The 72,089-nt window shown below is 36.9% G+C and overlaps 2 long non-coding RNA genes across 2 annotated transcripts; one reads left to right on the top strand and one right to left on the bottom strand.

Moving 5' to 3' along the window:
• The first annotated feature begins 43,858 nt into the window (after positions 1-43,858).
• On the top strand, positions 43,859-45,485 carry LOC128281601 (uncharacterized). Its single transcript, XR_008271848.1, has 3 exons — positions 43,859-43,936; positions 44,404-44,489; positions 45,307-45,485. It is a non-coding gene; the product is annotated as an uncharacterized LOC128281601 (long non-coding RNA).
• Positions 45,486-58,618: 13,133 nt separating this feature from the next.
• Positions 58,619-65,263, bottom strand: LOC128281737 (uncharacterized). The gene is made up of 2 exons (XR_008271999.1): positions 65,218-65,263; positions 58,619-58,812 (listed from the first exon to the last, which is right to left on the bottom strand). It is a non-coding gene; the product is annotated as an uncharacterized LOC128281737 (long non-coding RNA).
• Between the last annotated feature and the right edge of the window lie 6,826 nt (positions 65,264-72,089).

The following is a 72,089-nucleotide window of genomic DNA, read 5'->3' as shown; positions in this document are numbered from 1 at the left end:
CCGAGGTGCGCTAATAACGAGATTGTTCGGGTTGAGTCTACGGACTTAAAGGGTTGCCACCGTAATATCGCCGATGTTGGCCCGAAATATGTAAGAAAAGGGTGCGAAGCGTACCTTGCGTATGTGCTCGATGACAAGGAGTCGGAAGGAAACCCGAATTTGTGCGATGGTTTGTGAATTCCGGATGTTTTCCTCAAGAATTGCCGGATTACCACTGTTCGGAAATAGAATTTGGCATCGAATTGGTACCGGTACCACTCCAATTTCGATAGCTCCGTATCGTATGGCACCAACGGAATTAAAGGAGTTGAAAGCTCGGTTGCAAGAATTGGTGGATAGAGGTTTTGCTCGCCGAGTTTTTCGCCTTAGGGTGCGCCGGTGTTGTTCGTGAAGAAGAAGGATGGAACCATGCGATCGTGCAGATCGACTATCGTCGACTTAACAAAGCGACGATAAAGAACAAATATCCGTTGCCACGTATTGATGACTTGTTCGATCAATTGAAGGAGCCTCGGTGTTCTCGAAAATAGATTTGAGATCGGGCTACTATCAATTGCGAATCCGAGATTCAGACGTGCCCAAGACGCCTTCGGGACGAGATATGGTCACTATGAGTTCCTAGTGATGCCGTTTGGGCTCACTAATGCCCTACGGTATTTATGGATTTAATGAATCGAATCTTTAGACCATATTTGGATCGATTCGTAGTTGTATTCATTGATGACATCTTGGTCTATTCAAGAAATGAGACCGAACATCTTGAACACCGCGGTTAGTGCTGCAAATTTTACGGGACAAGCAATTATATGCTAAGTTCAAGAAGTGTGAGTTCGGTTAAGAGAGGTTAGCTTCTTGGGTCATGTGGTATCTCAGATCGGTATTCGAGTCGACCAATAAAATTTCAGTCATACTAAATTGGAAGCCTCAGAAATATTCTTGAGGTTCAAGCTTTTTGGGGCTTGCTTAGGTTATTACCGACGATTTGTAAAGGCTTCTCAACGATAGCCACGCCGATGACGGCTACTCCAAAAGGATGTTAAGTTCGAATGGATTTGAGAAATGCCAAAAAGTTTCGATCAACTGAAAACTTATTTGATGAAGCCCCAATTCTAGTGCAACCCGAGTCCGCAAGGAGTTTGTTATCTATAGCGACGCCTCTCTACTTGGATTAGGTTGCGTATTAATGCAAGAAGGTCGAGTTGTGGCCTATCGTCGAGGCAATTAAAGCCACATGAGAAAAATTATCCGACTCATGATCTCGAATTGGCCGCCATCGTATTCGCCTTAAAGATTTGGCGACATTACTTATTTGGTGAAAGGTGCCATGTATACTCGGATCACAAAAGTCTCAAGTATTTGATGACCCAAAGAGACTTAAATCTGCGACAAAGACGTTGGCTCGAGTGTTAAAGGATTATGAGCTGATCATTGACTATCACCCGAAAGGCGAATGTGGTTGCGGATGCCTTGAGTCGTAAATCGTTATTCACTTTACGAGCAATGAATGTGCACTTGTCTATCCGATCCGACAGTGTGTTAGTGGCTGAATTGAAAGCCAAACCATTATTGACACACCAAATTCGAGAAGCTCAGAAAGTCGATGACGAGTTGGTTGCAAAACGGGCTGCGTGTGTTCCGAACAAGGACTCGGAGTTCCAAATCGACGATGACGATTGTTTGAGGTTCAAAAGTCGTCTGTGTGTCCCAAAGAATTCGGAACTCATTTCGATAATTCTGAATGAAGCCCATTGTAGTCGAATGGCAATCCACCCGGGAGTACTGAAGATGTACAATGATTTGAAACGTCGATTTTGGTGGCATGGTATGAAGCGAGACATCTCCGACTTTGTTTGAGATGTTTAATATGTCAACAAGTGAAAGCGGAACATCAAGTGCCTTCGGATTACTTCACCAATCACGATACCCGAGTGGAAATGGGATCGAGTCACAATGGACTTTGTATCCGACCGCCATTGTCGCAAGTAAGAAGGATGCGGTTTGGGTCGTGGTAGATCGATTGACTAAGTCGGCCCACTTTGTCCCCGTGACGCACGGATTTTCAATGGACAAATTAGCGGAATTGTACGTTGCTCAGATTGTGAGATTACACGGGTGCCTATTTCTATCGTGTCGATAGAGATCCGAGATTTACCTCGCGATTTTGGAAAAAGTTGCAAGAAGCTTTGGGTACCAAGTTGCATTTCAAGACCGCTTTCACCCCCAAACCGATGGTCAATCCGGCGGATAATTCGGATACTTGAGGATATGTTAAGATGTTGCGTCCTCGAGTTTAGTGGTTCATGGGAACGGTATTTGCCGTTGATTGAATTCGCTTACAACAACGACTTTCAATCAAGTATTAAGATGGCACCCTACGAGGCCTTGTATGCGGTCGTAAATGCCGTGCGCCATTGTTTTGGACCGAGCTCGGTGAAAGCAAGATTTTCGGGTGGATTTGATTAGGGATGCTGAAGAAAGTGAAGGTAATCCGTGAAAGTCAAGATAGCCTCCGATCGTCGGAAGTCGTGCGCGGATCCGAGGCGTAAGGATATCGAGTATCGTGGGTGATAAAGTGTTTCTCAAGGTATCGCCTTGGAAAAAGATGCTCGAGTTCGTAGTAAGGGCAAGTTGAGCCCGAGGTTCATGGACCATATGAGATATCAAAGCGAGTCGGTCCAAGTGGCATATCGCTTGATTTTGCCCCCGAACTCAAAAGGTTCACGATGTCTTTCACGTTTGATGCTTCGACGCTATAGATCCGATCCATCGCACGTGATTAGTCCATCGAAATTGAAATTCAAGCTAATATGAGTTATGAGGAAGAACCGATTCGTATCCTATCGCGAGAAGTGAAAGAGTTGCGAAACAAGCGGGTTTCGCTAGTGAAAGTGTTATGGCTCAAGCACGGGATAGAAGAAGCTACTTGCGAGACCGAGAACTCTATGAAAGAACGATATCCAAACCTATTTACGGTAAGATTTTCGGGACGAAAATTCCTTAAGAGGGGGGTTGTGACAGCCCAAAATAGACCCTAGCCGAATGTGGTTTCGGGACCACAAAACCGAGGCATAACAATAATTTAAAATTTATTTCGTTGCCTATAATATGTGAGTATTCATGTATGACATTTTTTTGATGATTGATTTAGTGTTATAAAGGTGAATTTCACTAGAAAGGACTTGTGTGAGAAAATTTAGAATTTAGATAGGCAAATGTGGAAGTGGCCTATTGATGCACACTAGAAATGTTGTCCTTGCATGTCAAATTCCCCAAATTTTGACTATAGTGGCGGCCATGGTGATGAATATGGGCAAAGAAAACATGTTTCAAACATGTTTTGCTAGTGGTGCATGTTAGAAATAATAAAATAAGAGTATGAAAAAAAAAAGAAAAAAAAAAAGTGTTCATCTTTCACCATTGCTCTTGGCGAATGTCCTAAGGAAAGAAAAGAAAATTTTGCTCATCCATTTTCACTTCTTGGCGAAAATACTAAGGAAAAAGGGGAGGATTTTTGCTTCATGCTTGGTTTGGAAGAGATCTAGAAGGAGATTTGGCTAAGTTTGCATCAAGATTAAGGTATGTATGAGGTTGTGTTAGGGTTTCATGCATGTCTTGGTTGCTAACTTGATGTGCATGTTAGCCATGGCTCAAATCTTTGTTATGCCATGGAAATGGTATTTGGCCAAAGTTGTTATGGTGTTAATGCCATTGCATGCTAAATATCAAGCTTGATAATGATTCATGTGATGGTAGATTGAGGGTTCTTAGATTTTCTTTTAGCATTTTGAATGAGATACTAAGTCCTTTGTTTAACCATGACCAAATTGAAACGGTATGGTGTTGTGGTATTCGCCATGTTGTATCCATAAATATGATTCATGCATGTTGCATGGTGAGTAAGATTTAAGCTTTGGATATGTGTGTATATTTGGATATAAGCCACTTGAGAATTCGCCATTTCACCTACATGAATATATGTTTGCACATGATGAATTGGTATGACATGTATACTATTTTGAGGTGTCTATTTGCTTGTGATGTTGTTTGGTTATGAAATAAATGAGAGATGTGTATAGAATTACAATATGTAATGCGTTAATTAGGAAATTGTATGCTGTTTTTTTGTGTAGTATAAGGGTAAAATTTGCCTCCACATAGACATGCATATTCGCCAAAGGAAGTAGATTGGTGTGCATGTATTCGGTTAGAGGCAACCATATTGAAGCCTTATCTTGGCTTAGATTGTTGACCAAATGGGTAATAAGTGAGGATGGTTGCGAATATACAAATATACATATGCATGTGTAATTGAACTATAAATGTATAGCAAGATGATTAAACTAGTTTATTTATCTATTAAGCCCGAGAAGTTAAAGAAGGAGAAACAAGCAAGGGCAAAGCCAAGGACATCGAGTAGCCGGTCGAAACCGTTATACTCAACACAAGGTAAGTCCTTAAGCACTTTTGTGAGAACTCCTTGATAGATATTTTCTGAGTGATTCTCCTATTTATTATTATGATTATATGTACAAATTGAATTTAGTAAGTTGCTTTACCATGATGAATTGACATAAGGCACAATGTGTGCAAAGACCATATGGCACTATGTGTGCGATTCACTATGGCACTATGTGTGCGATTTACTATGGCACTATGTGTGCGATTTACTATGGCACTATGTGTGCGATTTACTATGGCACTATGTGTGCGATACACTATGGCACTATGTGTGCGATTTACTATGGCACTATGTAAAGCGATTTACTATGGCACTATGTGTGCGATTTACTATGGCACTATGTAAAGCGATTTACTATGGCACTATGTGTGCGATTTACTATGGCACTATGTATGCGATTTGCTATAGCACTATGTGTGCGATTTGCTATAGTCACATTCGGTTGTGGAAGTAAATTGTGCATGAACGAGGTAAGTGATTGAGTTACTAACTAAATATCGAATTGGGATTGTACGGTGTACGCATAAAATTATCTAGTGCATTGTTGTTCCAACTTGAGGAAACGGATTCAAATCGATTGGGCTGACTTGTAGTTTGATTTGGTTGAAGGATTGGGCATGAGATCGAACCAAAATCTTAGAAATTGCAGTATAGTTTGATATGGCTGGAAACATCTACTTTGTATTATTTGATTATTCACTTATGATTGTTATTGTTGATGGTAGAGTAGTGCTTACGACTTACTGAGTTATGTACTCATTTGGTGTGCTTATTTGTTGTTTATTTAGGTTCTTGATCCATTTTGCGTGCTCGGGACTGTCATCGAAGTCATCACACCGTCTAGCGACTTTTTGGTATCTTCTTCTTAGATGGTCTAAGAAAACATTTCGCATGTATAGACTATTATGTTTTGTTTGAACTCGGTATGTAAAATATTGCCTAGCCATGCGAAAATGGCTTATGAATGTTTTGAGCATAATGTTATAATTATTTGGTATGTATATGCTCATTAAGAGGCATGGAAGTGTTTGGCAATGACCAGCCATTAGAATGGGTCATCATGCTTATATTTTGGACCATATATGAAAAAGGGTGGTTGAATCATAGAGACTATGTGTTAGAGAAAGTCTATCCTAGAGTATGATGCTGGCAGCAACAGTGACGTGGATGTGAAAAATCACTAAAAATAGTAGGAATAGAATTAAATAGTGAATAAATTATGTAAATGAACCTTGATGAGTCTATTTTCATATGGAGGAAACGACACGGTTATATGAGTTGTATGTTGAGAGATATTTGGGTTTTAGTGGAACGGGGCCAGAACGGTTTCTGGATTCCCTGCTCGGACTTTGAAAATTCATTATAAATTAACCAGAAATAATTAGGAGTCATACCATATATGTATGAATTCCTCTTTGAGTCTAGTTTCTATAGAAACAAACGGTACCAGTATTGAAGTCCTGCACAGGGAGTTATTTGAGTTGTAACGCGTGAAGGTCAGTGTAGTCGGCCCCTGTAACACGGGTGACTTTAACTAATAAACTGTACCAATTGGCCCAACCAAAAACTCTAGAAAAAAATCTGAAGACGGAAATGTGAGTCTAGTTCCAGAAAAAAATTACGAAACTGATTTTCGAGTTCTAAAACTCAAGTTATGATTTTTGAAGCGACTAGTACACAGATTGGCAGCTTGTCTGGAACTTTTCAATAAGAGGTTTGAAGTCCGTTAACACCTCGTGTTCGACTCCGGCGACGGTCTCGGTTCGGGGTGTTACAGTAATGCTAACTGATACGCTACCGGGCCAATTCTTTCAATTACCTCACACGGTCCGATGAAACGTGGACTCAACTTGCCTTTCCGACCGAATCTAAGAACTTTCTTCCATAGAGACACTTTTAAAAACACTTTATCACCAACTTGAAACTCGATCTCTTTTCGCTTCAAATCTGCGTAAGATTTTTGCCTATCCGAAGTAGCTTTCTAACAGTCTCGAATCACTTTCACTTTTTCTTCAGTTTCCTTGATTAAATCAACTCCGTAAATCTAGTTTTCTTTGAGTTCAGTCCAATACAGCGGTGTCTGACACTTGCGGCCATACAATGCTTCATAAGGTGCCATTTTCAAACTCGTCTGATAACTGTTATTGTAAGCAAATTCCACAAACGGTAAGTACCTTTCCCAACTTCCTTGGAACTCTAACACGTAACATCTGAGCATGTCTTCAAGAATCTGAATTACTCTCTCTGATTGTCCATTAGTCTGTAGATGGAAGGCAGTGCTGAAATTTAACTTCATACCTAATGCTTATTGTAGCTTTTGCCAAAATCGTGAAGTAAACCTCGGATCTCTATCCAAAATAATCGATAAGGGTACTCCATAAAGTCTAACAATCTCACTAATATATAATTCAGCCAACTTATCAAGAGAATAATCAGTACATACTGGAATAAAATGGGCTAATTTAGTCAATCTGTCGACTATCACCCAGACAGCATCTTTCTTCTTCAGAGTTAACGGCAATCCTGATACAAAATCCATAGTAATTCGATCCCATTTCCATTCGGGAATCATGATAGGCTGAAGTAGACCTGAAGGCACCTGATATTCAGCTTTTACTTGCTGACAAACCAAGTATCGTGATACAAACTCAGAAATATCTCTTTTCATTCTGTTCCATCAATACAATTTCTTCAAGTCATTGTACATCTTTGTACTACCCGGATGCATAGATAAACAATCATTGTGTGCTTTGTGCAAGATCCTCCGAATCAACTCATTATTTTTCGATACACAAATCCAATCTTTAAACATCAGACAACCATCAGAGCCAATTCTGAAGTTTGATCCTATATTTGCCTCACATTGTTTTCTTTTAGCTTGTAATTCTTTGTCACTTCTCCGAGCTTCATAAATCTCTTGTAAAAACATCGGTCTTGCCTTCAACTCTGCTAGAATCGAACCATCATTAGATACCATCAATCGAGTATTCATAGATCTCAAAGCAAATAACGACTTTCTACTCAAGGCATTGGCAACCACATTCGCTTTCCCCAGATGATAAACAATCACAAGCTCATAATCTTTCAATAATTCTAACCATCTCCGCTGTCTCAAATTCAAGTCTTTTTGCATCATCAAGTACTTGAGACTTTTATGACCTGTATACACTCGGCATTTTTCTCCGTACAGATAATGTCGCCAAATCTTTAAAGCAAATACTACAGCAGCTAGCTCCAAATCATAAGTTGGATAGTTCTTTTCGTGAGATTTTAACTGCCTCGAAGCATAAGCCACAACCTTTCCCTCTTGCATAAATACACATCCCAAGCCATTTAGAGAAGCATCACTATACACTACAAACTCTTTACCTGGCTCGGGTTGTACCAACACTGATACTTTAGTCAGTAACTTCTTTAATTTCTCAAAACTCTGTTGGCATTCTTCTGTCACTCGAATTTAACATCCTTTCAGAGTAGTCTGGTCATAGGAGTAGCAATCATAGAGAATCCATTTACAAATCGTTGGTAATAACTAGCCAACCCAAGAAACTTCTGACCTCAGTCACGTTCTTCGGCGGCTTCCACTCAACAATAACTGAAATCTTACTAGGATCAATCTGTATACCATCACCTGAAACAATATGACCTAAGAATCCACCTTCTCGAAGCCAAAACTCACTTTTACTGAACTTGGCATACAACTGTTTATCTCTCAAAATTTGCAAGACTATCCTCAAGTGCTCAGCATGTTCTGCCTCGTTCTTCGAATAAATCAGGATATCGTCAATAAATACCATAAAAACCTTATCCAAATATGGTCGAAATATTCGATTCATCAAATCCATAAACACAGCAGGAGCATTTGTCAACCCGAATGGCATAACTAAGAATTCATAATGGTCATACCTTGTTCTAAAAGTAGTTTTCGGCACTTTTGATTCTTTCACCCGCAACTGGTAGTACCCAGACCTCAAATTGATCTTTGAAAACCATGTCACTCCTTTCAACTGATCGAACAAGTCGTCAATTCTCGGCAACAGATACTTGTTCTTAACTATCACCTTATTCAATTGCCGATAATTCACATATAATCTCATAGAACCATCCTTCTTTTTCACAAATATTACGGGAGCACCCCAAGGCGAGAAACTCGGTTTCACATCCTTAAATTCACACACAATCGATACTGATTCAACTTCTTCTCAGATTCTTTTATATTCAATACATATGCAAAATATGCTTCATAACCTTTTCTCAAATATCTCTGATTTGTCTGATTCAACCCACAGAATTTCACCATTTTCACATTTTAATTCAATAACCTTTTGTTTACAATTCACTATAGCATCATGTAGTGTCAACCAATCCATACCCAAAATAACATCAAATTCATCAAACGGCAACAACATCAAGTCAGCTGGAAAGTAATGACCCTTAATCATCAAAGGACATTTCTTGCATACTTTATCAACTATGACACATTTGCCTAACGGGTTCGATACTTTAACCATAAATTTCGTAGACTCAACAGGTATGTTCATATTAGACACCAATTTCATGCATACATACGAATGAGTAGAACCAGGGTCGATCAAAGCAATAACATTAATATCATAAAGAGAGAAAGTATCGGTAATCACGTCAGGAGATGAAGCATCTTCACACGCCCTTATGGCATAAGCTCTAGCTGGAGCTCTAGCTTCACATTTCGGCGCTGATTCTCTGACTACATTCTTGCTGCTTGCTTCATTCCCAGCATTTCTCGAAGAATTTCCTCTCGAAACAGTACCACTTGGCTTTGTACTCTGAAAATTTTCTTTCTCGATCCTCTTTGGGCATTCTCTAATAAAATGATCCGGAGACCCATACTGGTAACATTCATTATTTCTACAAGGACCAAAGTGACTTCTACCCTCGGGTCTAGCAATTCTCAAATTCCCCACACTAGCCACCGAAGTAGTCGGAGATCTAGAACGTACATTTTTCTTCTCTTTAATTAGTTCTTCATCCTTGCAAGCCCGATCAACAAGTACCACAAATTCTTTCAACTCAAGAATACCCAAAAATACCTTGATGTCTTCATTAAGTCCATCTTCAAATTGTTTGCACATTTTAACCTCTAAAGGGATATATTCTCGAGCATACTTGCTCAATATAACGAACTCTCTTTTATACTCGGTAACTGTCATGTTGCCTTGCTTCAACTCGAGAAGCTCTTTATGCTTCTGGTTTACAAATCTTTCGCTGATATATTTCTTCCGAAATTCTTCTTAAAAGAATTCCCAAGTCACCTTCTCTTTCGGCACCACTGAAATTAATGTCTTCCACCAATGATAAGCTGAATCCCTCAGCAATGATATAGCACACTTCAAGCATTCTTCAAGTGTACAAGATAACTCATCAAATACCCGAATAGAATTTTTGAGCCAAAATTATGCTTTTTCAACGTCATCATCAACATTTTCCCTGAATTTTTTGGCCCCTTGCTTGCGGATTCTGTCAACCGGAGATTTATGGAATTTCATTATATCCATACCTGAAGGCATCTGTGTTACAGGCTGAGAAATCAGGGATGGTGGGGCAGGTTGTTGAGCAGTCGAGTTCGTACGAACGAACTCTGTATACCAAGCATTCATTATTTGGAGAAAGGCTTCTCGAGCCCTTTCTCCTCCTCCTTGGACAACAGTAGGAGGTCGATTTTCAGTCGACACTGCCCCTTCAGCAGGAGCTAGCGCATTGCTCTCTATATCATCAGCCACAGTTGGATCGGGATCCATTTACTAAAAAAAACCATTTAAAAAGGTCAGGAGTCATCACACTATCACAATATATAAATATGGCATGTATAGCAAAATTCGTACTTACACCACATTAGTTCCAGAACCGAATAAACCTACTGATACCACCAAATGTAACGCCCCCATACCCGAGACCATGGGTGGAGTCGAGCACGAGGTGTTAACGGACTTAATTCATTAATTAAACAGCTCAAACAATTTATTTTAGAATTTCCAGACAAGCTGGCTAACTGCGTCATAGTCGCTAAAAAATCCATATCTCGAGTTAAGAAACTCAAAATCCAATTCTGTAAATTTTCTCTGAAACTAGACTCATATATCTACTTACTAAAGTTTTTCTAGAATTTTTGGTCAGGCCAATTAGTTCAGTTTATCAGTTAAAGTCTCCCTATTTCGTGGTTCTGCTACTCTAACCCCTCGTATTACTTAATCGATATCTCCCATGCATGAGTTTCAATGACTATGCTGTTTGTTTCTCATAAAAAGGATTTCATACATGTAATGTACAACTCCTAATTGCTTTTGTGCATTTTATGGTGAATTTTTAAAATCAGAACAGGGAATTCAGAGATTGCTCTGACCCTATTCCACCAAAACTTAAATATCTTATAAAATATAACTCATTTACCTATTTTGTTTCTTCCATACGAAAATAGACTCATCAAGCTTCGATTCCATAACTTATTCATCATTTAATTCCATTTCTACTATGTTTAGTGATTTTTCAAATTCACATCAATGTTGCTGTCTGATTCTGTTTTGTGGCCAATTTTACCTTTCCAAGGATTTTCATGGTTTAGTTAAGACATACAGCATACATGTTATCATATATAAACTTGATTAGCCATTCCAATAGCTAATCATTCTCAAACATTTCTATTCCATCCATGGGCCATATCGTAAGATTATACACACAAAATGATTGGAACGCTATACATGCCATATTTCCAAAAATTACAAGTCATTATATCGTTATTGTCTAGTGATAGTGTGAGCGTGCCTCTGACCGTCTCGATCTCCAAATTGACTTGTCAAAACTATAAAGAATGAAAAGGAGGGAGTAAGCATAGATGCTTAGTAAGTCCACATGCAAATAACAAATAACTTAACAAAGCAATTATACCAACCAACATTAGCATAATATCACCAAAACATATATCACATTTCTATACATCATTCATCGTCTTACCATATTATTGTTGTCGTATCAAGTCTCAACCCGAGGGTTAAGTACATACCTGTCCAAGGTGTCCATTCCACAACACTTACCAATTCGTCACTTGCATCTTGAGTATTCTTCCATTTCACTAGAATTTTACCCGTTGAACACATCGGAATATAACTCGGATATATGGAAAGTTTGCACATAAGTGCCACATATGTAGCCAAGCTACCATGTAACCCGTCTATAAGTGGACTCAGACTCAACTCAACGAGCTCGAGCGTTTGCATCCATAAGTGAACTCGGACTCAACTCAACGAACTCGGATGCCTAGTTACATCTCACGAACTCGGACTCAACTCAATGAGCTTGGACATTCGCATCCATAAGTGAACTCGGACTCAACTAAATGAGCTCAGATGCCCAAATATCCTAGTCTATTCCTAAGGTTCAACGGGACTTTCCTCGTTCGTACTCCTTTACCATTCTCCTTGGAATACCAATGACGATACTTCGGTAGTTTCTCACATTTTTCACATAATTCATAAAATTTTTGCATGTTGTCCAACAATGACCACAAAGCATAGAATTGCATGATAACGATCGTAATATCGTATAAATAGCATTAAATGATTTAAAATAATGGTTATATTACAATATTTACATATGAACTTACCTCGATACAAAATGAGAATAGTCGAGCCTATTCCTCGTAAACTTTATTTTTCCCTCAATCTCGACTCAAATATCTTTTCTCTTGATCTATAATACCAAATTAATTTATTTAATACACACATTCATCAAAACAGCCCCTAGTACGAACTTTAGTAAAATTACCATTTTGCCCCTAAACTTTCACATATTTACACTTTTTCCCCAAGGCTCGTAAATTAAACCTCATCCTATTTTCTTATGTTTTATGACATGCTGATCATTTTTCCCTTCTATGGTAACATCAAATTCACACTCTAACATGTAATTATGACTATTAGGTATTTTTACCGATTAAGCCCTTTTTCTCGTTTTCACTTAAAACCAAGTAGCACAAGTTGTCTAACATAATTTAAAACCTCATATTCTATCATAAAACACCAAAATACACAAATTTCACCTATGGGTATTTTCCAAATATGAACCCTATGTTGAATTATTGCTAGCATAAGTTAATTCGAGCTATCGGGATTTCAAAAACATAAAAATCATTAAAAACAGGCATAGAAATCACTTACAATCAAGGCTTAAAAGTATTGAAACCCTAGCTATGGTGGAGAGAAAAATTTGGCAGCAACTTATGGAGAAGATGATCATTTTTGTGTTATTTTTCCCATTTTATTTCATTTAATATCCAAATGACCAAAATGTCCTTCCTTACTAAACTTTCAAACATTCCATCCATGTCCAATTTTTGTTATAAACTTAGAAATTGGTCAAATTCTATTTAAGACCTCCTAATTAATATTTCAAAACAATTTCATACTAGAAACTTCTAGAATGCAAGTTTTGCAACTTATTCAATTTAGACCCTAACTTCAAATTAAGCACTTTATGCATAAACTTTCTTCACGAAATTTTCACACAATCATGAAATCATATTATAGACCTCAAAATAATCATAAAATAATTATTTCTATCTCAAATTTTATGGTCTCGAAACCACTATTCTGATTAGGCCCTAATTCAGGTTATCACACAATTTCTTCCAGAATCGCGATGTAAATCTCAGATCTCTATCAGAAATAATAGATATTGGTACTCTGAGCAATCCAAAAATCTCAGAAATGTACAATTCAGCTAATCTGTCCATTGAGTAATGTGACAACCCTAATTTGACCCTAGTCGGAAAGTGGTTTCGGGACCACAAAACCGAGTAATAAAAATAATTAACTGTTAAATTCTGTGTTTAATATATGTGTAAATGCATGTGTGAAAGTTTCATGCTTTGATTTGGTTATTTGTATGTGAAATTTTTAAGATAGGACTCATGTGATAAAAATTGAAAGTGTGATAGGTAAATTTTAAAGTACCAAATAATGCATGAAATGATTACATGAGGGATTTGCATGTCAAATGCACCAATTTTGTTTAGTGATCGGCCATAAATGATGGTTGATGTATAATATATGTTTTGTTTTAGTATTATAATAAGTGATGGCTTTATTTTTAAAATAAATTAATTAGTAAAACAATAAAAGATGATAAAAAAAATATATGCTCATCTTTCTTCTTGATTTACCGAATTTTGGAAAGGAAATATTGAAGAGGAAACCAAGGTATTCGGCCATGACTATCCTAATTTAAGGTATGCATTGTGATTTTTTATTTTAATTGACTATGAGATTAAATTGATAAGTACATAGCTTATTTAACCCATGGTTTAAATTCATGAATCAATGAACAAATGTCCATTTGGCAAGTGCTAAATTGGTGTTATTTTGATAAGTTTTTTTTGAAAGATGTTAGTTAATTGTTAAATAGCTTAAATGATGGTTGAATGAGTAGAATTCATGGTTGAAAAGTACAAATTGAAAGTTGTTGTATGAGTGTATATGCATTTTAGAAAGAAAAATGTTGTTGTTTAGTTAAGTAAATATGCTTAGCTCTCGATATATTATATATATTCGGGTCAAATCCCGTAGGCTTCCTACTGGTAATGTATATCCGAGTCAAATCCCGCAGGCTTCATGCTGGTAATGTATATCCGGGTCAAATCCCGCAGGCTTCGTACTGGTAATGTATATCCGGGTTAAATCTCGTAGCCCTAGTATTGGTATTATATCCGGGCTTAAAGTTCCACAGACTTTGAGCTAGTAACTGGATTCGGGTTTGAAACCTAGCAGGCTTAACGCCGGTGATTCGAATGAGATTACAAACTCAAATGTTCAAAGTAAACTATTATCGAATATGTATGATACATAGTAATGACCAGGTACGTATTATATACCGTTATGTGAATTGATTGCAAAGTGAGTCATTAGTATCAAACAACGATATAATTATGTGAATTAAATTAGTTGTATGAGCTATATAGTAAAGTGAAGCATGTTCTAAAAATTTCTTTGTGTATTATATTCGGCCAATAGTCTTTATGTGTGGTATACTTGTGCATATTTGGCCTAGTGATTGTAATTAGAATATGCATTTGGTAATATTCATTGTTCGATTTAAATGATATGTTTTTTATTGTTGAAATGCTTAAAACTTACTAAGCCTCGAAAGCTTACTCTGTTTCTTATCTCTGCTTTTATAGATTGTTGATTTTGGCCACCGACTCGGGATCGTCGCCAGCTTTATCGTACTATCGATCTTGTTGGTACAGTTATATTTTGGTCCCGATATGGCATGTATAGTTTGGACTATTGACAAAATACGTTTTATAATTGTAAATATCTTGGCCGTATGAAGATGGCATTTTATAACTTATAAATCTATATGTATTCAGTTCGATTTCTGCTTTTGTTGATAGATTATGTGATTCAAATTAAATGTTTAGCTTGGTAATACCTCATAGCCTAAACCGGCGATCAGACTCGGGCTAGGGGTGTTACATTTTATTGGTATCAGAGCTACAGTTTAGTCGATTCTAGGACTAACGTAGAGTGTTTGAGTCTAACTATACATGCCATATAGTATTAATACGATAGTATGATGAATTCTGACAGTTAAAAATGTGTTTTAGTATAGTAATGGATCTCGATCCCAATCGAGCGGTAGCTGATGATGTTGAGAGTGTAGCGCCTGCTCCCGCGCATGGGACAGTGCCGATGGACTCTCAACCTATTGCAAGCAATCAGAACGACGAGGCTAGACAAGCTTTCTATAGTGTATTGAATGATTGGTTCAACCAATACATTTGAACCAATACGACTGTTCCACAACCCCCACTCTCGAATAGTACACCCCCTGCACCTATGATACCTCCGGTAACTGATCAGACGAGGTTAAATAAGTCCCCAGTTGACAGAATTTGAAAGCACGGGGCTACTAAATTTAAAGCTACAGGTAGTGATGATGCCGAGCAAGCTGAATTTTGGTTGGACAACACTATTCGAGTACTTGATGAACTATCTTGCACACCCGATGAATGCCTGAAATGTGCTATATCTTTGCTACGTGATTCTACTTACTATTGCTGGAACACATTGGTTTCTGTTGTACCTAGAGAACGAGTGATGTGGGAGTTCTTCCAAACTGAATTCTTAAAAAAATATATCAATCAGAGGTTCATTGATCAGAAATGAAAAGAATTTCTTGAGGTTAAACAGGGTTCCATGTCAGTTACTGATTATGAACGAAAGTTTGCTAGACTCAGTAGATATGCTCGGGAATGTGTATCGTCTGAGGCTATTATGTGTAAACGTTTTGAAGATGGGCTGAATGAAGATATAAAGATGTTTGTTGGCATTCTTGAAATACGTGAGTTCGTAATACTTGCCGAGCGAGCTTGCAAGGCCGAAGAGCTTAGTAAAGAGAAAAGGAAAGCTGATGTCGAAGCTGGAGAATTTCGTAAAAGATCTTCAGGAAAGTCTTTTCAGCAATCATCGAAGAAATTTTGAGATGATTCTAGCCAATCAAATAATATTTCGGGTTTTTCCAGATGAGACCACGATCGACCCCTGTGAGCACACGAGCCACTTTAGTTGCCAGTGTTGGAAATAATCGTCGGGACAGGACAGAGTGCAAGTATTGTGGTAAATGGCATTCGGGGAGTTGTAGATTTCATGACCGCTCATGTTATAAATGCGGGTCAGCCGTCCATTTTATTAAAGACTGCCTGAGATTATCTGAGCAAAATGTGAACCAGAGTGGGAAATCGAGTATTACAGCACGAGGTAGACCACCTAAGAATACGGGGAATGCTAGTGGCGGTCAGAGAGGGTCTAGAGATGCTACAACCAGATCCAAGGCTCGTGCTCTTACTAGAGCTTATGCTATACGTGCACGCGAGGATGCTTCTTCGCCTGATGTTATTACCGATACTTTTACTCTCTTTGATACTGATGTGATTACTTTGATTGACCCTGGTTCTACTCATTAGTATGTATGTATGTATGTTGAGTCTACTAAGTTCATAATCCGAGTGTCAAATCCCTTGGGTCAATATGTGTTAGTCGACAAAGTGTGCAGGAAATGTCCCCTGATAATCCGAGGTTCCTCTTTTCCGGCTGATTTGATGCTTCTACCGTTTAATGAATTTGATGTTATTCTCGGTATGGATTGGTTGACCGTTCATGATGCAGTTGTGAATTGCAAAAGAAAACTATTGATTTGATATGAAAAAATGATGAGATAATCCGAGTTGAGTCTACTGATATGAACGGGTTACCAGCAGTTATATCCTCGATGTTGGCTCAGAAGTATGTCAAAAGGGGTGTGAGGTGTGTCTTGCATACGTACTTGATAGTAAAGAATCAGAAAAGAAGCTTGAATCAGTATCAGTGGTTTGTGAGTATCCAGATGTTTTTCCCTAGGAATTGCTAGGGTTACCACCTATTCGGGAGGTAGAGTTTGGTATTGAACTTGAATCTGGGACTACACCAATTTCGATAGCGCCGTACCATATGGCACCAACGGAATTGAAGGAATTGAAAACTCAGTTCCAAGAGTTGACGGATAGAGGTTTCACTCGACCGAGTTTCTCACCTTGGGGTGCACCAGTATTGTTCGTGAAAAAGAAAGACGAAACCATGAGATTATGCATCGACTATCGTCAGTTGAATAAAGTGACGATAAATAATAAATATTCGTTACCGCGTATTGATGATTTGTTTGATCAGCTAAAGGGAGCTTTCGTGTTTTCAAAGATAGATTTGAGATCGAGTTATTATCAGTTGAGAGTTCGAGATTTAGATATACCTAAAACTGCTTTCAGAACGAGATACAGTCACTATGAGTTCTTAGTGATGCAGTTTGGGCTCACTAATGGCCCTGCAGTATTTATGGATTTGATGAACCGAATTTTCAGGCAGTATTTGGACCGGTTTGTAGTTGTTTTTATAGATAACATCTTGATTTATTCACACGATGAAACTGAACACGCCGAGCACCTGAGATTAGTGTTGCACATTTTACGGGATAAACAGTTATATGCTAAGTTCAGTAAATGTGAGTTCTGGTTGAGAGAAGTTAGCTTTTTGGGACATGTAGTATCTGCATCGGGAATTCGAGTTGATCCGAGCAAAATTTTAGCCATACTTGATTGGAAGCCCCCGAGAAATATTACTGAAGTTCAGAGCTTTTCGGGACTTGCTGGTTACTACAGACGATTTTTAAAAGGTTTCTCGATGATAGCCACACCAATGATGAAACTACTTCAGAAAGATGTTAAGTTCGAATGGTCAAAAAAGTGCCAAAAAAGTTTCGACCAACTGAAAACGCTTTTGACGAAAGCCCTAGTGTTAGTACAGCCCGAATCCGGTAAAGAGTTTGTCATTTACAGTGACGCGTCCTTACATGGGCTGGGTTGTGTATTGATGCAAGGTGGTTGAGTTGGAGCTTACGTATCGAGGGAATTGAAGCCACATGAGAAAAACTATCCGGCTCATAATCTCGAATTAGCTGCCATAGTTTTTGCTTTAAAAATATGGCGACATTACTTGTTCGGAGAAAGATGTCATGTATATTCGGATCATAAAAGCCTCAAATATTTAATGACTCAAAAAGATTTGAATCTGAGACAAAGACATTGGTTGAATTGTTGAAAGATTATGATCTTGTTATTGACTATCACCCTAGAATGACTAACGTGGTTGCCGATGCTTTGAGTCGCAAATCACTGTTTGCTTTATGAGCGATGAATGTTCACTTGTCTGTTTCATCCGATAATATGTTAGTAGCAGAATTAAAAGCCAAACCGTTATTGATTCATCAAATATGTGAAACTCATAAAGTTGATGATGAATTGGTGGCTAAACGAGCTGAATGTGTTTCGAATGTGGATTCAGAGTTTCAAATTGATGACAACGATTGTTTAAGGTTCAGAAGTCGATTGTGTGTTCCAAGAAATTTAGAACTTATTTTGATGATTTTTAACGAAGCTCATAATAGCTAAATGTCGATCCATCCCGGTAGCACGAAAATGTACAAAGATCTGAAACGTTAGTTTTAGTGGCCTAGTATGAAACGATACATATCTGACTTTGTTTCGAAGTGTTTGGTATGTCAACAAGTGAAAGCGGAACATCAAGTGCCTTTAGGATTACTTTAGCCGATCATGATACCCGAATGGAAATGGGATCGAGTCACGATAGATTTTGTATCTAGGTTGCCGTTGTCGTCAAGTAAGAAAGATGCGATCTGGGTTGTTGTTGATAGATTGACAAAGTCGGCTCATTTTATTTCCGTACGTACGGATTATTCACTTGAAAAACTAGCCGAGTTGTATATTTTTTAGATTGTGAGGTTACATGGGGTACCTGTTTCTATTGTGTCAGATAGAGATCCGAGATTCACATCGCGATTCTGGAAGAAGTTGCAAGAAGTATTGGGTACCAAGTTGCATTTTAGCACCGCTTTTCATCCCCAGACTGATGGTCAATCCGAGCGGATTTTTCAGATACTCGAGGATATGTTGAGATGTTGCATCCTTGAGTTTAGTGGTTCATGGGAACGATATTTTCCTTTGATTGAATTCGCTTACAATAATAGTTTTCAATCAAACATTAAGATGGCACCTTACGAGGCTTTACACGGTCGTAAATGTCGTACACCGTTGTTTTGGACCGAGCTTAGTGAAAGTAAAATCTTCGGGGTTGATTTGGTTAAAGATGCTGAGCAGAAAGTAAAAGTAATCCGTGAAAGTCTAAAAGCAGCTTCAGATCGTCAGAAGTGGTACGCGGATTTATAGCGAAAAGATATTGAATATCAGGTAGGAGACAAAGTGTTTCTTAAAGTTTCACCTTGGAAAAAAATGCTCAGATTTGGCTGTAAAGGCAAATTGAGTCCAAGGTTCATTGGACCGTATGAAGTATCTGAACGAATTGGGCCAGTCGCATACAGATTGATTTTACCCCCTAAACTTGAAAAGATTCACAACGTTTTTCATGTCTCAATGCTTCGACGTTATAGATCCGATCCATCGCACATAATTAATCCATCTAAGATTGAGATTCAAACTGATTTGAGTTACGAAGAAGAACCAGTTCGTATTTTGGCTCGTGAAGTAAAAGAACTACGAAATAAGAAAATCTCATTAGTGAAGGTACTGTGGCTTAAGCATGGGGTTGAAAAAGTTACTTGGGAAATAGAAGACTCTATGAAGGATAGATATCCTAACTTATTCACCGGTAAGATTTTCGGGACGAAAATTTCTTAAGTGGGGGAGAGTTGTGACAGCCCTAATTTGACCCTAGTCGGAAAGTGGTTTCGGGACTACAAAACTGAATCATAAAAATAATTAACTGTTAAATTCTGTGTTTATTATATGTGTAAATGCATATATGAAAGTTTCATGCTTTGATTTGGTTATTTGTATGTGAAATTTTTAAGATAGGACTCATATGATAAAAATTGAAAGTGTGATAGGTAAATTTTAAAGTTCCAAATAATGCATGTCAAATGCACCAATTTTGTTTAGTGGCCGGCCATAAATGATGGTTGATGTATAATATATCTTTTGTTTTAGTATTATAATAAGTGATGGCTTTATTTTTAAAATAAATTAATTAGTAAAACAATAAAAGATTATAAAAAAAATATATGCTTATCTTTCTTCTTGATTTGCCGAATTTGGGAAAGGAAATATTGAAGAGGAAACCAAGGTATTCGGCCATGGCTATCCTAATTTAAGGTATGCATTGTGATTTTTTATTTTAATTGACTATGAGATTAAATTGAAAAGTACATAGCTTATTTAACCCATGGTTTAAATTCATGAATCAATGAACAAATGTCCATTCGGCAAGTGCTAAATTGGTGTTATTTTGATAAGTTTTTTTTTGGAAGATGTTAGTTAATTGTTAAATAGCTTAAATGATGGTTGAATGAGTAGAATTCATGGTTGAAAAGTACAAATTGAAAGTTGCCGTATGAGTGTATATGCATTTTAGAAAGAAAAATGTTGTTGTTTAGTTGAGTTTTCATTTGATAAATATTCATTCGGTCAAAAGGGAGAGGAATAAGATGAATTTAAAATGTTGTGGTTTATTATTTTAGTTGGTTAAATGATTGTGGTCATTGCCGAATACAATTGTGTTAAGGGAAATAGGATTAAATATTGGTTTGATGAACTAAATAAATATATATATTCGACTATATAGATTTGATATGTACTTGAAAATATAATAAGTCTTGAGGGATTATGCTTGTGTATGTGATCTAAATGTTAATGGATATTAGGCTAAAAGGAGAAAAAGGTTAAGTCATAAGAAAATTTGAGGGATATTCATATTTAGACATTTGGGGTTATATGAACTTTGGTTATTTGAGTTATGTGTTATGTGAACTATTTAATTGATATACATAATCGGTCATTGTTTGGCATTAATGTAACCTATGTGTAATTTGCTACAATTGATCATGAGATGGAATTTGTATATGAAAGCTAAGTTTGAGTGGTTAGGGCCGAATGGGATATATATGATATTAAAGCATGTTATAATTATATATTGGTGTATACGTGGTTGTAATTAATCCTCTACTTGAATTCGATTAGGTATGGTCATGGTATGAGTTTAGTTGGGTTAATTCCTTAAAATTGAATGGAGTTTTAGTTAACCTTATGTGTCATGTGCGTTAAAATAGTTGATGATTTAGGTGTTATTATATGCATTTAGGCTAAGGATTTTTCAGCTATGTTTTATATCTATGAAATGATTATAATGGATAATATGTAAGAGTAATTTCGCTTGTTAAAAATGTAGTATGCGTGTATGGAAAATTGTATAAACATAATGTATTGAAGTTACCCTATAAAGTCTAAATGGGTAATTAAATTAGTGGTGTGTATGCATTTATTTATTTATTTATTTATTGTAACTTGGCATGTGAAATGGGTGTATGATAGTTAATATGTGTGCTTAAGGTGATGTGATAAAATTATTAGGTATATGGTTTGGTTTCATTATTGAGTATAAGGGTTAAGTGCTTTAAAAGGGCCTTTAATGTTCGAAATGATTGAACAAATTCATTTGTTTAAATTAAGCTCAAGAGCAAAGAGGAACTAGACCAGATAAGGGAAAGGAGAAAGCGATCGAATAGCCTATCCGCAACTATTCAAAAATATCCGAGGTAAGTTTTGAGTAATTACAGTTATTACATAATTGATGTAATGAGATAAGCATGATAAATGAATTGCAATCTATTGTCTCTACTTGAATAAGGTTGTTTAATAAATAACCTGAGTATATGGAATATAATCGAATAGATATTAAGAGTTAAGCTGAGATAGTGAAATGGTTATATGCTCTTGCGTAAAAGTGTTGAACCGAAAGTTATATTGAATGTGTATTTTCGTTGTGTGCTCATACTCGAATGAATAAAGTGAAGTACAAATGTGATATGTTATATGAGCCGAATTATCATGTGGGTAAATATGCTTAGCTCTCGATATATTATATATATCCGGGTCAAATCCCGCAGGCATCGTGCTGGTAATGTATATCCGGGTTAAATCTCGCAGGCTTAGTGCTGGTATTATATTCGGGCTTAAAGTTCCGTAGACTTTGAGCTAGTAACTGGATTCGGGTTTGAACCTTAGCAGGCTTAACGCCGGTGATTCGAATGAGATTTCAAACTCAAATGTTCAAAGTAAACTATTATCGAATATGTATGATACATGGTAATGACCAGGTACGTATTATATACCGTTATGTATATTGATTGTAAAGTGAGTCATTAGTATCAAACAACGATATAATTATGTGAATTAAATTAGTTGTATGAGCCATATAGTAAAGTGAAGCATGTGCTAAAAATTTCTTTGTGTATTATATTCGGCCAATAGTCTTTATGTGTGGTATACTTGTGCATATTTGGCCTAGTGATTGTAATTAGAATATGAATTTGGTAATATTCATTGTTTGATTTAAATGATATGTTTTTAATTGTTGAAATGCTTAAAACTTACTAAGCCTCGAAAGCTTACTCTGTTTCTTATCTTTCTGTTTTATAGATTGTTGATTTTGGCCACCGACTCGGGGATCGTCAGCACTTCATCATACTATCGATCTTTTTGGTACAGTTATATTTTGGTCCCAATATGGCATGTATAGTTTGGACTATTGACAAAATACGTTTTGTAATTGTAAATATCTTGGCCGTATGAAGATGGCATTTTATAACTTATAAATCTGTATGTATTCAGTTCGATTTCTGCTTTTGTTGATATATTATGTGATTGAAATTAAATGTTTAGCTTGATAATACCTCATAGCCTAAACCAGAGATCGAAATCGGGCTAGGGGTGTTACATTTTATTTGTATCAGAGCTACAGTTTAGTCGATTCTAGGACTAACGTAGAGTGTTCGAGTCTAGCTGTACATGCCATATAGTATTAATACGATAGTATGATGAATTCTATCAGTTAAAAATGTGTTTTCGTATAGTAATGGATCCCGATCCCAATCGAGCGGTAGCTGATGATGTTGAGAGTGTAGCGCCTGCTCCCACGCATGGGACAGCGCCGATGGACTCTCAACCTATTGCAAGCAGTCAGAACGACGAGGTTAGACAGGCTTTCTATAGTGTATTGAATGATTGGTTCAACCAATACATTCGAACCAATACGGCTGTTCCACAACCCCCACTCCCGAATAGTACACCCCCTACACCTACGATACCTCTGGTAACTGATCAGACGAGGTTAAATAAGTCCCCGGTTGACAGAATTCGAAAGCACGGGGCTACTGAATTTAAAGCTACAGATAGTGATGATGCCGAGCAAGCTGAATTTTGGATGGACAACACTATTCGAGTACTTGATGAACTATCTTGCACACCAGATGAATGCCTGAAATGTGCTATATCCTTGCTACGTGATTCTACTTACTATTGGTGGAACACATTGGTTTCTATTGTAGCCAGAGAACCGGTGACGTGGGAGTTCTTCCAAACTGAATTCTAAAAAAAATATATCAGTCAGAGGTTTATTGATCAGAAACGAAAAGAATTTCTTGAGCTTAAACAAGGTTCCATGTTAGTTACTGATTATGAACGGAAGTTTGTCAGACTCAGTAGATATGCTCGGGAATGTGTATCGTCTGAGGCTATTATGTGTAAACGTTTTGAAGATGGGCTAAATGAAGATATAAAGATGTTTGTTGGCATTCTTGAAATATGAGAGTTCATAATACTTGTCGAGCGAGCTTTCAAGGCCGAAGAGCTTAGTAAAGAAAAAAAGGAAAGCTGATGTCGAAGCTGGAGAATTTCGTAAAAGATCTTCAGGAAAGTCTTTTCAGATCATCGAAGAAATTTCAAGATGATTCTAGCCGATCAAAGAATATTTCAGGTTTTCCAGACGAGACCACGATCGAACCCCTGTGAGTACACGAGCCACTTCAGTTGCCAGTGTTGGAAATGATTGTCGGGACAGGAAAGAGTGCAAGTATTGTGGTAAATGGCATTCGGGGAGTTGTAGATTTCATGACCGCTCCTGTTATATATACAGGTCAGCCGACCATTTTATTAAAGACTGCCTGAGATTATCCGAGCAAAATGTGAACCAGAGTGGGAAATCGAGTATTACAGCACGAGGTAGACCACCTAGGAATACGGGGAATGCTAGTGGCAGTCAGAGAGGGTCTAGAGATGCTACAACCAGATCCGAGGCTCGTGCTCCTGCTAGAGCTTATGCTATATGCGCACGCGAGGATGCTTCTTCGCCTGATGTTATTACCGATACTTTTACTCTCTTTGATACTGATGTGATTGCTTTGATTGACCCTGGTTCTACTCATTCATGTGTATGTGAGACTTTAGCATCCAGTAAGACTCTACCTGTTGAGTCTACTAAGTTCATAATCCGAGTGTCAAATCCCTTGGGTCAATATGTGTTAGTCGACAAAGTGTGCAAGAAATGTCCCCTGATAATCCGAGGTTCCTGTTTTCCGTCCGATTTGATGCTTCTACCGTTTAATGAATTTGATGTTATTCTCAGTATGGATTGGTTGACCGTTCATGATGCAGTTGTGAATTGCAAAAGAAAGACTATTGATTTGAGATGCGCAAATGATGAGATAATCCGAGTTGAGTCTACTGATATGAACGGGTTACCAGCAGTTATATCCTCGATGTTGGCTCAGAAATATGTTAAAAAGGGTGTGAGGCGTATCTTGCATACGTACTTGATAGTAAAGAATTAGAAAAGAAGCTTGAATCAGTATCAGTGGTTTGTGAGTATCCAGATATTTTTCCCGAGGAATTGCCAGGGTTACCACCTGTTCGGGAGGTAGAGTTTGGTATTGAGCTTGAACCTGGGACTACACCAATTTCGATAGCACCGTACCGTATGGCACCAACGGAATTGAAGGAATTGAAAACTCAGTTGCAAGAGTTGACGGATAGAGGTTTCACTCGACCGAGTTTCTCACCTTGGGGTGCACCAGTATTGTTCGTGAAAAAGAAAGACAGAACCATAAGATTGTGCATCGACTATCGTCAGTTGAATAAAGTGACGATAAAGAATAAATATTTGTTACCGCGTATTGATGATTTGTTTGATCAGCTAAAGGGAGCTTCAGTGTTTTCAAAGATAGATTTGAGATCGGGTTATTATCAGTTGCGAGTTCGAGATTCAGATATACCTAAAACTACTTTCAGAACGAGATACAGTCATTATGAGTTCTTAGTGATGCCGTTTGGGCTCACTAATGACCCTGCAGTATTTATGGATTTGATGAACCAAATTTCCAAGCAGTATTTGGACCGGTTTGTAGTTGTGTTTATAGATGACATCTTGATTTATTCACACAATGAAACTGAACAGGCCGAGCATTTGAGATTAGTGTTGCAGATTTTACAGGATAAGCAGTTATATGCTAAGTTCAGTAAATGTGAGTTCTGGTTGAGAGAAGTTAGCTTTTTGGGACATGTAGTATCTGCATCGGGAATTCGAGTTGATCCGAGCAAAATTTTAGCCATACTTGATTGGAAGCCCCTGAGAAATATTACTAAAGTTCGGAGCTTTTCGGGACTTACTGGTTACTACAGACGGTTTGTAAAAGGTTTCTCGATGATAGCCACACCAATGATGAAACTACTTCAGAAAGATGTTAATTTCGAATGGTCAGAAAAGTGCCAAAAAAGTTTCGACCAACTGAAAACGCTTTTGACGGAAGCCCCAGTGTTAGTGCAGCCCGAATCTGGTAAAGAGTTTGTCATTTACAGTGACGCGTCCTTACATGGGCTGGGTTGTGTATTGATGCAAGGTGGTCGAGTTGTAGCTTACGCATCGAGGGAATTGAAGCCACATGAGAAAAACTATCCGACTCATGATCTCGAATTAGCTGCTATAGTTTTTTCTTTAAAAATATGGCGACATTACTTGTTCGGAGAAAGATGTCATGTTTATTCAGATCATAAAAGCCTCAAATATTTAATGACTCAAAAAGATTTGAATCTGGGACAAAGACGTTGGCTTGAATTGTTGAAAGATTATGATCTTGTTATTGACTATCACCCTGGAAAGGCTAATGTGGTTGTCGATGCTTTGAGTCACAAATCAATGTTTGCTTTACGAGCAATGAATGTTCACTTGTTCGTTTCATCCGATAATGTATTAGTAGCAGAATTAAAAGCCAAACCGTTATTGATTAATCAAATATGTGAAACTCAGAAAGTTGATGATGAATTGGTGCCTAAACGAGTTGAATGTTTTTCGAATATGGATTCAGAGTTTCAAATTGACGACAACAATTGTTTGAGATTCAGAAGTCGATTGTGTGTTCCAAGAAATTCAGAACTTATTTCGATGATTTTGAACGAAGCCCATAATAGCCGAATGTCGATCAATCTCGGTAGCACGAAAATGTACAATGATCTGAAATGTCAGTTTTGGTGGCCAGGTATGAAACGAGACATCTCTGACTTTGTTTCGAAGTGTTTGGTATGTCAACAAGTGAAAGCGGAACATCAAGTGCCTTCAGGATTACTTCAGCTTATCATGATACCCGAATGGAAATGGGATCGAGTCACGATGGATTTTGTATCTGGGTTTCCGTTGTCGTCAAGCAAGAAAGATGCGATCTGGGTTGTTGTTGATAGATTGACAAAGTTGGCTAATTTTATTTCAATACGTACGGATTATTCACTTGACAAACTAGCCGAGTTATATATTTCTCATATTGTGAGGTTACACGAGGTACCTATTTCTATTGTGTCGGATAGAGATCTGAGATTCACATCGCGATTTTGGAAGAAGTTACAAGAAGCATTGGGTACCAAGTTGCATTTTAGCACCGCTTTTCATCCCCAAACTAATGGTCAATCCTAGCGGATCATTCAGATACTCGAGGATATGTTGAGATGTTGCATCCTTGAGTTTAGTGGTTCATGGGAACTATATTTGCCTTTGATTGAATTCTCTTACAACAATAGTTTTCAATCAAGCATTAAGATGGCACATTACGAGGCTTTATACGGTCGTAAATGCCGTACACCATTGTTTTGGACCGAGCTTAGTGAAAGTAAAATCTTCGGGGTTGATTTGGTTAAAGATGCTGAGCAGAAAGTAAAAGTAATCCGTGAAAGTCTAAAAGTAGCTTCAGATCGTCAGAAGTCGTATGCGGATTTAAATCGAAAAGATATTGAATATCAGGTAGGAGACAAAGTGTTTCTTAAAGTTTCACATTGGAAAAAATGCTCAGATTTGGCTCTAAAGGCAAATTGAGTCCGAGGTTCATTGGACAGTATGAAGTATCTGAACGAATTGGGCCAGTCACATACAGATTGATTTTACCCCCTAAACTTGAAAAGATTCACAATGTTTTTCATGTCTCGATGCTTCGACGTTATAGATCCGATCCATCGCACATAATTAATCCATCTGAGATTGAGATTCAAACTGATTTGAGTTACGAAGAAGAACCAGTTCGTATTTTGGCTCGTGAAGTAAAAGAACTACGAAATAAGAAAATCTCATTAGTGAAGGTACTGTGGCTTAAGCATGGGGTTGAAGAAGCTACTTGGGAACTAGAAGACTCTATGAAGGATAGATATCCTAACTTATTCACCGGTAAGATTTTCGGGGACAAAAATTTCTTAAGTGGGGGAGAGTTGTGACAGCCCTAATTTGACCCTAGTCCGAAAGTGGTTTCGGGACCACAAAATCGAGTCATAAAAATAATTAACTGTTAAATTCTGTGTTTATTATATGTGTAAATGCATGTGTGAAAGTTTCATTGTAACACCCGGTACCCGAGACCGTTGCCGGAGTCGAACACGAGGTGTGAACGGACTTAATTCATTTGCTTACACAGTTCATTTTAAAATTTCCAGACAAGCTAGCCAACTGCATCACAGTCGTTTTAAAAATCATATCTCGAGTTCCAAAACTCGAAAACTGATTCCATAAATTTTTCCTGAAACTAGACTCATATGTCCATCTAAAAAAATTTTTTCTAGAATTTTTGGTCTAGCCAATTAGTACATTTTATTAGTTAAAGTCTCCCCTGTTTCAGGGTTTGACTACTCTGACTTCATGCATTACGACTTAGATATCTCCCTGTACAGAGCTTCAATACTTATTCCGTTTGTTTCTAACAAAACTAGACTCAAAAAGGAATCTATACATATAAAGAATGACTTCTAATTGTCTCTGGTTAATTTATGGTAATTTTTCAAACTCAGAACAGGGGATCCAGAAAACGCTCTAGCCCTGTTTCACGAAAACTTAAACATCTCATAAAATACGGCTCATTTGGTCATTTCGTTTCTTTCATATGAAAATAGACTCATCAAGATTGATTACATAATTTATTCACTATTTAATTCCACTCCTACTATTTTTAGTGATTTTTTCAACTTACGTCACTGCTGCTGTCAACATCTATTTTAAGGTACATTTTTACCTATTTCATAATTTTCCATGAATCAAATAGCAAATTGACATACATTTTTATCAAGGGTAATCCCGATTAGCCATGGCGTACGTAGCACCAATAGGACCATGATTGGCCATACCAATGGCTAGTCATTACCAAACATTTCCACACCATTTAATAACCATATCCGAGACCATAATGTTATACTTGAAATATACGAGCCATTTTCGCATGGCTATACGAATACACATTACCAAGGGTACTTAATTAACAACAAGGGTCAGCCTTATACATGCCATTTTCAAAATTGAACTAAAAGAGTACCAAAAGTGGCTTAGATAGTGTGGATGACTTGACTTTGACACTCCCGAGTCCGATAGGTGACGAACAAAATCTATAAAACAGAGAATCAAAGTAATGAGTAAGCATTTTAATGCTTAGTAAGTTCAAGTAATGAAATTATTTACGACTAAAGTATAGCGTTCATATGACTAAATGAATAATTGCATATATGCATGTTCTCAAAATCATACTTACTTCACGCTTCAACCATTATATTCATACACAGGGAATCAAACCTAACTAGAGGTCGGAAGTTCGTTAATAAACTGAGCGAATACTATTTAAAAGGAATCAACCTTTCCGATGCATATACGAAACATACCTTATTGTTTGGATTTTATGAGCGTATTAATTGAAATTATTACAGCAAGATCACTCACTTCCAAACCCAAGTACCTTCGGGATTTAGCCGGATATAGCAACTCGCACAAATGCCTTCGGGACTTAGCTCGGATATAATTAATAGCACAAATGCCTTCGGGACTTAGCCCGGATATAATCACTAGCATAAATGTCTTCGGGACTTAACCCGGATATCATTCGAATACTCATGCACATATATCAATAAATCATGACACATCCATATTTCATTTTCATTACTAAAGCTCAAACACAAGACACTTATCAAACCTTACCAATTTCGGCTCAATAGCCACATACAAAGAGCATGATTTTGAGTGGCTTTCTAACATGATCTCTATACACATTCGGCCACCCGTCATAAGTATAAACTAATCATTATATCTCCGTTTATTCATTATGCTTATATGACATGACTTAATCAAATCATAAACTAAGTTTCATTACTCGAAGACTTACCTTGAATATTGTCGAACGACTTCAACGGCTATTCGATTACTTTTTCCTTTCCCTTATCTGAAAGTGCCCCCCTATGCTCTTGAGCTTAAGTTCAACAAATTTTAAACTAGTCATTAATCGACTATTCAAGTATTACTTTCAGAATATAATACATATAGATTCGACTTTCACACACATAGATTATAGTAAGCTTTATAAAAATCAATAAATAATTCATTAGCAAATTTTCATTAATGTTTACAATATAATTACAATTTCCCTATAAGCTGACTTCCTGAGCAACAGTCAATAAAGTTTTTATAACTGGAGCTACCAAACTCCAAATCAATTGCTGTAAATTTTTCTTGACAGAAGACTCATTTATCTATTATCCATAAAATTTTCAAAATTTTTAGTTTAGCCCAAAAATACCAGATTTTTCTTAAAGTTCACCTTGTTTCACTGTTTGACTAAACTGACAATCCTTCACTACGAATCAAATTTCTCATTGTACAGAATTCAAAATATGTTCTTGTTTATTTCATTTGAAACTAGACTCATTAAGGAGTCTAAGCACATAAATTTTATCTTAAGGCCATTTTTGTACAATTTATACTGATTTTATAAAAACAGAGCAGGGAATCTAGTAGTCATTTTGACTCAGCCCCACAATACTTCAAATATCTCAAGATCGGTAACTCTTTTGTTTTTATAGTTTCTTTTGTAAGAAACTAGACTCTTCAAGATTTAATGACATAATTTACTCAGCTTCTAATTCAACTCCTACAAATTATGGCGATTTTCCAAAATCACCTTACTGCTGCTGTCCCCAAGCAGATTATTACCAAATCAAATGCTAACATTTGCATTTCACCTTAGTAGCTAGCTTAGCAAACCTTAATTTAACATATAATTGTTCATAACACAATTAAAGCATCCTCTCCATTCCATCAATTCAAAACACATACATTGCCCAATAGTATCCAAAATCATATTCGCCTTAGTACACAACTTGTTAGCCGATTTTTCTCCATTTAGCAACTAATGCACATATGTGCTCATTTGTTAGACTCTACTTCACCTAACTACCATTTTCTTTTTCATCCAAATAACATGAACAACAACCATTTCTTGAACATTTTCTCTTCAACAATTCTTCAAAAACATAAAGACTATAACCCAATCTCATCCTTTAATAACTAAAACTGAATGCTCAAGACACCACACCATTTCAAATTTTGGTCATGGGTTAAGCAAAGAACTTAATGACTAACTAAAAAATGCTAAAATCCAAGAATCATCCTTGAACTTACCTTGATTTAGCTAACCACCATAGCTAAATTTTTCAAAGCTTTTCTCTTCTAGGTACGGCAATGAGGAGCAAGGATGGAGAAACTTTGGTTTCTCCTCCCATTAACTAGTATTTTATTAACCTTATTCCTTATTTCATTTTGTAACATAAAATTATTAGCATAAAATGTTGACACAAAATAATTATAATATGCTTTAGTCCATAACATGGTCGGCCACCATCTAGAATTTGGCCAATTTGACATGCAAGTACAAGCATTTCTAACATGCATCAATAGGCCACTTTAACATTTGCCTAGCACATTTCTAAATTTTCTCACACAAGTCCTATTTAATAAAATTCACTTACAATTAACAAAATTCAAACATGAAATTTTCACACATGCATATATACATATAATAAGCTTCAAATATGACGGTTAATTATTTTTATGACTCGGTTTTGTGGTCCCGAAACCACTTTCCGACTAGGGTCACATTAGGGCTGTCACATTCATGCTTTGATTTGGTTATTTGTATGTGAAATTTTTAAGATAGGACTCATGTGATAAAAATTGAAAGTGTGATAGGTAAATTTTAAAGTACCAAATAATGCATGAAATGATGACATAGGGATTTGCATGTCAAATGCACCAATTTTGTTTAGTGGCCGGCCATAAATGATGGTTGATGTAAAATATATCTTTTGTTTTAGTATTATAATAAGTGATGGCAATATTTTTAAAATTAATTAATTAGTAAAACAATAAAAGATTATAAAAAAAAATATATGCTCATCTTTCTTCTTGATTTGCCGAATTTGGGAAAGGAAATATTGAAGAGGAAACCAAGGTATTCGGCCATGGCTATCCTAATTTAAGGTATGCATTGTGATTTTTTATTTTAATTGACTATGAGATTAAATTGATAAGTACATAGCTTATTTAACCCATGGTTTAAATTCATGAATCAATGAACAAATGTCCATTCGGCAAGTGCTAAATTGGTGTTATTTTGATAAGTTTTTTTTTGGAAGATGTTAGTTAATTGTTAAATAGCTTAAATGATGGTTGAATGAGTAGAATTCATGGTTGAAAAGTACAAATTGAAAGTTGCCGTATGAGTGTATATGCATTTTAGAAAGAAAAATGTTGTTGTTTAGTTGAGTTTTCATTTGATAAATATTCATTCGGTCAAAAGGGAGAGGAATAAGATGAATTTAAAATGTTTTGGTTTATTATTTTAGTTGGTTAAATGATTGTGGTCATTGCCGAATACAATTGTGTTAAGGGAAATAGGATTAAATATTGGTTTGATGAACTAAATAAATATATATATATTCGACTATATAGATTTGATATGTACTTGAAAATATAATAAGTCTTGAGGGATTATGCTTGTGTATGTGATCTAAATGTTAACGGATATTAGGCTAAAGGAGAAAAAGGTTAAGTCATAAGAAAATTTGAGGGATATTCATATTTAGACATTTGGGGTTATATGAACTTTGGTTATTTGAGTTATGTGTTATGTGAACTATTTAATTGATATACATAATCGGTCATTGTTTGGCAATAATGTAACCTATGTGTAATTTGCTACAATTGATCATGAGATGGAATTTGTATATGAAAGCTAAGTTTGAGTGGTTAGGGCCGAATGGGATATATATGATATTAAAGCATGTTATAATTATATATTGGTGTATACGTGGTTGTAATTAATCCTCTACTTGAATTCGATTAGGTATGGTCATGGTATGAGTTTAGTTGGGTTAATTCCTTAAAATTGAATGGAGTTTTAGTTAACCTTATGTGTCATGTGCGTTAAAATAGTTGATGATTTAGGTGTTATTATATGCATTTAGGCTAAGGATTTTTCAGCTATGTTTTATATCTATGAAATGATTATAATGGATAATATGTAAGAGTAATTTCGGCTTGTTAAAAATGTAGTACGTGTATGGAAAATTGTATAAACATAATGTATTGAAGTTACCCTATAAAGTCGAAATGGGTAATTAAATTAGTGGTGTGTATGCATTTATTTATTTATTTATTTATTGTAACTTGGCATGTGAAATGGGTGTATGATAGTTAATATGTGTGCTTAAGGTGATGTGATAAAATAATTAGGTATATGGTTTGGTTTCATTATTGAGTATAAGGGTTAAGTGCTTTAAAAGGGCCTTTAATGTTCGAAATGATTGAACAAATTCATTTGTTTAAATTAAGCTCAAGAGCAAAGAGGAACTAGACCAGATAAGGGAAAGGAGAAAGCGATCGAATAGCCTATCCGCAACTATTCAAAAATATCCGAGGTAAGTTTTGAGTAATTACAGTTATTACATAATTGATGTAATGAGATAAGCATGATAAATGAATTGCAATCTATTGTCTCTACTTGAATAAGGTTGTTTAATAAATAACTTGAGTATATGGAATATAATCGAATAGATATTAAGAGTTAAGCTGAGATAGTGAAATGGTTATATGCTCTTGCGTAAAAGTGTTGAACCGAAAGTTATATTGAATGTGTATTTTCGTTGTTTGCTCATACTCGAATGAATAAAGTGAAGTACAAATGTGATATGTTATATGAGCCGAATTATCATGTGGGTAAATATGCTTAGCTCTCGATATATTATATATATCCGGGTCAAATCCCATAGGCTTCGTGCTGGTAATGTATATCCGGGTTAAATCCATAAGCTTAGTCTTGGTATTATATCCGGCTTAAAGTTCCGCAGACTTTGAGCTAGTAATCGGATTCGGGTTTGAAACCTAGCAGGCTTAACGCCGGTGATTCGAATGAGATTACAAACTCAAATGTTCAAAGTAAACTATTATCGAATATGTATGATACATGGTAATGACCAGGTACGTATTATATACCGTTATGTGAATTGATTGCAAAGTGAGTCATTAGTATCAAACAATGATATAATTATGTGAATTAAATTAGCTGTATGAGCCATATAGTAAAGTGAAGCATGTGCTAAAAATTTCTTTGTGTATTATTGTAACACCCCGAACCCGAGACCGTCGCCGGAGTCGAACACGAGGTGTTAACAGACTTCAAACCACTTATTAGAAATTTCCCAGACAAGCTGTCAATCTGCATATGAGTCGCATTAAAAATCATATCTTGAGCTCTGAAACTCGAAATCCAGTTCTGTAAATTTTCCCCGGAACTAGACTCATATATCCATATGGTAGAATTTTTGTAGAATTTTTGACCGGGTCAATTGGTACAGTTTATTGGTTAGAGTCGTCCCTGTTCCTGGGTTCGACTACTCTGACCCTTGTGCATTACGACTTAGATATCTCCCTTTACAGAGCTCCAATACTTATACCGTTGGTTTCTAATGAAACTAGACTCAAAAGGGAATCTATACATATAAAGAATGACTTCTAATTGTATCTGATTAATTTAGGGTGAATTTCTAAAGTCGGGACAGGGGATCCAGAAATTGCTCTGGTCCTGTTTCACAACAGTTTAATTATCTCCTAACATACAGCTCATATAGTCATTTCGTTTCTTCTATATGAAAATAGACTCATCGAGCTTCGATTACATAATTTATTCATTATTTAATTCCATTCCTACTATTTTTAGTGATTTTTCAATCTCACATCACTGCTGCTACCAGCATCTGTTACTAAAGCAACTGTGCCTATTTCGTGATTTCTCCTTGATCTAACTAGTAATTCATCATACATATCACCAATTATGATCATGACTAGCCATGCCAAAGGCTAATTATTGTCAAACATCTCCCTACTACACTATTGCCATATCATGAATTTTAACACCAAAAATAATCAACCATGACATATGGCATAAAAATCGAATTACCAAGACTTGCGACCTAACATTATAGAACCAAATCCAACCGAACATTTATGCCATTTTCGCATGGCTAAAAGTTTACATACCAAATTTCAACAAAACATATTAGCCTATACATGCGAAATGTTCTCCTAGGCCGACTAAAAAGAAGATACCAAAAGTTGCTAGCCAATGTGATGACTTGATGACAGTCCGAAACGCACGCAAAAAGACGAGTCCAAGAAACCTAAAGTAGGTGACAAGCAAACACCAAGTGAGTATATAACTCAAGAAGTCATAAGCATTACATTGCCGCTCAGTAATAATATATCATAAGAGAAAATAAATAATGCGGATTAAAATCCTCCATTCATACCCAAAGCGTGCTATAATTCCTTAGGCATTTCGGTTCGATCTCATACCAAGCCCTACTTTGATATTTCATACATTACACCATATGACTTTGGATGCATTTATCTTCAAGTATAATCACCACATAGGTTCAAGACTTACCAAGCCCAATCCCAAATATAAATAAAATGTCTATTCCTCATGAGCTCAAGGTGTTTACTCGTACCGCTGTCCATGATTGACTCGATAAGGCCGCACACTTAGAGCATGTATATTTATTAGAGAATGTATAATAAGCCCGCACACTTAGTGCTTAATAGTCGAACTCGCACACTTAGTGCTATATAATCAAACTCGCACACTTAGTGCTATACAATTTGAACCCACACACTTAGTGCCAATCTCATGATCATAAATGTTTACACCCGCACACTTAGTGTCGAAACCAACAACTCAATACATCTCACCTCTTTTCTTTTTCATTCAATACTTTCATCACCCCATGCATACATGTATATATATATGTATATATTTATCATTCCATTCAGCATCATTACATAGACGTTATGACCATTTAAATTAATACAAAATATATGCTTAATGACTTACCTTGTGTTGGGTAAGACGGTTCCAACTCGGCTACTCGATGATCTTTTCTTTGCCTTTGCTTGATTCTCCTCCTTTAACTCCTTGAGCTTAATCAATAAATCAACTATTTTAACCACCTTGCTAAATATTTATAATCCCATTACACATGCATATGTATGTTAGTATATTCGGCAACCATCCTCACTAATTACCCATTTAGTCGATTATACACATAATCAAAGGTAACCTCACGAATGGGCATACTTATGTATATATATATATATATATACACTTCTGAATGGGCATCACAATTAGATTTAACACCACCTTCATACTCAATTAGATGGCGAATGTATGTACAATGTCAACTATAACATCATTTAAACATCTAATTTCATCTCATGAACACTTGATCGAATTTTCCTAATCTAGCATATTTTCACATCTATTTGTAACATCATGTAAATCCACATATAACTACATTTCTTAAGTTCCACATCTTAATGCCCATTATAGCCATTCTCATAGTCTAAATCTAAAAATCGGCACATCCACCTTTCAACCATGTTAGCCGAATACTCATTCTCTTCTTAGTCCTAAATTCGGCACCTCCAACAAAGTGACTTAACAACTTCAACTTTCATGCTAACATAACAAGCAATTTAACACATACATAAACTAACATGTTAATAGCATCAAGGTATCAACTAAAATTTTTAAGCTTCTTAGTCAAAGCCTAACTCTCCGACAACCCCAAATCCAACCATGGGATAGATAGAATTTAGACTCATCACCCAAAGGTTGTGTAAACTTCAAAAATATCATTGAACATACCTTGATCTAAAGGACCACCTTGGCGAATCTTGCTTCCTCTTCTTCCTCTAGTTACGACAATTGCAAAAGAAAGAAAACATGAACACTCCTTCTTCCCTCCTTATTATGCATTCAAACTCCCTCATTTTCATGCCACAACATCAAACACTCCTCCTAGATACAAGCAATGGCCGAACTTCTTCAAAATTTTCTCCTTTCTTTTCTTGGTTTTTCGGCTAGGAGATGGCAAGTATGAACACCCCTTTTTTTTGTTCACTTTCCTATTATTATTCCCATCATTTGTTAACAAAAAACATATTAAATTAGAATGAGTGGAGCATCATCACTCCTTGGCCGACCACCGTGTATTTTATGGGTAATTTGACATGCAAAGCCATGCTTCCTCTCCTATTATTAATTACTCCTTATAATTCATCTATCATGTTTTCTAACCGTCAACTAGGTCCTTTTCAATTAATTCACATTCCTAAAGCTAATATTAAGCATTTAATTTCTCATATATTCACCGTCACACAAAAATTTATGTAATTAAAACACAAAATAAATTTTTGGCTCGGTAATGTGGTCTCGAAACCACATTCCACCAGTGGTCTAATTAGGGTTGTCACAACTCTCCCCCACATAAGAAATTTTTGTCCCCGAAAATCTTACCGGTGAATAATTTTGGATATTGATCCTTCATAGAGTCCTCAAGTTCCCAAGTGGCTTCTTCAATTCCGTGTTTATGCCACAACACCTTCACTAATGGGATTTTCTTATTTCGCAACTCTTTTACTTCATGCATCAAAAGGCTTAACCGGTTCTTCTTCATAACTCAAGTTAGGTGAATCTCGATCTCGATGGAGTGATTACGTGCGATCGGTCGGACCTATATCGTCAAGCATCGAGACATGGAAAACGTTGTGAATCTTTTCAAGCTCAGGGGGCAAAATTAATCGGTATGCAATTGGTCCAACTCGTTCAGATACTTCATACGGACCGATGAACCTCGGACTTAGTTTGCCCTTACGACCAAATCTAAGCACCTTCTTCTAGTGTGAAACTTTGAGAAATACTTTGTCTCCAACCTGATATTCAATGTCTTTTCTTTTCGAATCCGCATACGACTTTTGACGATCCGGCGGCTTTCAAACTTTCACAAATTACTCGAACTTTCGCTCAAAGATCCTTAATCAAATCAACCCCAAAAATTTTACTTTCACTAAGTTCACCCCAAAATAATGGGGTACAGATTTACGATCGTATAAGGCCTCGTAAGGCGCCATCTTAATGCTTGATTGAAAGTTATTGTTGTAGCGAATTCAATCAAAGGCAAATATCTTTCCCATGAACCACAAAACTCTAAGACGCAACATCTCAACATATCCTCGAGTATCCGAATTATTCGCTCAGATTGCCCATCAGTCTGGGGATGAAATGCGGTGCTAAAATGCATCTTAGTACCCAACGCTTCTTGTAACTTTTTCCAAAATCGCGATGTAAATCTTGGGTCTCTATCCGACACGATAGAAATAGGTACCCCATGCAATCGAACAATTTGGGAGATGTATAATTACGCCAATTTATCGAGCAAAAATCATGCGGATAGGGATAAAATGAGCGGACTTGGTCAATCTATCAACAATAACCCAGATTGCATCTTTCTTGCTTGATGACAATGGCAATCCGATACAAAATCCATCGTTACCCGATCCCACTTCCATTCGGGTATCATGATCGGTGAAGTAATCCCGACGAACTTGATGTTCCGCTTTTACTTGTTGGCATATCAAACACCTTGAAACAAATTCGAAATGTCTCGTTTCATACCGGCCACCAATATTGACGTTTGGTCATTGTACATTTTAGTACTACTGGTGGATGACATTCGACTCTCGTGAGCCTCGTCCAAAATCATCGAAATAAGTTCCGCATTTCTTGGAACACATAATCGACCTCTGAACGTCAAGCAATCATTGTCGTCAATCCGAAACTCCGATTCCTCATTCGAAGCACATTTAGCTCGTTTAGTGACCAATTCAGCGTCGACTTTCTGGGATTCAAGTATTTGACGAATCAATAATGGTTTGGCCTCTAATTCACTACTAGCACCCCATCGGGTGAGACGGACAAGTGAGCATTCACGCTCTCAAAGCAAACAAGCTTTCCGACTTAAAGCATCGGCAACCATGTTAGCCTTTCCCGGGTGATAATCAATAACAAGTTCATAGTCTTTCAACAACTCAAGCCAACGTCTTTGTCGCAGATTTAGATCTCTTTGAGTCATCAAATATTTAAGACTTTTGTGGTCCGAATAAATATGACACCTTTCCCCAAACAAGTAATGCCGCCATATTTTCGTATAACACTATGGCCGCCAATTCAAGATCATGGGTCGGATAGTTTCTCTCATGCGGCTTTAATTGTCTCGACGCGTAAGCCACAACTCGACCTTCTTGCATCAACACACAACCTAGCCCAAGTAAGGATGCATCACTATAAATGACAAACTCTTTGTCGAACTCCGGTTGTACTAGCATTGGAGCTTGGTTAAGCGAATCTTTAGTCGATCGAAACTCTTCGACGGTTTTTCATTCATTCAAACTCAACATCTTTTTGGAGTAGTTTCACAACAGTGCAAATATCATCGAGAAACCCTTACAAACCGTCGGTAGTATCCGCAAGTCCCAAAAGCTCCTAACTTCAAGAACATTCCTCGGAGGTTTCCAATCGAGTATGGCTGAACTTTTGTTCGGATCCACTCTAACACCGTCGGACACCACGTGCCCCAAAAAGCTAACCTCTTTCAACCAAAATTCACATTTATGAATTTTGCGTATAACTACTTGTCTCATAAAATCTGTAATACTAACCTCAAATGCTCGGCGTGTTCGGCTTCACCTTGTGAATAAACTAAAATATCATCAATAAACACAACCACAAATCGATCCAAGTATGGCCCGAATACTCGATTCATTAAATCCATAAATACCGTTAGGGCATTAGTGAGCCCAAACGGCATCACTAAGAATTCAGTAGTGACCGTACCTCATTCTAAAAGCGGTTTTGGGTATGTCCGAGTCTCGAACCCTCAACTGATAATAATCGGATCTCAAATCTATCTTGGAAAATCTGAGGCTCCTTTAATTGATCAAACAAATCATCAATACGTGGCAATGGGTATTTATTCTTTATGGTCACTTTATTCAACTGACGATAGTCGATGCACAATCTCATGGTTCCATCCTTCTTTTTCACAAACAATACGGGTGCGCCCCATGGAGAAAAACTCGGTCGAGCGAAACCTCTATCCATCAATTCTTGCAATTGAACTTTCAATTCCTTTAATTCCGTTAATGCCATACGATATGGGGCTATTGAGATTGGTGTGGTACGGTACAATCTCGATGTCAATTCCACCTCTCGAACCGGTGGCAACCCCAGGTAACTCCTCGTGAAAAACATCCGAATACTCTCAAACCACGTGTATCGATTCAAGTTTCCTTTCCATCTCTTTGCTATCAAATACATACGCAAGGTATGTTTCACACCCCTTTTTCACATATCTCTGAGCGATCATTGAAGATATTATCGCTGGCACCCCTTTCAAATCGGTAGACTCAACTCGGACTACCTCGTCATGTGCACTCCTCAAATCGATGGTTTTTCTTTTACAGTTCACCACTGCATCATGTACGGTCAACCAATCAATACCAAGAATGACATCAAATTCGTCAAACAGTAAAAGCATCAAATCGGCCGGAAGATAGGATTCTCAGATTATTAGAGGGCATCTCTTACACACTTTATCAACAAGTACGTATTGACCCAAAGGGTTTGACACTCGAATTACGAACTCGAGAGACTCAACGTAGAGTCTTCTTTGGATGCTAAGGTTTCACATACATATGAATGAGTAGAGCTGTGGTCAATCAATGCAATCACATTAGTATCAAAGAGAGTGAAAGTACCAAAGATGACGTCGGGGAGGATGCCTCCTCTCGTCGCGAATGGCATATGCTCTAGCAGAGTACGGGTCTCAATTCGAGCAGTAGTATCGAGGCCCCTCTCGACTACCACCCCTACCTCCTAAAATTCTCGGTGGTCTACCTCTAGTCATCACTTCACTAGGTCTTGCACCTTGCATCTTATTCTTCTCATCAAGCTCCGTGCAATCTCTAATGAAGTGGTCCTTGAACCGCATCCGTAATGGGCCCTGTTAGTAGACTTACCCCAACATTCACCTAGGTGTCGTCTTCCACATTAGGGGCATTCAGGTTTCTCTTGACGATTATTGCCCACACTAGCTACCGAAGTAGCTCGGGAGTCCGTCGATGGTCGTGCTCTGATGGAAATTCCCGCAGTCGTCCTCGACTTACTAGTGTCCTCCCTGAACTTCTTTACAGCCGAGAACGGAGCTTTACCCATCGATCTTTTACGATAGTCTCTAGCTTCAAATTCAGCCTTTTTCTTCTCCTTTCCAAGTTCTTCCGCCTTGCAGGCTCGTTCGACTAGTGTTACAAACTCCTTTATCTCCAAAATACCCACTAGTAGCTTTAAATCTTCATTCAATCCTTCTTCAAATCTTTTGCACATAGCAACCTCATCGGCCACACACTCCCGGGCATACCGACTGAGTCTTACGAACTCATGTTCGTATTCAGATACTGTCATATGGCCTTGCTTGAGTTCCAAGAATTCCTTACGTTTTTTATCGATGAACCGTTGACTAATATACTTCTTTCGAAATTCCGTTTGAAAGAAATCCCAAGTAACTCGTTCGTTTGGGACTATGGAAATCAAGGTCCTCCACCAATAGTAGGTGAGTCCCATAACAAGGATATAGCACACTTTAGACATTCATCGAGTGTGCATGACAGTTCATCAAACACCGAATAGTGTTATCAAGCGAACTCGGCCCTTCGGCATCATCAAGAACTATGGCCTGAACTCCTCAGCCCCGCACTTCCTAATCAAGTCTACGGTGGCTTACTCACCTCACAGATCGAGAATCGATGGCATTACGGGCTCTTGGGGTGGATTATTCAAATTCGGAATTGTTGGACAGCCGGATTGGTTCGGCATATTATGCGACCCACTCATTCATCATGGTAAAGAAGGCTTGTTTAGCCCCTCACCTTGATTATTCGCAGATGATCGAGGTTCAACAGCAGCGTCCCTTATGCAGGAGCAGCCGCTACACTTTCAACGCCATCCGCCAAGGTTCTCTCTACACCGGGATCCATTTACTAATCAAAACAAAAATTTTAACCGTCAAAAGTCATCACACATTTAAACATTAACATTAAGGCATGTATAGCTAGACTCATACGTGCTATGGTAGTCATAGAACCGACTAAACCATAGCTCTGATACCAATTAAATTGTAACACCCGGAACCCGAGACCGTCGCCGGAGTCGAACACGAGGTGTTAACAGACTTCAAACCACTTATTAGAAATTTCCTAGACAAGCTGCCAATCTGCGTACAAGTCGCATTAAAAATCATATCTTGAGTTCTGAAACTCGAAATCCAGTTCCGTAAATTTTCCCCGGAACTAGACTCATATATCTATATGGTAGATTTTTGTAGAATTTTTGGCCGGGCCAATTGGTACAGTTTATTGGTTAGAGTCGTCCCTATTCCTGGGTTCGACTACTCTGACCCTTGTGCATTACGACTTAGATATCTCCCTTTACAGAGCTCCAATACTTATCCCGTTGGTTTCTAATGAAACTAGACTCAAAAGGGAATCTATACATATAAAGAATGACTTCTAATTGTCTCTTATTAATTTAGGGTGAATTTCTAAAGTCGGGACAGGGGATCCAGAAATTGCTCTGGTCCTATTTCACAAGAGTTTAATTATCTCCTAACATACAGCTCATATGGTCGTTTTGTTTCTTCTATATGAAAATAGACTCATCGAGCTTCGATTGCATAATTTATTCATTATTTAAGTCCATTCCTACTATTTTTAGTGATTTTTCAATCTCACGTCACTGCTGCTGCCAGCATCTGTTACTAAAGCAACTATGCCTATTTCGTGATTTCTCCTTGATCTAACTAGTAATTCATCATACATATCACCAATTATGATCATGACTAGCCATGCCAAAGGCTAATCATTGTCAAACATCTCCCTACTACACTATTGCCATATCATGAATTTTAACACCAAAAATAATCAACCATGACATATGGCATAAAAATCGAATTACCAAGACTTGCGACCTAACATTATAGAACCAAATCCAACCGAACATTTATGCCATTTTCGCATGGCTAAAAGTTTACAAACCAAATTTCAAAAAACATATTAGCCTATACATGCCGAAATGTTCTCCTAGACCGACTAAAAGAAGATACCAAAAGTTGCTAGCCGTGTAATGACTTCGATGACAGATCCGAGCACGCAAAAAGACGAATCCAAGAAACCTAAAGTAGGTGACAAGCAAACACCAAGTGAGTATATAACTCAAGAAGTCATAAGCATTACATTGCCGTTCAGTAATAATATATCATAAGAGAAAATAAATAATGCGGATTAAAATCCTCCATCTATACCCAAAGCGTGCTATAATTCCTTAGGCATTTCGGTTCGATCTCATACCAAGCCCTACTTTGATATTTCATACATTACACCATATGACTTTGGATGCATTTATCTTCAAGTATAATCACCACATAGGTTCAAGACTTACCAAGCCCAACCCCAAATATAAATAAAATGTCTATTCCTCATGAGCTCAAGGTGTTTACTCGTACCGCTGTCCATGATTGACTCGATAAGGCCGCACACTTAGAGCATGTATATTTATTAGAGAATGTATAATAAGCCCGCACACTTAGTGCTTAATAGTCGAACTCGCACACTTAGTGCTATATAATCAAACTCGCACACTTAGTGCTATACAATTTGAACCCGCACACTTAGTGCCAATCTCATGATCATAAATGTTTACACCCGCACACTTAGTGCCGAAACCAACAACTCAATACATCTCACCTCTTTTCTTTTTCATTCAATACTTTCATCACCCCATGCATACATGTATATATATATATGTAATATCCCGAATTAGGGCCTAATCGGAATAGTGGTTTCGTGACCACAAATCCGAGATAGAAATAATTATTTTATAATTATTTTGATGATTATGATATGATTGCATGATTGTGTGAAAATTTCGTGATGAAATTCTATGCCTAAAGTGCTTAAATTGAAAGTAGGGACTAAATCGAATAAGTTGCAAAACTTGCATTCTAGAAGTTTTTAGTATGAAATTGTTTTGGAATATTAATGAGGAGGTCTTAAATAGCAATTTGACCAATTTTAAGTTCATGGACAAAATTAGGACATGGAAGGAATTTTTGGAAAGTTTAGTAGTAAGGGTATTTTGGTCATTTAGTTATTAAAATGAATTAAAAACAAAATTAAAAGCCAATTTTTGTCCATCTTCTTCATTAGGCCGAAATTTCAAGGGTTCTCCATAGCTAGGGTTTGTTTCAAGCTTCCAAGCTCCATAGTAAGTGATTCCAAGCCCCGTTTTTAATGATTTTTACGTTTTTGGAATCCCGGTAGCTCGATTAAGCTTATGTTAGCAATAATTCAACCTAGGGTTTATATTTGGAAAAATACCCATAGGTGAAATTTGTGTATTTTGATGTTTTATGATAGAGTATGAGGTTTTAAATTATGTTAGACAACTTGTACTACTCGATTTTAAGCAAAAACGAGTAAAAGGGCTTAATCGGTAAAAATACCTAATAGTCACAAGTACATGTTAGAGTGAGAATTTGATGTTGCCATAGAAGAGAAAAGTGATCAGCATGTTGTAAAACATAAGAATAAGGAATAAAGTTTAATCCCGAGCCTAGGGGCAAAAATGTAAATATGCAAAAGTTTAGGGGTAAAATTGTAATTTTGCCAAAATTTGAGTTAAGGATTAATTTGATAATGTGAGTATTAAATAAGCTAAATGTGTTATTTTAGATCAAGAAAGACGTGGAATCGACCTCAATCGAGGAAAAGAAAAGATTGTGGACTAAATTGCAAAATCTTTGTATTTTGGTACCAAGGTAAGTTCATGTGTAAATAATGTAGCATAATTGTTATTTTTAAGTTATTGATATTAATTATGTGTTATGCTGAATTTTATTATGAAATGTATGCTTTGTGGTTAATTTCAAATAATATGTAAATTATGTGAACTACTTGTTAAATATAATTGTTACCGAGTATTGATTTTGGCATTCTACGGAAGACGGCAAGGATAAGTGTTCGAGGAAAAGCCCGTTTGAACCTTAGGAATAGATTAGGATACAAGTGACATGTCACTAGGATGGTTGAGCATCCGAACTCGTTGAGTTGAGTCCGAGTTCACTTATGGATGCGAATGTCCGAGCTCGTTGAGTTGAGTCCGAGTTCGTGAGATGTAACTAGGCATCCGAACTCGTTGAGTTGAGTCCGAGTTCACTTATGGATGCGAACGCCCGAGCTCGTTGAGTTGAGTCCGAGTTCGCTTATGGGCGGGTTACATGATTGCTTGATTGAATATGTGGCACTTATGTGCAAACTTTCCATGTATCCGAATTATATTTCGATGTGTTCAACGGGTAAAGTTCTACTCAATGGAGGAATATTCGAGATGTAAAGTGACGTATTGGTGAGTGATGTTAAATGGATATTTTGGACAGGTATGTATTTAACCCTCGGGTTGAGTATTGATACAACCACGATAAGGTAATAAGATGATGAAGAATGATTAAAAATGTGATATGTGTTTTAGTGATGTATGCTAATGTTGACTGGTATAATTGTTTGTTATGTTACTTATTATTTGCATATGAACTTACTAAGCATTTATGCTTACTCCCTCCTTCTTACTCATTGTAGTTTTGGACAAGCCAGCTCAGGAGTCGGGATAGGTCGAAGGCTCAGTCACACTATCCAGAAGATTTTTGGTAAATGGCTTGTAAATTTAAGTATGGCATGTATAGCAATATACCCATTTTGTGTAAATGATCTTATGGTATGGTTGTGAAATGGTTGAGGAAATGCTTGATAATGATAAATTATGAAAATGGTTAGTTTAGATTATGTTTGATGTTAAGGAAAACTATTAAGATACTTAGTGCATAAAACTCATAAAAAGGATGAAATTTACCATAAACAGAATACCGCAGCAATACTAATGCGAGTTTGAAAATTTACTAAAATCATAGAAATTGAATTTGGTGGTGAAATACATATCAAATTGAAGCTTATTATGTCTAGTTTCACATGAAACAAATGAAACAAGTAAAGGAAGTATATGTTAGAAGATATTTTAATTTTAGTGAAACAGAGTCATAGCAGTTTCTGAATCCCCTGTTCCTACTTTAGAAATTCACCATAAATTGTAAAGATATAATTAGGTGGTTTATTTTATATCCTCAGAATCCTTATTGAGTCTAGTTTTAGTATAAACAAACCTCATAGTCATATGAATTTTGTATAGAGAGAAATGTAGTTCGTAGTAAACAGAGGTCAGACCAGTCGAGTCTTGAAATTGGGGTAACTTTAACTAATAAACTGTACTAATTGGCCCAACAAAAAATTATAGAAAAAAATTAGTAGATAGTTTTATGAGTCTATATTCAGGGAAAATTTACGGATCTTAATTTCGAGTTTCGTAACTCGAGATATGATTTTTCTTGTGACTGTGACGCAAGTAGCTTAAAAGCTGTGAATGTAGAAACAAATAATTCAAAGTTCTAAAAATGTTAAACTAAGCTTAGTAACACCTCATACTCGACTCCGGCGACGGTCTCGGGTGTGGGGGCGTTACAATATATGTATATATTTATCATTCCATTCAGCATCATTACATAGACGTTATGACCATTTAAATTAATACAAAATATATGCTTAATGACTTACCTTGTTGTGGGTAAGACGGTTCCAACTCGGCTACTCGATGATCTTTTCTTTGCCTTTGCTTGATTCTCCTCCTTTAAATCCTTGAGCTTAATCAATAAATCAACTAGTTTAACCACCTTGCTAAATATTTATAATCCCATTACACATGCATATGTATGTTAGTATATTCGGCAACCATCCTCACTAATTACCCATTTAGTCGATTATACACATAATCAAAGGTAACCTCACGAATGGGCATACTTATGCGTATATATATATATATATATATATACACTTCCGAATGGGCATCACAATTAGATTTAACACCACCTTCATACTCAATTAGATGGCCGAATGTATGTACAATGTCAACTATAACATCATTTAAACATCTAATTTCATCTCATGAACACTTGATCGAATTTTCCTAATCTAGCATATTTTCACATCTATTTGTAACATCATGTAAATCCACATATAACTACATTTCTTAAGTTCCACATCTTAATGCCCATTATAGCCATTCTCATAGTCTAAATCTAAAATCGGCACATCCACCTTTCAACCATGTTAGCGAATACTCATTCTCTTCTTAGTCCTAAATTCGGCACCTCCAACAAAGTGACTTAACAACTTCAACTTTCATGCTAACATAACAAGCAATTTAACACATACATATAACTAACATGTTAATAGCATCAAGGTATCAACTAAAATTTTTAAGCTTCTTAGTCAAAGCCTAACTCTCCGACAACCCCAAATCCAACCATGGGATAGATAGAATTTAGACTCATCACCCAAAGGTTGTGTAAACTTCCAAAAATATCATTGAACATACCTTGATCTAAAGGACCACCTTGGCCGAATCTTGCTTCCTCTTCTTCCTCTAGTTACGACAATTGCAAAAGAAAGAAAACATGAACACTCCTTCTTCCCTCCTTATTACGCATTCAAACTCCCTCATTTTCATGCCACAACATCAAACACTCCTCTTAGATACAAGCAATGGCCGAACTTCTTCAAAATTTCTCTCCCTTTCTTTTTCTTGGTTTTTCGGCTAGGAGATGGCAAGTATTAACACCCCCTTTTTTTTGTTCACTTTCCTATTATTATTCCCATCATTTGTTAACAAAAAAAACATATTAAATTAGAATGAGTGGAGCATCATCACTCCTTGGCCGGCCACCATGTATTTTATGGGTAATTTGACATGCAAAGCCATGCTTCCTCTCCCTATTATTAATTACTCCTTATAATTCATCTATCATCTTTTCTAACTTCGTCAACTAGGTCCTTTTCGAATTAATTCACATTCCTAAGGCTAATATTAAGCATTTAATTTCTCATATATTCACTGTCACACAAAAATTTATGTAATTAAAACACAAAAATAAATTTTTGGCTCGGTAATGTGGTCTCGAAACCACGTTCCGACCAGGGTCTAATTAGGGTTGTCACAATTATATTCGGCCAATAGTCTTTATGTGTGGTATACTTGTGCATATTTGGCCTAGTGATTGTAATTAGAATATGAATTTGGTAATATTCATTGTTCGATTTAAATGATATGTTTTTAATTGTTGAAATGCTTAAAACTTACTAAGCCTCGAAAGCTTACTCTGTTTCTTATCTCTCTGTTTTATAGATTGTTGATTTTGGCCACCGACTCGGGGATCGTCAGCAGTTCATCGTACTATCGATCTTGTTGGTACAGTTATATTTTAGTCCCGATATGGCATGTATGGTTTGGACTGTTGACAAAATACGTTTTGTAATTGTAAATATCTTGGCCGTATGAAGATGGCATTTTATAACTTATAAATCTGTATGTATTCAGTTCGATTTCTGCTTTTGTTGATAGATTATCTGATTGAAATTAAATGTTTAGCTTGGTAATACCTCATAGCCTAAACCGGCGATCGGACTCGGGCTAGGGGTGTTACAAGTAATCTGTATGTATCGGTATTAAATGAGCAAATTTTATTATTTTATCAACGACAACCCAGATAGCATCTTTTTTTCGGAGTTAGGGGCTATCCCGACACAAAATCCATTGTAATTCTATCCCATTTCTAATCAGGAATCATCATAGGCTGTAGTAAACCCGATGGTACTTGATGTTTAGCTTTGACTTGCTCACAAATCAAACATTTAGAAACAAACTCTGATATATCTCTTTTCATGCCTTGCCACCAATAAAACCATTTCAAATCGTTGTACATTTTAGTACTTTCCGGATGAACATAAAAGTAACTATGGTATGCTTCGTGCAAAATCTTCTAAATGAGTTCTGAATTTCTCGATATGCAAATTCTATTCTGGAACTTTAAGCAATCATCGGTCCCAATCTGAAACTCTGTATCAGGGATGTTCTCACATTGAATTCATTTAACTTGCAATTCATGGTCATTTTTCTGAGCTTCACGGATTTGTTGAAGAAATATCGATTTAGCTTTTAATTCAGCTAAAATAAGCCCATCATCACAAATCATTAACTGGGTATTCATTGCTCGCAATGCAAACAAATATTTTTTGCTCAGGGCATCAGCAACAACATTAGCTTTTCCTGGGTGATAATCAATCACAAATTCATAATCTTTCAATAACTCAAGCCATCTTCGTTGTCGCAAATTCAAATCTTTTTGTGACATCAAATATTTTAAGCTTTTGTGATCTGTATAAATGAGGCATTTCTCACTATATAAGTAATGTCGCCAAATTTTCAATGCGAACACAATTGCAGCTAACTCTAAGTTATGCATCAGATAATTCTTTTCATGCGGTTTCAATTGTCGAGAAGCATAAGCTATAACTTTTCCTTCTTGCGTCAAAACACATCCCGGACATTTTAATGGTGCGTCGCAATAAATCACAAATTCTTTCACCTATTTCAGTTCGACCAAAACTAGTTCTTCAGTTAACAGTACTTTCAACTACTTAAAACTCTACTGACATTTTTCCAACCATTCAAATTTCACATCTTTTTGAAGCAGTCGTGTCATCGGTGTCACAATCATCGAGAATCCATTCAAAAATCTTCTGTAATAGCCTGTTAAACCTAGAAAAATACAGACTTCAGACACATTTCTCGGGGGTTTCCAATCAACAATAACAGAAATCTTACTTGGGTCAACTCCAATACCATCAGCTGGAACAATATGTCCCAAAAATCCAACCTCACGGAGCCAAAACTCACATTTGTTGAACTTTGCAAATAATTGCTTATCAAGTAGAGTTTGTAACACAATTCTCAAGTGCTCAATATGTTCATATTCATCTCGAGAATATATCAGAATGTCGTCAATGAATACAACAACAAATCTATCTAAATGCGGTCTGAATATCTGGTTCATTAAGTCCATAAAAACTATAGGAGCATTAGTTAATCTGAAAGGCATAACCAAGAATTCATAATGTCTGTACCTTGTTGTGAACACAGTTTTTAGCGCATCCGACTCTTTAAATCGCAACAGATAATAACCCAATCTCAAATCAATCTTTGAAAATATTGTAGCCCTTTTCAACTGATCAAATAAATCATCAATCTGCAATAGACGGTATTTGTTCTTTATAGTCACTTTATTCAGCTGTTTGTAGTCAATACACATTCTCATCGTGCCATCTTTCTTTTTTACAAACAATACCGGTACACCCAAGGGAGAATAACTCAATCGTGTAAAACCTCTGTCTATCAATTCTTGCTGTTGAAACCATTTTTTTTTTGTTTTTTGAATTTGAAAACAATGGGGATCGACTTTTGAAAACAAAACGTGGAGTCGCCACCAATCCTTTTTGTTTAGGTGTGATTAGATCACCTAATAAAATATTTTATTCCATTTAAATCAATTTTGGCCTACGTAAATTTGAGAAAACGGGTTTGGGAGCCGGTTACGTATGAGGAAGGATTAGCACCCTCACTACGCCCAAAATTGGTACCAATTGATTAAGTACTGCCTTTATGTCTAAGATTTAAAAATATTTTGAAATATAATACCTTTTAAACATTCTAATGGCTCAAGTTGGTCGTCGAAATTCTCTTGTTTCAAAAGAATATAGCATCACATCCAACACGATAGGACACAATCCTTTATACCTTCGAAACCACGATCAATTCTTGGCTTCCAAAAGCTCATACATTGAAAATTACAAAAGGATGCTCAATTATTTAGTCTAACGAAAAGTCGAAATCCAGCATGGTAGGCCACGATTGCTCAAATTTCCAAACACTGAATATTTGATTATTTTGGACAAACGGAATATCGAAACCCAGCACGGTAGGGCACGATTCATCGAATTTCCAAACATCAAACATTGCCTTTGTGTTAGGAGATTTTCAAACAAACATTTGTAAAACCGGCTCAAAAAACATTTTACTAGGTTCGCATGCGGTACAAAAACAATGAAACCAATAAAACTGGCCCAAATGTGTTGGAGAAGAAGGCATAATATCAAGCACAAAATGAATATACATGAACATAACATTACATTGTTGAATGACAAAGATAATAATTTGGACATGCAATTTGAAATATACAATGATGATAACTTCCCAACATATTCAAGCAATATTAACAATCAAAACCGAATACATATATACATATATATACATTTTTAATATTTGCATAGCTAATTAATAAAATATAAAGCAATTTTTTTGAATGATAATAAATGAATATAAAATAAATGAAGAAAAGAAAATTTGAAACCGATCCAATTATATAATTTTAACCTAAATTATATGTGCAAAAAGTCTAACAAAGGGCCATGCACGAGAAAATTTTAAAAAAGTATACAATAGAAATAAGTGTAATAACATATGGACAAGTTTTAAAATAAATATTTCGTAAGAAGAAATTTAAAATAACTGAGATACAAAATAGTTTAAAACAACATGTATTAACTTATTGACAACATACATGAGATGAAAAACTTAATAGAGTTAATATATATAGTAATAATAATAGGTGAAAGTGTTAAAAACAAAATATATATATAATAAAAATAAAATTTTAAAAGCAATAAATTATATATAAATAAATTTAAAATATATATAACGATATAAATGATATACAAAACAATATATATATGAATAAATAATATTCATAAAATACAAATAGTTTAATATAAATAATATATATAAAAATAATAATGTAATATTTGAAGCAAAGAATATTCATAAAAGAGAATTTTAAAATAAGTTGACTGTATAATAAAACAAAACAAAAATATACAAAAAAATGAAACTAAAAAGTGAAATCAATAAAATAATTCAAAACAATATACTAAGATAATACGTCAAAGAATGAATGAGGAATAATTCATAAAAATAAAAAATATAAACTAAGAAACTTAATTGGAATAAAACAAAATCAGAAGGATAATTTACAAATTAATCAAATTGTTAAAACAAAATTTAGGACCGGAGTAAAATCCGCTCGAATGATCAAGGATTAAAATTGCAAATGTCCCTAATCCAAAACACAGCGTTTAAACGCGGACTAATTTGAAACAACACGAAAATTACATGAAAAAATTTGAAACCAAAGAGATATAAATAAGACTTAATCAAATGATGGTGCAAATGGGAAGGATTGAGCATGCAAATTCCCCTTTTGGAGCAAAAAAGCGCAGATTCGACTACGGGTATGGTCGACGCGCGGCTCCCTTATTCTTTAAACGGTGCTGTTTTATTCCTTTTATAAAAGCAAACAATTCCTCCCAAAAAAAGAAACAATCGGCCCTTTTGAAATTGAATCCCTAACCCCCTGTTATTTCCCTCAACTGACCCTTAGTCTCGCCTCTTAAGTGCCGATCCGCCACCATGAACGACGACCATCGTGCACGAGCCTTAGGGTTACTTTTTCATCCTTAAGATTCCCTCTATACCTCGATTTCAACGGAGCAGAAGGAATCCCATGGCATTTGTAAGGTAAGTTTTTCACTTCCCCTTTTTTATATATATATTCAAATGCAATAACGAAAGACCTCAAACAATAAACCGAAAGAAAACTCAAAGAAACTTAATGAAACTTAAACCAGAAATCACCTTTAACAAATCTTTGATGGTTTTCTTTGTATTCTATTTGCATCTGTAATCCCATACAATCAAAGTCCAAATGGCTTTATAGCCGAACGAAAAAAATAGAGAAAAATACAAAATTTTGCTCATCTTCTTTTGCTTGCTATTTTGCTGTGCTGTTTTTGTCTTCATGCAGGTACAGAAGAGGACGTAGAGGCATGAGCGGTGCTGGGGCCTACAAAGGTCATACGTGAGAGCGTACGGAGGCTGGAGGCTGCGGCGCCAAGGTGGAAACCCTAAGGTTTCTATGGATAATCTGGTCTTGGGCCACTTGGGCCCGATTTGTTTTATTTGGGTATTGGGTTATAGGTTTGTTTGGGTTTAGGCTTGGTGTAATGAAACATTTGGACTTTTGACTTGCTTTGGTTTTATTTATTTTTGTAGTTTTGGTTTATGACGGGCTCGGGCACATTGGGCTTTCTATAGCTACCCCTCATTACGACAACGAGAACAGAGCAAAGACTTTTAAGAAAGACCAATCTTGCCCGGTCTTGTCAAGTCTTAACTTCCCCAATGCTCATCTTCTTCAAAGTAGCCTTACCCTGACCCAATGCAACTTCAGAGAGATAATAACTTGTAACTTTAATTTTCTCTAGTGTAATTTCAGGGAGAAGATATTTGTAACTTCGATCTACTCTGCTAGAACTTGAAGAAGATTAGAATTGGTAACTTCAACCTGCTCCACTGCAACTTCAGGGAGATAAGGTTTGTGTATTTTTATCCTGCTCCACTGCAACTTTAGGGAGATAAGATCTGCTATCTTCAGTCTGCTCCACTGCAACTTTAGGGAGATAAGACTACAATTGCCAACTTTCTCTCTTGCTACCTCAGAGAGATAAGGCTAGTGGCTAAAATCTGCTCCATTACCGATACATGGAGATAAGATTCGCCGTCTTTGATTTGCTCCACTATTGCTTAGGGAGATAAGACCTGCCATCTTCAGTCTACTTCCTTGCTACCTCAGAAAGATAAGACTACAATCTTTAACCTGCTCTCTTGCTACCTCTGAGAGATAAGGCTAGTGGCTAAAATTTGCTCCATTGCCGATACATGGAGATAAGATTCGCCACCTTCGATCTGCTCCGCTACTGCTTAAGAAGATAAGATCTTCAATCTTCAGTCTGCTCTACTGCAACTTCAGGGAGATAAGACTTGTATATTGGGCCTGCTCTACTGCAACTTTAGAGAGATAAGGCTTGTGGCTTAAATCTGCTCCATTGCCAATACAAGGAGATAAGATTTTCCGTCTTTGGTCTGCTCCACTGCAACTTTAGGGAAATAAGACCTGTCACTTCAACCTGCTCCAGTGCAACTTTAAGGAGATAAGGCTTGCTATTATCTGCTCTACTGCAACTTTAGAGAGATAAGATCTGTTTATTTATAGCTTCAATCTATTCCACTACAACTTCAGGGAAATAAGATTCTCTATCTTCAGTCTGCTCCACTGCAACTTCAGGGAGATAAGACCTGACACTTCAACCTACTCCACTACGACTTCAGGGAGATAAGGTTTGTAATCTTAGATCTATTTCACTGCAACTTCAAGGAGATAAAATCTGACTTCACCGATGTTACTACACCGTCCTTTGGGACATGTCCTGTAGACTCGGTTTCATGTATCTATGCTTATGCCAAATAATTAGGATACTATGATTAGAATGAATCGGATGCTCCTACCTAGGTGTATATCTTATTTGCGTGAATGAAGAATGTCGTGAGAATGATCCCTTTTTAATATTTGGATTATCATTGCTCGTTGTTCATCAAGGTTCTGCCATTGATGTATTATCCTGTCTTCTTTGCTCAGTTGGTATCTATGGCAGAAGATCACTGTTTGTTCAACTGGTTTTCTCTACTGCATCTTTAGGGAGATAGAACCTGTAGTCTCTTCTATCCACCCCACTACAACTCACGGGTGTAGGATCCGAATTTTACCTTATCAATTTGGCCTGTTGCACCATTCCTCGTGTGTCATTGCTAGACGTGTGTGCCTGATATTTTATGAATGTAAAATATCATTTTTCTTTTCTCGAGAGTGACCTCCTTTTATACTAATCATTTCTCATCAAGATCGTATCATTGACGCAATATCTCGTCTTTTGTTCAATCACTGTTTTGGACCGAAAATCCAAAGAGATGGTCTCAACTTAAACTATTCCCACTCAGATATTTCCTTAAGCTTGGTGAGTTCTAAATAACAGTTCCATTTCAGATTCTTGTATTATTTAGAAACTTTTCAAAGTAATATGTGAAACTCCTTTTGTGAAAGTATTATTAGTTCATTAATCGTTATCTCAATGCAACATGCTTGTAACAAATCATAGCAATGGATAAGAATGGAATTTAATTAGGGCATAACTTGAGATAAATAATGAAGACAAAAATGAAAGTTTATTGGGGATGCATATCTTGAAAAGAAAAATATTTCAAAGATAGATAATTTATTGTGAATAAGGTGAAGACAAGGTGACCCTGATATCGTAGCCTGAGCTTCTTTGTACAAACTTCCTGAGGACCAATTTAAACTTGACATGTGTTTAGGAGATCAGAAGCACTTCGTCAATTCCCCAAAATACGGCATACCCTCATCCTTGTCAATTCAGGTATAGCAAGATCATTGCCTTTCCCATCTTTGATCAACATCTGAGCCGCCCTTTTCGGGTTTCCAACTCAAATCCCCTTTTCTCAAGGCGCCCTTTACGGGTTTTCACCTCGGCCTCTCCTTCTTCTTCTTCTTCTTCTTCTTCTTCTTTTTTAAGGAAGGCCTCAAAGTGCCCTTTGCGGGTTTTCACTTTGGCCTCTTTCCCTCTTTAACTGTAGTACTTCTTGATGGAATCTGAATTTACAGGATTGGGTAGGTTTTTCCCATCCATTTCAGCTAAAATTAATGCTCCTTCGGAGAAAGCTTTCTTCACCACGTAAGGCCCTTCCCAATTGGGCATCCATTTTCCTCTAAAATCCTTTTGTATAGGAAGGATCATTTTTAGAACTAGATCTCCCTCATGAAACTCTCTTGGGCGAACCTTTTTGTCATAAGCCCGCATCATTCTTTTTTGATACATCTGACCATATTGAATAGCTCTTAGCCTCTTCTCCTTAATCAAATTCAACTGATCATATCGAGACTGTATCCATTCTGCTTCATCTAACTTCAACTCTGACAAAACTTGGAGAGAAGGTATCTCGACCTCAATGGGTAGAACTGCTTCCATTCGATAGACCAGTGAGAAAAGTGTTGCCCCAGTAGAAGTTCTGATAGATGCTCGATAAGCATAAAGAGCAAATGGAAACTTCTCATGCCAGTCTCTGTAAGTTTTAGTCATTTTCCCCACAATCTTCTTAATATTTTTATTGGCTTCTTCCACTGCCCCGTTCATTTTTGGGCGATATGGTGATGAATTATGGTGTCTGATCTTAAACTGACTGCAGACTTCTGCTATTGTACTATTGTTCAAATTAAATGCATTGTTAGATATGATCCTTTCAGGCATCCTATATCGACATATAATCTCCTTTTTTAGGAACTTGCTCATATCCGATTTTGTAACATTGGCATATGAGGCCGCCTCTACCCACTTGGTGAAATAGTCAATGACCACAAAGATGAACCAATGCCCATTCGAAGCCTTCAGTAAGATTGGTCCTATGACATCCATGCTCCACATGGAAAACGGCCATGGGGAAGTCATAACATGCAAAGGCGAAGGAGGTACATGAATTTTATCACCATAGATTTGACATTTGTGACACTTATTGGCATAATTAATGCAGTCTCCTCTCATGGTAGACCAATAATATCCAAATCTCATAATTTGTGTAGCCATTGTGAAGCTGTTAGCGTGTGTTCCAAAAACACCTTCATGAACCTCTTCCAAGATTTTATTGGCCTCCACGACATCCACACATCTCAAAAGCACTTGATCTTTTCTTCTTTTGTACAGGATCTCACTATCTATGACATAATCACAGGCTAGCCTTCTCAATGTCCTTTTGTAATTCTTTGTTGCTTGATTTGGATATTTACGATTTTTCACATATTGCAATATATCCTGATACTAGAGGTGGTCATCTCTCTCCTCTTCCTCCATGTTGTAACAATAAGATGGGGCTTCACAAATACTCATCTGAATGGGTTTTACATCTTCTTGTTTGCTCACATTGATCATGGAAGCCAAAGTAGCCAAAGCATCTACCATCTGGTTCTCATCTCGCAGTAGATAATTGAAAGTAACATCATCAAACTCATCGATTAACCCCAGCACTTTGCTTTGATAATTAAACAATTTGGAGTTTCTTGTCTCTCATTCACCTCTAAGCTGGTAGATCACTAGCGCAGAATCTCTATATACTTTTAACACCTTGATCTTGCATTCTATGGCTGCACGGAGTCCCATAATGCATGCTTCATATTCTGCCATATTATTTGTGCAATCAAAGTCTAATTTACAAGTAAATGGATAATGATTTCCATTTAGGGATACCAAAACTGCCCCAATTCCATTACCCACAGCATTTGATGCCCCATCAAAGTTCAATTTCCATGGGTGACCTTTTGTAACGTCCTCTTTAGCAGCCGCCACATACATTAATTCTTCATTGGAGAAATCAAAATTCATGGGCTCATAATCTTCTAGATCCCTACTGGCCAGAAATTCTGCTATTGCACTCCCTTTCACGGCCTTTTGACTCACATAGACTATGTCAAATTCAAAAAGCAAAATTTTCCACCTAGCCATCCTCCTGTTCAAAGGGTTTGACTCCATCATATATTTTAGGGGGTCCGACTTCGAGATTAACTAGATCGTATGGTACAACATGTATTGCCTCAACCTCTGAGCTGCCCAGATTAAAACACAACACAGTTTCTTGATTGGAGGATATCTCAATTCACATTCAGTGAATTTCTTACTGAGGTAATATATCGCCTGTTTCTTTTCTTCCTGATTCATCATGCTGACCAAGCACACATCCCATGGAGTTATCAAATACTGCTAAATATAGTATTAGCGGCCTATCTGAGCTCGGAGGTGACAGCACTAGGGGATTTGACAAGTACTTTTTAGCCTTATCAAAAGCTCTTTGGTATTCATCATCCCATTCTCTTGGGTTCTGCTTCTTAAGAAAACGAAATATAGGGTCGCATTTCTTAGTTAATTGTGAAATGAACCGTGCAATGTAATTTAGTCTTCTTAAGAAGCCTCAAACTTCTTTTTGAGTACGTGGTGGGGACAATTCTTGTATAGCTTGAACTTTGTCTGAGTCAATCTCAATTCCCCTTTCACTGACTACAAAGCCTAGTACTTTCCTGATCTAGCTCCAAAAGTACATTTTGCTGGATTAAGCTTTAACTGAAATTTTTTCAATCTCAAAAACAGCTTTCTCAACACATTGATGTGCTCCTCTTCAGTTCGGGATTTGGCAATCATATCGTCGACATAAACTTCAATCTCTTTATGCATCATGTCTTGAAATAAGGTCATCATGGCTCTTTGATATGTAGCTCCGGCATTCTTCAGCCCAAACAGCATCACCTTATAACAGAACGTGCCCTACAAGGTTATGAAGGTAGTTTTTTCCATGTCCTTAGGATGCATCTTTATCTGATTGTATCCCGAGAAGCCATTCATGAAGGAGAACAATGAGTAGCCTGTCGTATTATCCACTACAGTATCAATGTGAGGTAAAGGGAAGTTGGCTTTTTGGCTAGCCTTATTTTAGTCTCTATAATCAACACGCAATAGGTACAATGTTGGCTACCCACTCCGAGTATTTGACCACCCGCAGGAATCCAGCATCAAATTGTTTCTTGACTTCATCTTTTATTTTTAGCACAATGTCTAGCCTCATTTGTAACACCCCAAACCTGGTCCAGACGTTATGGCCGAATCTGACGTGCCACATTGGAGTTGAAAACCCACGTTCCGTTTTAGTGTTTTAAAACCATACATTTTATTGAGTTAACAAAGTGTATGGAAGCTGGGCACCAGGTAGGTATCCGAGACAGAGGAGGTGAGCCATGAAGGCTGCTTAAGTACCAAGCTCTTTAATTGGATCCAATCCTAGACATGCCCACAACCATAGCCACACTTTGTTATATCGAGTTTAAATTTGTTTAAGTGGACGTCTTTGATAAATCGATTAATCGTGGTGTTGAGATATTTTGAAAACAAGTATCATTTTGAAAACACGTCCTAAGTCTAGCCCATTTGAATAATTATTAACCAATTTTTAAAGTTATTAAAATTAAAATAATTCCGAAAAGAAATAAAAGGAAAGTTAAAATTGGTCTTATTACAACCCAAAAATAAATAATAATTAAAGGAAATTAAATGAAAACCAACACTTATTTAAAAGTCCAAAGACAATCACCGTGGCCACTCTGAATCCCCTCCGGCCCAAGTCCTCACATCAAGGCTCACCTGCAAGGTTAAGGAAAGGGGGGTGAGTTTGGAAACTTCGATGTGCAACAAGCCCTTTCGAGCCCAAAACAATAACTACTGTTGGGTCTAAGCCCAAATCCAATCTCAATCATGCATTTGGTCATAGCCCTTTTCAATATTTCATATTTCATAATACTGGGCCGAAGCCTTTTCATATTTCATATTCTTGGGCGAAGCCTTTTCATATTTCATATTCTTGGGTCAAGCCTTTATCAGAAACGGTATGGCCCTTAGGCCCATTTCAATGTCACATATAATTTCAATGAAAGAATGCAACCCATTTGGGGAGACTACTCAACCCACCATCTGCTACTCTCCACCGTACCAACCAACACACCATGTGGGGATTAACTCGACCCACCCGCCAAACTCTCCTTTGGCGGCATAGATAGTTTATCATATAACCGAGGCCTAGCCTCTTTTAATAATCGGGGCAAAAGCCCTTTCAATAAGCGGGGCATAAGCCCTTTTATAAGCGGGGCATAAGCCCTTTTGATAAGCAGGGCATAAGCCCTTTTGATAAGCGGGGCATAAGCCCTTTTCACTTCCTCCATCCATATAAAACCCAACCCAATGCATTTATGATTACCTCATGTGCATATCATACATATCATGTGCATAGCATACATTTCATGTGCATATCATACATACCATATTTATCAAAATCCCATGTATTAAAATCATACATAAACCCTGGGGTATAATGGTCATTTTACCTAGGGGCAAACGGTCATTTTCATATTATAAGGGTAATCTCGTAATTTTACCAAAATTAGGGTTTCCATGTTCATTAACGATTACTAACAATCCATGGGTGCAAACAGTGATTACGGCCCATTTTAGCGAAATCGAGTTATTGGGCCTAAAACCCTAATGGGCCCTACTTAGCCAATTCGTCGTCTAGGCCCACTTAGCCTATATTCCATAACGGTTTTAACAGTCTTATCATGCAATTTAACGATTTCGTTTTCTACCAATTTTACCAAAATGGGCCCGAAAGCCCAATGGGCCCCACTTGACCCTCGAGGCCCAACTTACCAAGAACGCCAAAAATCACATTCTTACCGTTTCCATCGTTCTCGATCACCGTCTCATCGATTCTAACTAACTAGTGAGCGTTAAGCTTGCTCACAAGTCCTCGAAATGCCGAATTTGGCATTTTGACTTTTCGCATTTTATCGCTTTAAGTTATGAAAGGGTTCGTTACACACGATTTGCGATATTCCTTGACGAGATCTCCTATGTGATTTCTCCTATAATCAACCACTTATAGATTAGACCATGTTAATATTAAACCAAATCGAAAACTACCTATTATCATCACTTACACATTCTACCACCATCCACAATGGCCCTTGGGTTCATACCTTTGCGAAGTTGATGACTAGATTTAGTCACTCCGATGATCCAAGCTTTTCACACTCCTCGATCTGTAGCCTTTAATCCTCACTAGCACCAACAAACCAAATAACACCAAAAACCCTTTTAGCCTTAGTCGACGAGGGTTTTCACTTTTCTTAAACCACAAGATACAAATGGAAAGAAGGTTCAATACTTACCAAAAGATCTACTCATTGAAGAACGTTCCAAATACCTTCCTACCCCATATCCGTTGTGAATCCAACTTAAGCGTGCGTGAAAATAGATCTAAATATTAATTCCGAATCACTAAAATATGAAGCTTTGACTTTTGAAAATATTAATCTAAGCTATTACGAGGGTTAGTACACACATTATGGGTTGAAGTTGAAACATTTCCAAAATCAATTGCCTCGATAACCACCACATCACTCAAACTTAACTAATCCAATATCAATATATGTAAATCCTAAGCACATCAGGTCATACGGAACATAAGGGCATATTCGTCATTTTACCATACTGAGGTATTTTGGTAGTTTTACAAATTGAGGGTATTACGGTAATTTCACAAACCAAGGGTATTTTAGTAATTTTGTAAATCGAGGTAAAACAGTAATTCTATAAATCGAGGTAAAATGGTAATTACGTAAATCGAGGGTAAAAGCGGTAATTACGTAAATCGAGGGTAAAACGATAATTATGTAAATTAGGGGTAAAAGCGGTAATTATGTAAATTAGGGGTAAAAGCGGTAATTATGTAAATTAGGGGTAAAAGCGGTAATTCTATAAATCGAGGGTAAAATAGTAATTACGTAAACCGAGGGTAAAACGGTAATTCTATAAATCGAGGGTAAAATAGTAATTACGTAAACCGAGGTAAAACGGTAATTCTATAAATCGAGGTAAAAGCGGTAATTTTACAAATCGAGGTAAAAGCGGTAATTCTATAAATCGAGGTACTTTGGTAATTTTACAAGTCGAGGTATTTCAATAATTTTACAATGTCGAGGGTATTTTAGTAATTTCACAAATTAGGGGTATTTTGGTGATTTTACAAACTAGGGGTATTTTGATAATTTTACAAATTAGGGGTATTTTGGTAATTTTACAAAATAGGGGTATTTTGGTAATTTTATAAACCAAGGGTATTTTAGTAATTTTACAAAGCAGGGTATTTTGGTAATTTTGTAAACCAAAGTATTTTAAACGTGGATAACAATACTAATGGCTCTAAAGCCCATTCTCGGCCCAGATGGGCCCACACGCTCGTGTGGCCCTTTTAGCCCAAATCTAGCCACAAATATTAGATTCACCTAGCCTAGCCCAAATTTACTACACAATCAAACAACTTATCCAATTGGGCTTGTAGGCCCATTAGGCCCACATGACCCCTTTCGACCCATCGACCCCGAAGTAGCCATCCTACAGCTAGAGTAGTAAGAAATACACACGATAGGAGACCGAGTTAATCCACACTCTAAGCACTCTTAGCCGCCTTGACCCAAACGAGCACGCCATACAATGAAAGGGATCACCAAGAAAGGTACATTTACTCTCTTCATGGTTCCTCTATTTAAAGCCGACTTCACAACCACTCTTATGTTAGCTTCCGATGTGGGATCCTCCAACATTAGAGTTTAAATTTAACACCAACTCTTGCACCCCACATTAGCAAAATAAATGCTCCTTGCTTGCCATGGGATTGAACCTATGCCTCCCTTAAATGCTCCACACGCTACTTGCCACTAAGCCACAAGGCTTTTTGTGTCATATTTTATCCCCAATTAATTATAAGGTCTAAAGGCCAAAGTCCGAGTTCCTTTAAAAAAAACAAAATAAATTGCAAGAGCCAAGGCTTGAACTCCCATACAACCTTAATGACGCCACAACCACTAGACTACAAGCTTCCTTGTGTCATTTATTTAACACAATAATTTAAAAACCCTCATCCAAGCATCCAGGTTTTTTTTCACTTAATACCAAAATTTTTGCTAAAGCCCAAGTTTGAACCCAAGATTTCTCCAACACTTCTCAAAGCCATTAACCACTAATAGCAAACATTTAATTGTTTCATTTCATTGCACAATTAAATACCTATATACAACCTCCTTACGGACCCCCACTCAAGGCCCAATACTTCTAGGCCCAAATTCGGGGTGTTACAATTATACTCCCCTTAAAGAAATTTCGTCCTCGAAATTTCCAACTATCAACTAATCAGATTACTTAAGTCAAACCTCTATGCTTCCGCTCACGCACTCTAATTAAAAATAATTCTTAGTACGACCCAAAACATCTAATTACCAAAGTAAAGAAACATTTATCAAGCACGCATACAATTCGTAACACATATTTAAATAAAATAAACTTGGCGATCCCGAGCTCGATGCTCCTTGGACCCACATCTAAGACATGCTCCTGTCTTCCTATGGCATTCACCCGGATGACGTCCGTTGCAGTCTTTGCAGATTGGATAGTTTGGTCGTGCCTTAACATGTTTCACAGAACGAGGCTTGGTTTTCTAAGAACTAGAATCCTTCCTTTTCTTACACTCCATGCACCACGCTTGAGCGTTTCCCTAATTTCCTTAAGTTTGGTATCCAATACTTCCTCTACCACTTTCCTTACTAACTCGGCGATGCCTCAAAGATCAAGCTCAGAGTTACCGCAACCCAGTTGGTAGACTTTGCTTACCCTTAGAATCCATATCAATACTCTACATTACCAAGACACATATCAATTAACTACAAAGATCTCAAAATTTTACTATTTATTCATATGTCTTATGCGAGAGATAGTTTTTAAAGTTTCTATTTTCACGTAATCATAGCCTAGCTACGGTCTCGGTATTCTAGAGTTTTAGGGTTGCCCTAGTCATAATGTCATGATATGGTCTCGGTTCTATCTACATAATATCTTAATACGATGTAATATGAGGAATGAAATACTTACGGACTTGGTGCCGGGATTCATGCGCCACTTCTTTCTCAATCCATTTAAAACTCGAAAACCATATTTTGATCACCGAAAATAGAAATTTAAAACTTTGATTAGAAAACACCCTTTATTTTGAAACTCTTGATTTAAAACAAAAAACTTTGACCATTTTAACATATATACTCAAAACATCTTTAAAATGAACTTTTCAAAACCATTTCCAAAATACCTTCTTAGGCCTAAATTTTTGAAAAATTTTCGGACCCGATCCACAGCCGAGTTGTTGCAACTTAGCTCTGATACCACTAAATGTAACACCCCAAACCTGGTCCAGACGTTATGGCCGAATCTGACGTGCCACATTGGAGTTGAAAACCCACGTTCCGTTTTAGTGTTTTAAAACCATACATTTTATTGAGTTAACAAAGTGTATGGAAGCTGGGCACCGTAGGTATCCGAGACAGGAGGTGAGCCATGAAGGCCGCTTAAGTACCAAGCTCTTTAATTGGATCCAATCCTAGACATGCCCACAACTATAGCCACACTTTGTTATTTCGAGTTTAAATTTGTTTAAGTGGGCGTCTTTGATAAATCGATTAATCGTGGTGTTGAGATATTTTGAAAACAAGTATCATTTTGAAAACACGTCCTAAGTCTAGCCCATTTGAATAATTATTAACCAATTTTTAAAGTTATTAAAATTAAAATAATTCAAAAAAAATAAAAGGAAAGTTAAAATTGGCCTTATTACAACCCAAAATAAATAATAATTAAAGGAAATTAAATGAAAACCAACACTTATTTAAAAGTCCAAAGACAATCACCGTGGCCACTCTGAATCCCTCCGCCCAAGTCCCCACATCAAGGCTCACTGCAAGGTTAAGGAAAGGGGTGAGTTTGGAAACTCGATGTGCAACAAGCCCTTTCGAGCCCAAAACAATAACGGCCTGTTGGGTCTAAGCCCAAATCCAATCTCAATCATGCATTTGGTCAGTAGCCCTTTTCATATTTCATATTTCATATCTTGGGTAAAGCCTTTTCATATTTCATATTCTTGGGCGAAGCCTTTTCACATTTCATATTCTTGGGTCAAGCCTTTCTCAGTAATCGGTATGGCCCTTAGGCCCATTTCAATGTCACATATAATTTCAATGAAAGAATGCAACCCATTTGGGAGACTACTCAACCCACCATCCGCTACTCTCCACCGTACCAACCAACACACCATGTGGGATTAACTCGACCCACCCCGCCAAACTCTCCACTGGCAGCATAGCTGCTTTATCATATAACTGGAGGCCTAGCCTCTTTTAATAACTGGGGCAAAAGCCCTTTCAATAACTGGGGCATAAGCCCTTTTATAACTGGGGCATAAGCCCTTTTGATAACTAGGGCATAAGCCCTTTTTCACTTCCTCCATCCATATAAAAACCCAACCCAATGCATTTATGATTACCTCATGTGCATATCATACATATCATGTGCATAGCATACATTTCATGTGCATATCATACATACCATATTTATCAAAATCCCATGTATTAAAATCATACATAAACCCTAGGGGTATAATGGTCATTTTTACCTAGGGGCAAAATGGTCATTTTCATATTATAAGGGTAATCTCGTAATTTTACCAAAAATTAGGGTTTCCATGTTCATTAACGATTACTAACAATCCATGGGTGCAAACAGTGATTCTGGCCCATTTTTAGCGAAATCGAGTTATTGGGCCTAAAACCCTAATGGGCCCTACTTAGCCAATTCATCGTCTAGGCCCACTTAGCCTATATTCCATAACGGTTTTAACGGTCTTATCATGCAATTTAACAGATTTCGTTTTCTACCAATTTTACCCAAATGGGCCCGAAGCCCAATGGGCCCCACTTGACCCCTCGAGGCCCAACTTACCAAGAACGCCAAAATCACATTCTTACCGTTTCCATCGTTCTCGATCACCGTCTCATCGATTCTAACTAACTAGTGAGCGTTCGCTTGCTCACAAGTCCTCGAAATGCCAGAATTTCGGCATTTCGGCTTTTCGGCATTTTATCGCTTTAAGTTATGAAAGGGTTCGTTACACACCTGATTTGCGATATTCCTTGACGAGATCTCCTATGCGATTTCTCCTATAATCAACCACTTATAGATTAGACCATGTTAATATTAAACCAAATCGAAAACTACCTATTATCATCACTTACACATTCTACCACCATCCACAATGGCCCTTGGGTTCATACCTTTGCGAAGTTGATGACTAGATTTAGTCACTCCGATGATCCAAGCTTTTCACACACTCCTCGATCTGTAGCCTTTAATCCTCACTAGCACCAACAAACCAAATAACACCAAAAACCCTTTTAGCCTTAGTCGACGAGAGGGTTTTCACTTTTCTTAAACCACAAGATACAAATGGAAAGAAGGTTCGAATACTTACCAAAAGATCTACTCATTGAAGAGCGTTCCAAATACCTTCCTACCCCATATCCGTTGTGAATCCAACTTAAACGTCGTGAAAAAATAGATCTAAATATTAATTCCCGAATCACTAAAATATGAAGCTTTGACTTTTAGAAAATATTAATCTAAGCTATTACGAGGGTTAGTACACACTGTTATGGGTTGAAGTTGAAACATTTCCAAAATCAATCGCCTCGATAACCACCACCGTCACTCAAACTTAACTAATCCAATATCAATATATGTAAATCCTAAGCACATCACCATACGGAACATAAGGGCATATTCGTCATTTTACCATACAGGTATTTTGGTAGTTTTACAAATTGAGGTATTACGGTAATTTCACAAACCAAGGGTATTTTAGTAATTTTGTAAATCGAGGTAAAACAAAGAATTCTATAAATCGAGGGTAAAATGGTAATTACGTAAATCGAGGGTAAAACGGTAATTACGTAAATCGAGGGTAAAACGATAATTATGTAAATTAGGGTAAAAGCGGTAATTATGTAAATTAGGGTAAAAGCGGTAATTATGTAAATTAGGGTAAAACGGTAATTCTATAAATCGAGGTAAAATAGTAATTACAGTAACCGAGGGTAAAACGGTAATTCTATAAATCGAGGGTAAAACGGTAATTTTACAAATCTAGGGTAAAAGCAGTAATTCTATAAATCGAGGTACTTTGGTAATTTTACAAGTCGAGGTATTTCAATAATTTTACTGTGTCGAGGGTATTTCAAGAATTTCACAAATTAGGGGTATTTTGGTAATTTTACAAACTAGGGGTATTTTGATAATTTTACAAACTAGGGGTATTTTGGTAATTTTACAAACTAGGGGTATTTTGGTAATTTTATAAACCAAGGGTATTTTAGTAATTTTACAAAGCGAGTATTTTGGTAATTTTGTAAACCAAAGTATTTTAAACATGGATAACAATACTAATGGCTCTAAAGCCCATTCTCACCCAAATGGGCCCTGCACTCGTGTGGCCTTTTAGCCCAAATCTAGCCACAAATATTAGATTCACCTAGCCTAGCCCAAATTTACTACACAATCAAACAACTTATCCAATTGGGCTTGTAGGCCCATTAGGCCCACATGACCCCTTTCGACCCATCATGCCTCAAAGTAGCCATCCTACAGCCTAGAGTAGTAAGAAATACACACGATAGGAGGCTGGAGTTAATCCACACTCGAGCACTCTTAGCCGACGCCCAACCCAAACGAGCACGCCATACAATGAAAGGGATCACCAAGAAAGGTACATTTACTCTCTTCATGGTTCCTCTATTTAAAGCCGACTTCACAACCACTCTTATGTTAGCTTCCGATGTGGGATCCTCCAACATTAGAGTTTAAATTCAACACCAACTCTTGCCACCCCTGTTAGCAAAATAAATGCTCCTTGCTTGCCATGGGATTCAACCTATGCCTCCCCTTAAATGCTCCACACGCTACTTGCCACTAAGCCACAAGGCTTTTTGTGTCATATTTTATCCCCAATTAATTATAAGGTCTAAAGGCCAAAGTCCAGTTCCCTTTAAAAAAACAAAATAAATTGCAAGAGCCAAGGCTTGAACCCAGTGCTCCCATACAACCTTAATGACGCCACAACCACTAGACTACAAGCTTCCTTGTGTCATTTATTTAACACAATAATTTAAAACCCTTATCCAAGCATCCGTGTTTTTTTCACTTAATACCAAAATTTTTGCTAAAGCCCAAGTTTGAACCCAAGATTTCTCCAACACTTCTCAAAGCCATTAACCACTAATAGCAAACATTTAATTGTTTCATTTCATTGCACAATTAAATACCTATATACAACCTCCTTACGGACCCCCACTCAAGGCCCAATACTTCTAGGCCCAAATTCGGGGTGTTACATCATCCTTCGAAGTTTCTGCTGAATCGGCGTGCAATCTTCTTTTATGGGAAGGTGATGTACTACAATATCGGTGCTCAACCCGGGCATATCTTGGTAGGACCATTCAAAGACATATTTAAATTCTTAAAGTAGCCCAACAAGGTCTCGCTTTATTTTTTCGGTTATGCATGCTCCGATTCTTACAGCTTTTCCTTTTTCCAAAGTCACCACCTCCATTGTCTCTTTATGCGACAGAATTTGCTTTTCCTTTTATTCTACCATCCTTAACAAGTCCTGAGATAAGTCACAATCTCTGTCATCTTCAAAGTCTTGAGATCCCTCTAAACACATGTCTTGCTCAAAAAGTGATTCTGAGTCAGTAGCAGCGTCACTCATGACATTGATATCCTGGGACCTATTATAGGTACAAAAATATGCAATGAATGAATGAATTTAAGAATTATTATTTGCATGGTATGATTATGAAGGAATGATTGAAGAAAGTTTAAAAGGACCAAGATAATTACTTCGGCGAAAAGAATAAAACAATTACTTATGGAAAGAATAAAAGAATATTTGCTCAAAATGATAGCGAAAATGTACTTCATTAAAATAATGATGTTTGAACATGAGCCTATTTCACAAAGAAATTCTTCTTGCCTCTAGGCTTAAAGCAACAAGATTGTTTCGAACATTACTCTGAGTAAGGTCTAAATACTACAGGAATTTCTTCCACAGCCCTATTATTCAAAACATTCCCAAGTATACAAGGGTTTGGAAACTTTTACTCCCTAGTTCCCTTTTTGGATATATCATTCAGATTCCCCGATATTCCTTTTAGGCTTTTGGCTTATTCAAGGCATCACAACTCTCTTGCCCCTACTTTCAAATATTTCATTTACTTCATTGTCAGAGCAATTAGGTTCTGAAGAATCGTCAAACTTCACAATTCCCATTTCAATGAACCTTTCGACAATCTTTTTAAATGTAGTTGTGACAGCCCTAAAGTGACCCTAGTAGGAAAGCGGTTTCGAGACCGCTAAACCGAGTCACTAAATTATTTGAATATGATATTTATTGTCTAAAATAAATGTGAAAATTTTAAGCTTCGATTTAGTAAATTGCATGTGAATTTAGTCAATAGGACTTATGTGTGACACTTTTGAAATGTGATAGATCAAAACATAAGGACCTATTAGTGCATGTTGAAAAAGGAGGGGACTTGCATGTCAAATTTCCCCACCATCTAGTAGTGGCCGGCCATGACATTAGGGTGGACAAAGGAAGATGGGCAAAACATGTCACAGATATGTTGTGTTGGTGCATCATGGGAGGAAACAATAAAATAAAGTTAGTAATAAAGAAATGGAAAAAAAAAGAAAGGAGAAAGAAAATGATGAAAACAAAAGAAAAAAAAATGTGTCCATCCTTTTTTCATTCTTCTTGACCGAAAATTCAAAAGAAAGAAGGGAGGAAATGTTGAAGAGATTCGGCCATGCTTGTAGCTAGGTGAAGGTAAGTTTGATGTTGTGCCATGAGATTCATGCATGTTTTTTTTTGTTAGCTTGAGTTCTAACTAGCCCATGGTTCAAATCTTTACTATGTCATGGAGATGATATTCGGCTAAGGTGGATTTGTGTTGATGTTATTTGCATGCTAAAAGTGAAGCTTGTAATGATGCATGAGATGGTGGATTGATGACTCTTGAATCTCCTTTTTAGCATCCTTGAGTGAGACATTAAGTTCCTTGTTCAACCATGACCAAAATTGAAATGGCATGGTGTTGTGATGCATTCGGCCATGGTAGGAAGTAGAAGAGAAATATGTTGTTGTTCACGTTATTGGATGAGAAATGGTAGTAAGGTGAAGTGCAAATGCTAGTGTTCGATTTACTAGTGTATATGTGTGTATTAGCCAAGTTTTGAACTTGAAACAAAATTGTGTTTAGTTAATACAAGTGACCATACTTGTAGAATGTATTAAGTGTTGCAATCGGCCCCAACATAGACATGTATGTTCGGCCACATGAATGAGTATATGAGTTGATGTGTATGTTCGGCCATAGGTAGCCTATTGATGGCTTTAGCTTGACTTAGAAAATTCGCTAAGGGAAATATTAGCTAGTATGTTGAATTGATTCGTGATTTCGTACATATGTGACTCTAATGTCTAATGTATATATGGGCTAAGTACCTTGAGCTTCTCTTTTGATGTTCGAATGAATTGTATTAAATTGCTTGATGTGATTAAAAATGCGATGATCATTGTGTATTTGAGCTAAAAGGTGGCCATATGACCTATCAAACTCCTTGTCATATTCGGCCATTAGCTAGCAAAATGAGACTTTAATAAGTTAAATTTGTTTGAATTAGCTCAAGAGCTTAGAGGACCACAGTTGGATAAGGGAAAGGAAAAGTGATCGAATAGCCGTTGAAGCCATTCGACAACATCCGAGGTAAGTTTTGAGTAATGGAACTTAGATTATGATTTGATTAGATCACGTTTTAAGCAAATCAAAATCATGCTCTTTGTGTGTGGCTATTGAGCGAAATTGCAAGTGTGATAATGCCTCGTGTTAGAGTTTTGCTAACGAAAATGAAATACGAATGTGTCATGATTTATCGATAAATGTGCATGGTTATTTGAATGATGTTCGGGCTAAGTCCCGAAGGCTTTGTGCTAAGTGACTAAATCCGGACTAAGATCCAAGGCATTTGTGCGAGTTACTAATTAGGGCTAAGCAGAAGGCATTGTCGAGTTACTAAATCCGGGTTAAGTCCGAAGGCATTTGTGCAAGTTACTATAACGGGCTATGTCCCAAGGCATTTGAGCAGTAGCTATCTCGGTTAAATTCGAAGGTGCGTGATTCGGGAATGATTGATCTTGCTGTAAAAATTTCAGTTAATACGCTTGTAAAATCCCAACAATGAGGTATGTTTCAGTATGTGCTTTGAATTAGTTGAGCCCTTGCAAATAAGTATTCGCTCAGTTGATAAATGAGCTACCGGCCTTTGGCTAAGTTGATCTTTGTGTATGAATATAAGAGTTGGCAATGTGAAGTAAGTATGATATTGAGAATTTGTGCATATGAAATTATCTGTTTAGCTACATGAATGCTATACCTTGGTTGTGTCTAAATTCATAACTCAAACTTACTAAGCATTAAATGCTTACTCCGTTTCTTTGATTCTCTGTTTTATAGATTTTGGTTCGTCAACTATCGGACTCGGGATTTTGAAGTTGAAGTCACCCACACTATCAAAGCTCCTTTTGGTATACTTTTGGTTGAACTTTGAAATGGCATGTATAGGACTACCCTTCTTGTTATTGGTCACATACCCCTTTGGTTTTGTATAAATTTGGATAGCCATGCGAAAATGGCTTATATACACTTTGGGCATGGTAATATAATCATTTGTATGTTGATCATTAAGAGGTATGGAAATGTTTGGAAACGATTAGCCATTGGGATGGTTAATCATGATCATATTTTGTGCTATATGTAAAAGGGCTAGTTGAATCATTGAAACTATGAAATAGGTAAAGCCTACCTTAAAGACAGATCTTGACAATTTGCGAAGGCGTGGATGTGAAAAATCACTAAAAATAAATTATGTAAACGAACCTTGACAAGTCTATTTTCATAGGAAAGTAACAAAACGATCATATGAACAGTATGTTAAGAGATATTTAAGTTTTTAGTGAGGCAGGCGGAACGGCTTATGGAGTCCCTGTTCCTACTTTGGAAATTCATTATAAATTGACCAGGGATAATTAGAAGTCATTCCATATATGTACAGATTCCCTTTTGAGTCTAGTTTCTATAGAAACAAACAGCATCAGTATTGAAGCCCTGTACAGGGACATATTCAAGTCGTAATGCGCAAAGGTCAGTGTAGTCAATCCCTGTAACATGGGGGACTTTAACTAATAAACTGTACTAATTGGCCCGACCAAAAATTCTAGAAAAAAAGTTTTAGATGCATATATGAGTCTAGTTTCAGGGAAAAATCACGAAACTTATTTTCGAGTTGTGGAGCTCAAGATATGATTTTTAAGGTGACGGTGACACGATTAGCCTATTGTCTGGAAATTTTAAAATGAACTGTGCAAGTAAGTGGATTAAGCCCTTAACCCCTCGTGTCCGACTCGCAGCGGTCTCGGTGCACGGGTGTTACTGATGAGTGCGATTTTCAATTGAGTGCCCCGTTATTCCCACGTGGTACTCGCATTGAGCATTCTCATTATACCATTTTGGGAATGGAGGTTGTATAGGTTTCGAATAGAACAAAGGATCTACATGCACATCAAAAAGATTCTTATACAATTCCTTATATGACATCGGAATGGGTGTAAACCGGGGCCTTTCTGTATGTGACCTCGAGTTGGATTCTTGCCTTGAAGAGTCTAGATAACTAATAGTTACAGCCCCCGGCTGACTACATTGACAAATTTAGAAGGCATGCTCACGATGTTCACTTCATTTTCCTTGTTCCTCGGGGTTGACCTTTTAGCACTTTCTCTCGCATCTATCTGCCCGCTTCTTATCGCATTTTCGATCATCTAACCAGACATTACTATATCTGAAAAGCTCAGAGTAGCACTTTCCAACATATAATTA

Source organism: Gossypium arboreum, chromosome 10, assembly GCF_025698485.1.
Source record: "Gossypium arboreum isolate Shixiya-1 chromosome 10, ASM2569848v2, whole genome shotgun sequence".
Lineage (NCBI taxonomy): Eukaryota > Viridiplantae > Streptophyta > Magnoliopsida > Malvales > Malvaceae > Gossypium > Gossypium arboreum.
The sequence above is the reverse complement of the archived record's forward strand: the minus strand, read 5'-3'. Positions and strand labels throughout refer to the sequence as shown.